The 62,455-nt window shown below is 53.7% G+C and overlaps 3 protein-coding genes across 5 annotated transcripts; all 3 read left to right on the top strand.

The window, feature by feature from the left end:
* Window positions 1-2,028: 2,028 nt before the first annotated feature.
* Window positions 2,029-8,328, top strand: LOC139825803 (dynein axonemal heavy chain 9-like). Its single transcript, XM_071800098.1, has 4 exons — window positions 2,029-2,156; window positions 3,268-3,394; window positions 6,788-6,940; window positions 8,152-8,328. The coding sequence occupies exons 2-4, from the start codon at window positions 3,308-3,310 to the stop codon at window positions 8,326-8,328; spliced, it is 417 nt and encodes a 138-aa protein (XP_071656199.1). The 5' UTR covers window positions 2,029-2,156; window positions 3,268-3,307.
* Window positions 8,329-8,884: 556 nt separating this feature from the next.
* LOC139825836 (dynein axonemal heavy chain 9-like) lies at window positions 8,885-18,263 on the top strand. 3 transcript variants are annotated; one of them, XM_071800163.1, is made up of 7 exons: window positions 8,885-9,148; window positions 10,239-10,399; window positions 11,471-11,588; window positions 12,991-13,095; window positions 15,745-15,902; window positions 16,207-16,345; window positions 17,550-18,263. In XM_071800163.1, exons 1-7 carry the CDS (start codon window positions 9,044-9,046, stop codon window positions 18,063-18,065), a joined length of 1,302 nt encoding a protein of 433 aa, XP_071656264.1. In that variant the 5' UTR covers window positions 8,885-9,043; the 3' UTR covers window positions 18,066-18,263. The 3 variants fall into 3 exon arrangements, with proteins under 3 accessions (XP_071656264.1, XP_071656263.1, XP_071656265.1); XM_071800162.1 differs by having other exon boundaries at window positions 11,432-11,588; window positions 17,550-18,260; XM_071800164.1 differs by lacking the exon at window positions 12,991-13,095 and having other exon boundaries at window positions 11,432-11,588; window positions 17,550-18,260.
* A 55-nt stretch (window positions 18,264-18,318) lies between these two features.
* On the top strand, window positions 18,319-33,301 carry LOC136113821 (dynein axonemal heavy chain 9-like). The gene is made up of 8 exons (XM_065859056.2): window positions 18,319-18,523; window positions 20,795-20,922; window positions 21,397-21,505; window positions 22,187-22,334; window positions 23,603-23,777; window positions 26,735-26,908; window positions 28,292-28,499; window positions 33,117-33,301. Exons 1-8 carry the CDS (start codon window positions 18,394-18,396, stop codon window positions 33,284-33,286), a joined length of 1,242 nt encoding a protein of 413 aa, XP_065715128.1. The 5' UTR covers window positions 18,319-18,393; the 3' UTR covers window positions 33,287-33,301.
* Window positions 33,302-62,455: the final 29,154 nt, after the last annotated feature.

Here is a 62,455-nt window from a genome sequence, read left to right as displayed (position 1 = left end):
GGAGACCTTCTGATCTCTGAACTGCCTGAAAGGAGCTTGGAGCCAGGGGGGTCGGGCTCTGCTCCCCAGGAACAAGCGCCAGGAGCAGAGGAAACGGCCTCAAGTTGCGCCAGGGGAGGCTGAGGTTGGATCTGGGGAACAATTTCTTCCCCAAAGGGCTGTGGGGCATTGGAACAGGCTGCCCAGGGCAGTGCTGGAGTCACCAGCCCTGGAAGATGTATAGATGAGGAACATGGTTTAGTACTAGATTTAGGTTATGGTTGGACTCAGTGATCTCAATGGTCTCCTCCAGCTAAATGATTCTATGATTCTGGGCACACCTCGCTCACTGGGCAATATATACAGGTGCTGATAACCAGTGCCCTGAGGCTGTACCATGTGCCAGCAAGCTCTTAATATCCAGGAGCTGTCTAATGTCATGTATGAAATTGCATCATGATTTACATTTGCATCCTGCTGGGCAGCTGTCTGCATCTCAGTAGCTGTCTGGCAGTGGTATGAACCATAGAACCATAGGATGTCCTGACTTGGAAGGACCCATCAGGATTGTCAAGTCCAACTCCTGTCCCTGCACAGGACACCCCACAATTCACCCCATGTGTCTGAGGACGTTGTCCAGTCTCTCCTTGAACACTGTCAGGCTGGGGCTGTGACCCCTCCCTGGGAGCCTGTTCAGTGTCCAGCACCTCTGGGTGAAGAACCTTTTCCTCATGTCCCACTGCCCTCCCTGGCACATCTTCTGCCATTCCCTGGGTTCTGTCACTGTCACAGAGAAGAGCTCAGCCCTGCCCCTCCTGCTCCTGCTGAGGAACCTGCAGCCCCATGAGCTCTGCCCTCAGTCTGCTCTGCTCCAGCTGAGCAAACCCAGGGACTGCAGCCGCTCCTCATACGGTTTCCCCTCCGAACCCTTCACCAAGTTCATGTCCCTCCTCTGGACACCCTCCAGTAGCTTTATCTCCTTTTCTCCTGTGTCCCCAGCCCTGCACACAGTGAATGCTCCAGGTGAGGCCGCCCCAGCACAGAGCAGAGCGGGACAATCCCCTCCCTGCCCGGCTGGCCGTGCCGTGCTGGATGCACCAGGACACGGGGCCCTCTTGGCTCCAGGGACACAGGTGGCTCAGTCAGCAGCTTCTCTTCCGTAAAAGAAAGACTGAAGCTCAAAGTCTCTGTAGCTGAGCACCCTCAGGATGCATCCAGGGCTGGGGGGATGTGCTGACAGGCTGTGGGATGCTCACCTGGAGCTGGATCTGTGGCGTGAGTGTAGGGAGGGCTCAACCTTCCAGATGGAGCCTTGCTCCTGGGGCTGAACACAGGGTAGCGTGGAAGTGTTACCTGGACTGCTTGGAACACTTGTTCAGTGTCCCGCCTCACTTAGGAGGCCTGACCTGGGAAGAAGGGAGGAGCAGAGATGTTTTGAACATAGCTTGCTTTATTCTTCAGTGTTTAGCTCCAGAAATTCAGAGTCCCTGTTAGATACGGAGCATAATTGTTGATGTGGGCCTCCGGTGCTGACGTGGGGTTTCCATACCCTCATTGAAGGCAAGGAAGGGCTCTCCTCTACAAGAGTCATCGTACCCGTTTTGTGGATGGGTGTTGGGATTCCTGTGCTGTAGCAGGAGGGGAGGAGTGCACTCACATGAGGCTGGTAGCCTTTCCACGGTGTGGGAGCATCTCCTGCTGCTGCAGCCAGGGAAACTTGGCACTTCACCTGGACATGGGAGAGAGAGATTTATGAGGTTTTCCAAGGGGAATTAAATCCCATGAAAATGGTTGGTCCTAGACATTGCCTCCTGCATGGAGCGCTTTATCCACAACCCCTTTGGGATACAGTGACAAGAAGGCAAGTGCCTGTTTGCAGACTAGTTTCAGGCAAGTCAGTGGAAGAGCCATTCTGGAATGGTGGAGGGGTCCCTGTCTGCACTGGACAGAAGGTTTTCCCCTCAACCCAAAGACAGCACCCAGAGGATGGAGACCTTTAGCACAAAATCCATGTTTTACCATGAACACGTTTGTGTTGCTTTTTAGGACTCCAAACGCTTTGAAGGGATTGATGCGGACTTTAAAGAACTGGCCTATGAAACTCAGAAAACCCCAAATGTGGTTGAGGCCACCAATAAACCAGGTCTGTCCCAACAACTGGAGGACATTCAGAGTAGGTAGGTACAACTTCAGTCCCAGGATTTTGTCAGAGACTGGGATCAGCTCTAATAAGTTGGTTTAACCTGTGCTCCAAGGCTTTCCTTCTGGACTGTGCGTTCTTTGCATTCACACATTGAGTCTTTTTATTCATGATCCATCACCCTGAAGCCCCCAAGGTGGATTCTGGCTTTGCGTATGTGCAAACTCTTATCTTGAATATTGATTTGCACACATACAAAGCTAGGCACTCAGTTGGTTTTAATAACATGTGGCCTCACTGCCACCCCAAATTTGGTGTCTTAAATATCTATTTAGCAGTCCAAGCAGGGATATCTGCAGCAGAGCTGATCCCATGTGCTTTAATTAACAAAATTATCTTTGTGTGTGTACCCTTCACAGATGGTATAACTAAACTCCCTGAGAAAGACCTTAATGTCCAGAGATGGATACAGTTCTCACCTAACATATGAGCTACTCTACCTGGAACACACCTAACAAGTTAACGTGAGAGCTGTTGTGTCAGTAATAACTATCCATTTAAAATAGAGATCTAATTTTACTTCCTAAACAGATAAGGCCCGTGTTCCCCACAGAGGACTAACTGCATGTTATTTATGAACTTTGAAAGCTCAGCAGCAGTTTAACATGTAAACACTGAGAGATTCATTTTAGAACGGAGCAAACAAGTTTCTTTTCAGGCTTCACAAGCACAAAAAGCTGAGTAGGTTTGAATCAGACTTTAAAATGTGCTCATTAGAATAAAAGCAGTTTTGGAAACTTTCATCCTAGTGTGAAATCACCTGTGGCAGTTGAGAGCTTGTCTAAAACAGTAAGTCAGACTGCAAAGCCTTTCTAGCCTCTTCTTCCACCTGTGTTTCTGCTTTTTGGTGAGGATTCTCTGACTCTTTGTCTGTTTGACCCTTGGGAGTGGAGAGAGATCTATGAGTTACTATGTGCTTTGTTATCTATTTGGAAAATGCTGTAAAGGACCAGCCTGCAGGCTCAGCTCATGTCTGGCATTTCCCCATGGGAGGGGAGAATCTGCTCGATAACCCAAACTGTAGCACGACACATTAAAGGATATTCACCCGCCTGTCCTGGGCTCTATTTTTCTGCTCTTCTCCCCAGGTTGTCCCTGTGTGAGAAGGCTTTGGCTGAATATTTGGACATGAAAAGGTTGGCCTTTCCCAGATTTTACTTTGTTTCTTCAGCAGATTTATTGGATATTCTTTCCAATGGCACCAACCCACAGCTGGTAAGCCTTGCACTATGTCACCTTCACATTTTCCAGCTGTCAGTAATGTCAGGGTGGAAGATGCTGTCTAGGGACTCAGCTGTAGCTTATCCTTTCTTGAGTGCCTTTTCTCCCACCCTCACTTGGATTAACAATAACTCTTTCACTGCTGGCCTTCATCTGTCGTCTCTGAAAGGCAATGCGCACACCGTATGTTGTCCCATCTGTCCCTGGTGATGCTTGCAGATGGTTCTGAAAGCACTGCACAGAGCAGAGCTATGTTCTTGATACCATAAAAACAGTGGGTTTGTTTCTGCTGGGATACAGTGAGGTTGGGGGAAACCATTTCTTGAGGATCTCAGCCAAAACTTGTTGCTGAGCTTGGTTCCCCAAGCTGGGATGCCAGCAAACAGCATCTGTTGTTGAAAGAGCCACAGACCGATCATTCAAATGTGACAGTGTTGACAACCGAGGGCTTGGAGACGTCTCTGTTTTTAGGCAGAGGAGACATCTGCTAGTCAGCCACTTCTTCCTTCCCCCATGCAAAGGTCTTTGGGATGGCCTGTTTACAGGGGAAGAGCAGAACACAGCCTGGAAGAGGTAAGACAGCTGGTGGTCAGACAGTGGCTGTGGCCAAGGCAGGACTTCCTTGGGTTGCCACCCACCCCTGCACAGCTCTGCTTGGCCTTGTTTGGGACGCATCTTTTATTCAGAGGTTGGTGCATAAAACCAGTCAAAACGTTCACAGCAAAAGGCGAGTGTTGGATGATGAACAAAGTCCTAATTCTGTCTTTTGGTAGCGAGTATTTTCACTTTCTTCAGGCTTTCCACCATTTTCAGTATTGATGTGAGCACAGGAATGGAGCAGGTTTGCATGTGTATTTGGAAATGCTGTTGTTTACCTCTAACCTTTAACGCTGCTTCTATCTGTGTCTGCTGCTGGGTGATTTCAGCCCACAGAGTATCATAAATACATAGTTGATTGATATTTAAAATGAAGAGGAAAAAAAAAACACAGGAAGCAAAGATACTGTGTTGAAATGCTCTATTGAGTAAGAAGAAATTCCTGGTGTTTTCTGTTATTCAAAAGTATTTGCAGTAAAATCAAAGTAAATGTCAAGCAGGATCATACATAGATACACTCTCAGCCTTCCCAATGTAGTTTCAAAGTCTGATGATTCCTAAAGGAGGATTAAATACACAATGACATTATCCTCGTGAACTGGGTGCTGAACTTGTGCAGACTCAGGTGCGTTCGGGCTCTGGCAGCAGGATCGCAGCAAGTGCTGGGGTTGTGTCCGAACCCTCCAGACTGGACAGGGTCTGGGAAGGGGCAGCTGGGGATTTGTGACCAGAAGCTTCTACATGTAAGAAAAAGTTTCTACGGTTTACTTACGGTTTGAAAAGAGATAAGCTTATGGCCTCAAGATACGCTTAATGGCCTCAAGTTGTGCCAGGGGAGGTTCAGATTGGATATTGTAAAAAAATTCTTCCCAGAAAGGGCTGTGGGGCATGGGAACAGGCTGCCCAGGGCAGTGCTGGAGTCACCATCCCTGGAGGGGTTTAAAAGACATTTAGACGAGGTTCTTAGGGACATGGATTAGTGCCAGAGCTAGGGTATGGCTGGACTTGATCCTGAGGGTTTCTTCCACCCAAAATGATTCTGTGATCTGGGGGGATGCTGAGTGCCCTGTGCTTCTCAGAGTCACTTAGCACCTCCCAGGGTTTGGCCCTGCTTGTATGTGTGTGAGAAGCTGCGTGCACTTGCAGCACAGCTCATGAGAGGGAGGGTTGTAGTTCTTTGTGAGTCAGTGAGTCAGAATTAGATGGACAAATCCACCTCCACCCTTCCTTCTCTGAAAGCATCAGAGCATTGGGCATCTCACGCAGAATCCCAGAATGTCAGGGTTGGAAGGGACCTGGAAAGCTCATCCAGTGCAATCCCCCCATGGAGCAGGAACACCCAGCTGAGGTTCCACAGGAAGGGGTCCAGGCGGGTTTGAATGGCTGCAGAGAAGGAGACTCCACAACCTCCCTGGGCAGCCTGGGCCAGGCTCTGACACCCTCACTGAGAAGAAGTTTCTTCTCAAATTTAAGTGAAACCTCCTGTGTTCCAGTTTGTACCCATTGCCCCTTGTCCTGTCACTGGTTGTCACTGAGGAGAGCCTGGCTCCATCCTCCTGACACTGCCCCTTTATATATCTGTAAACATGAATGAGTCCCCCCTCAGTCTCCTCTTCTCCAGCTCCAGAGCCCCAGCTCCCTCAGCCTTTCCTCACACGGGAGATGCTCCACTCCCTTCAGCATCTTGGTGGCTGCGCTGGACTCTCTCCAGCAGTTCCCTGTCCTTCTGGAACTGAGGGGCCACAACTGCACACAATATTCCAGATGTGGTCTCCCCAGGGCAGAGCAGAGGGGCAGGAGAACCTCTCTGACCTACTGACCACCCCCTTCTAACCCACCCCAGGTACCATTGGCTTCCTGGCCACAAGGGCCCACTGCTGGCTCATGGTCACCCTGCTGTCCCCAGGACCCCCAGGTCCCTTTCCCTCATTTCTCATCTCCCCCATGGGAGTTTTTCTACCTCTCTGCTGTAATTGAGAGAGGCAGCTCCTGTCTGGGACTGCTTTGGGAGCTTCCCCTTTCTGTGGGGACGTCAATCCTAGGAGAATCTCACCTTCATTGGCGTGGGGCGCGCAGTGATGCAGTTGTGTGTTACGCAGTGGTCTGGAAGAAGTGCTGGTGACCTGCTCAGCTCCCAGCAGGCAGATGCTGATGTTGAGAGCCCACAGCATCTCCCTGTTGGCTTTGCAGACTCAGATGGAGGTGAACAGGAAAGAACTGAATTATTCTTTTCCTTCTGGAAGAGTGCTTTTGGTGAACATGGTTGTTCTATAGGAGGTCTGGGCTGTTTATCATAGGTCTTAGGCAGAAATAAAGATCTTTCTTCTCCATGAAAGAGAATTTAGGATATTTCACTAGCACAAAATCAGTTTCTAGTAGTGGAAAAACAGGAAAGTTCATAGTGAAGAAAACTCCACGTTGTGCTGAGAATAGGATGAGGTGGAGAAATGGCTACAGACTTCTCATCACTACATGTAGGGAAATTTGGGGTAGGAGTCATGAGGTGTTTCAATGTTTTCTATGCTTTTGCTCTGTATGGAAGATTTCCCAATGGAGAAACATGATTTATTAAGGCATGTCTGTTTTCTAAATTACGTAGAAATAGGTGGAAGTATTACAAGAGACAGCAAGAGGCTTTTGTTGGCAGTATGTTGGCCACATTTGAGAAGATGTGGTGCTACCTAAATATCCAAGATATTTTGTTAACATGATTTTGCTTGTGACATGTATAGTGATCTTCATTCCGCTCGTCCTATCTCGGTTGCTTTATTTACACAACCCGTTTTGCAGGTGCAACGTCATCTTTCCAAACTCTTTGACAGCTTGGCCAGGATGAAATTCCAGCTGGACTCTGAGCAGAAGCCAACCAAGGTTGGCCTGGGAATGTACAGTAGAGAGGAGGAGTACGTCAGCTTCAGCGAGCCCTGGGACTGCAGTGGGCAGGTGAGAGGGAAGTCCTTGTCTATCAAAACTGTCCGGTGGAGTCTGCTCCCCTGCCCCTCGTGTGAGATCCCTTGCCAAGACGTCATAGAGCTTCACTGCTCTCCCCTGGTGCATGAGAAAAGCTGGAAGAGGTGGTGATTTAGTACCTCCTTACACCACAACCTTTCGTGTCACTCTGGATAGGTCCTCACTAAGGGGGGACGTGGATGTCGCAGTCCACTGTGAGAGAAAGAGCTGTGCCATTTTTCTGACTAGGTTTTTAATTTGATTTTTTCTAAGACCTTTTGAAGGTTAGTCTTAAAGCTTGCTACAAATATCCTCGGTGAGGGAGGGGATGCAGACTGAAAAGAGACTAAGCTATTCCATAGTACCTCTGCACGGGTGTGTTTGGCAGGAGAAGGCCTTTTACCTGTTTCTCAAGTCTTCATTATTTCATACCACAAGTGAAAGTATGAAATGTAAGAATCAAGCTACTGCTCAGCTTATCTATCCTGGTAGTTTCACCTTTCTGCATGGTCTATTACAGGAAGCTAAAGTACGTAATACCGGCTACTGAGCTCCCCAGCAATGGAGCTTGCTGCGTTCAGTCTGTCTTCTTGTTGAGGGCTTTGCCTGTGAAATATGAAATTCAGCAGGAATTGTGTTCCCAAGTTTGGCAGCATCTTTCTTCTGCTGCTGGCAGACTGCCCACATCCCACCAGGGATTCTGTCATGGCCTGGAGGTGGAACACACCTGACCAAATTATTCATTGACGGAGTTCATTTTGGTTCCTCCTGTAGCTAGAGTTCAAGAAAAAAATCTGTCTTCTGTTCTTGGTGTCTGGAAGTAGATGCTAATCCTACAGTACCAGAATTAGCCAAATCTACCCAGTCTGAAGGAGGCTGTGAGGTTTGGTTAACTCATAGAATGTCCTGAGCTGGAAGGGACCCACCAGGATCATGGAGTCCAAGTCCTGTCCCTGCAGTGACAACCCCACAGGTCACCCCGTGTGTCTGAGGACGTTGTCCAGTCTCTCCTTGAACACTGTCAGGTTGGGGCTGTGACACCTCCCTGGGAGCCTGTTCAGTGTCCAGCACCTCTGGGTGAAGAACCTTTCCCTCATGTCCAGTCTAAAGAGAACTGAGATGCTTGCCTCATTTCCTATCTTCACTAATTACCAAAGGCACTTAAGAAGAGCAAATGTGTTACTGGGATTTAATCTCTTTTCCAGGTTGAAGTCTGGCTCAGTCATGTACTAGACAGCATGAGGGCTACTGTGAGAGATGAGATGACAGAAGCCGTCATGGCTTATGAGGAAAAACCAAGGGAACAATGGCTCTTTGACTATCCTGCCCAGGTATCTGCCACTGCTTCTTATCACCACTCAGGCTGGCTCGTGGAAAGGTAGCTCTTGGGTTCCCCATCAGTCCTGCCCTTCCCTTCTTTCAGCAGCTGTGGACAGGCATGTTTCTGGCCTCCACCTTGCTATCCAGGAGAGAGGGAGGATGAGTTGTCCTTTATCCTGGCGGTCTCCTGATGGAGTTTTCAGGCTGAGCTCCATGCTCTGGTTGGGGCTCTTGGTTGGGTGACAGAGCCAGGGGGCTTGGGCAGTGCAGTCTGTACAGCCAGAGCAGTGAGAGGTGCAGCAGGAAGGCAAAGTGGTGAGGCCTGATAAGAGTGAAGAGCCCCTCAGATGCACCTCTGACAACCTCGTGGTCTCCAACTCTTCCTCCTCTGCTGTGTCAGGCATGTGAAAGGTGCTGATTTACTTATAACTAGCTGCTAAATGTGTCTATCACTGATATGGTGTTTTAAATGAATGTCATGGAGCAGATCCTTGTTGTACTGTCTGCTGTGACTACTGTATGAAAAAATACTTAATTTCATGTCACGGATGTTTCATCCTTGATCTCCCTGTGGATCCGACACTCTTGAACATAAGGAAGCTTTGGTATTTTCCCTGATACTGAACCAGCCTATTTCCCTAGGTGGCGCTTTGCTGCACCCAGATCTGGTGGACAACCGAGGTTGGGATTGCCTTTGCCAGGGTGGAGGAAGGCTACGAGAATGCGATGAAGGAATAGCACAAGAAGCAAGTGACCCAGCTGAACACCCTCGTTACCATGCTGATCGGGCAGCTCTCCAAGGGCGACAGACAGAAAATCATGACCATTTGCACCATCGACGTGCATGCTCGGGATGTGGTGGCAAAGATGATAGCACAGAAGGTTGGTGTTGGCAGTTCAGCACAGTTCTGTGGGTGCTGGAGAGGGGGCTTCAGGGGGCCCAACCACTGGCCATTCAGATCACTGCCGGTCTCAGTGGGAGACGTATGACTAAATTTATTTCTACAATGTTAGTAGTAAGTGTGCAGAAAGCCCCTGTAAGCCTGCAGAGCTGTGCTGTGTCATGGCCCTGCAACACCAACTTGTAGTTGCTGCAGATTCACACCAGGAGTGAGAGCGCGGCACTGCGTCCTGGTGCCAAGACATGTGCTGGTGGATGATGGTGGTGTGTTGGGAGGCTGCTGGACTCAGTCTCAGTTTTGACTTTAGAAAGTAAGAAAAAGCATTCAAGCTTTGTTCTTTGTAGCGTCCTTTGTCTGGTGTGGGGCCACAGGGACTTATGTGGGACTCCCTTCTCCTGCAACACCTCTCCCACACTACTCCCCTGTCTCTGACACCATGCCAAGTGTTTAGCCTTGCAGGTGGGTGGGAAGATGCCCTGAATGTATTGGGTTGTGGCTCTTCCCTCATCTGTGTCATCTCAGGGGCAGCCAGGCTGCTCACAGGGTTTCTGTCTTCAAGGCTCAGCTGGGCTCAGTGGTGCCTCGGTCCAGCCTGGGGTGAAGTGATGCATCTGGACCTGCCTGCTGGTTGTGCAGAGAGCGCTGGCCATGCCTGTCTTTGTCCACCTGTCCCCAGTCTGTTTCCTTGGTGCTGTCTGCAACCTCTTCCTTGTCTAGATGGCCTCTGCTCCTTCTCTCACTCTGGTTGCGTTATGAGACCTTCTTCATGACTTGCTGCTTCTTAAATCTATTCAGGAGTCTTTTTGTAAGGCTCTTTCTCTTGGCCATTAATTTTTTCCTCTCCCACCAATGTGGTCACTAATTTGGTTCCTCCCCTTTACTGATGGGAGATGGGGAGGTGACATTTCTCACCGCATTGCAAGGAGGCGGCCTTCCTCACCACACCTGCCTTGCAGTGAGGACCAGTCATCCCCCATGAAAATTTTATAGCAGTCGCTATTTTGGCCCCCGAGCTGCATGTGTCTGGCATCCCCGGCCTTCCTGTGATGGTGTTTGTGGGTGTGTTGCAGGTGGACAATGCCCAGGCCTTCATTTGGCTGTCACAGCTCCGGCACAGATGGTCAGATGAGGAACGGCACTGCTTTGCCAACATCTGTGACGCCCAGTTCCTGTACTCCTATGAATACCTTGGCAATACCCCTCGGCTTGTGATCACTCCGCTGACCGACAGGTAAGTCCCTGGGACACAATGTCATAGCTGGGCTTTGCCACACAGGTAGAGAGAGAGATGCCAACCAAAGATGGATTTAGTTCAGACACCTGTATCCCTCTTGTTCTGTCTCCATGTCCCAGCACTCCAGTGGTCGAGCTCTAACTCTTATCTGGTTTTTGGTGGTACCCTCTGGGGAATTTGTACATCAGATCCCTGGGTGGGATTCAGCTCACACATTAAAACACTTGTGGGTGTCTTCCTGTGCACAAGATGTCCACAGTCCATAAAGCTGGTGAGTCTAGAGAGCTTTCATCCCATCTTGAAGCAGACATCTACCTGGTTGCCTCAGTGGGGACACCTAGGGTTACTTGAGATACTCTGTGTTGTCCCACCTGGCTTCCAGCTGCCAATCCAGAAGTGTAAAAGTCTCCTATGGACCCCTTGTCATATCTCTCCACCCTATGTGACATTTCAGCAACCAAGAGCATCTCAGGTGGCTCTAGTCACCTGTGTTAGTCAGCTGCGTCAAGCCCCCAGGTATCATCAGGTTTTGTTGGCTATATTGACTACACCTCTGTGGCTTATACAGGTAGTGTAGATACTCACATGTGGACACCACCCCAGTGTCCATCATCAACATGATGGAGAAACTTTGGGACTTGCTGCAGCTTTGAGTTGGGTTCACTCATAGGCCACCTGAGCAGGTTTCTGTCAGTGACAGGTCTTCCAGAAAAGCTGTCCTTTTCTCATACTGCCTGAGATGTGCCCAATATCCATGAGTTGTATGAGGATCCAGAGAGAACACAAGCTGGACGTGAAGAGGTTTGGGCAGACCTTGGTGGAAGATGAGTATCTCTTGGAGAAAACAGAGCTGAGCAGAGGTGGTAATTAATGCCAAGAAGGCTTTCAGCTCAGACATGACCCCTGCTCACGTACAGCTTTTCAGAGGAGAGGCTCTGCTGAGTGCAATGCTCTAGTGCTATTGCCCTGCAGCCCACAGTTGACCTATTGGACATATTTCCTTTTTTCATTCATCATTCACTGTGAAAGATGTTACATCACCCTGACCCAGTCACTGCACCTGACCAGGAGCGGAGCACCTGCAGGCCCTGCGGGCACTGGCAAGACGGAGACTACGAAAGATTTGGGGCGAGCCCTGGGCATCATGGTGTACGTGTTTAACTGCTCCGAGCAGATGGACTACAAGGTATGGCTCCCACCTCGGCTGCAGTGCGGTCACATGGGGCTGGGGATGCTCAGGGCCCGAGCAAACCTGAAGGATGAGAGTAATCCAATGGTACCTGGGGTGCATTAGGAGAGGTATGACCAGCAGGTCAAGGGAGGTTGTTCCTTCCGCTCTGCTCTGCCCTGGTGATGCCACATCTGGAGTTGTGTCCAGTTCTGGGCTCCCCAGTTTAAGAAGGAATAACTGCACAGAGTCCAGCAGTGGGCTACAAAGATGCTGAGGGGTCTGGAGCTTCTTTCTTGTGAGGAGAGACTGAGAGAGCTGGAGCTGTTGAGCTGGAGAAGAGAAGCTGAGAGGGATCTGATCAATGGGATCAATATCTCAGGGTGGGTGTCAGACGATGGACCAGACTCTGTTCAGTGGTGCCCAACGCCAGGGTGAGGGGCAACGGGCACAGACTGAAACACAGGAGGCTCCATCTGAACATGAGCAGAAACTTGTTTGCTGGGAGGTGCCAGAGCCTGGCCCAGGCTGCCCAGAGCGGGTGTGGAGTCTCCTTCTCTGAGACATTGAAACCCGCCTGGACCCACCTGTGTGATCTGCTCTGTGACCCTGCGTGAGCAGGGCTTGGACTGGGGGATCTGCAGAGGTCCCTTCAGCCCCACCAGGCTGGGATTCTGTGATCACCTCTCTCCAAATCCCTGCTACACTCCTTTAAGCTGAATGCCTTTTCCTTCTCCTCCCGTTCCTTCTCTAAGATTTGCACAAGGTTCTTCAGGAGGCAGAGACCCGAACTATCTTCTCTGCCTCATTATGCATTTCCCTTCCTTTCTGGAGTTAGATTTCATGTGTAATTCTTCAAAAATGTTGGTCTGTTCAGTTGAGACCAAGGCTGTGCTGATAGTTGGACCCTGGTCGTTTCTTCTCGGCGTGCTCGCGGCCTGGCAGCCCCTGGCACGGGGAGGGACCTGTCCTGGTTTTCTCAGGATCCTCTCCCAGAATAAACCCAAAACATAGTGAACCTTCAGCCGCTACAGAGCACTGAATCATTAGGCTGAGTCTTGCTCTCTGCCAGTCTGGCACGGTACAGTGATTTTGGTAGCCTCGGATCATATTTCATTTAGCTTATGGGCTCTCCCAGGAAACGGGACCATCAGTAATTCAGCACAAGTGACCTTTAAATGAAACTGGTGCACAGATATATTGAGAAAGTGCAATTAGCAGATAAAGTGGCAAGCTGCGCAGAGCTATAAATATTATAATTGAGTTGTGCCTGCTGTTTCCATGCACTTTTCTAAATACCCACAATAGACTGTAAATTGCTATAAATAAACAGGCTGGGAAATAAAATCAATTTTTTGCTGGAGTTGATTCCATTTATGATTTCACTCTTGTGATCTTTGTTTTTGTTTTGTTTTTCCAGTCTTGTGGGAATATTTACAAAGGCCTTTCCCAGACGGGAGCCTGGGGCTGTTTTGATGAATTTAACAGGATCTCAGTTGAGGTCCTTTCTGTGGTTGCTGTACAGGTGAGTGGAGAAACACTCATAAATAAATACAAACAGAGCAGAGCCATTCTGCAGTCTTTGGAGCAAGGGTAAAAATGGCAATTGCATATTGCCGGTTTCAGTTCTGTGTATAGGCAGGTGTGGGATTAGATCTCAAGATTAATCACATGAATATCACAGCACTGCCAAGATGTCGCAGTTACGTGCTGCAAAGATATTTGTCACTTTTCTTGCCCCAGTTACAGCATTTGTGCCAAGACAATTCTTTGTAGCATCTTTTCCCAGACCACTACGCACCATGGCTCTGTACCTGTTCCTCCTCAGGAAAGCACTCGTGTCGTTAATCTGCTGTGAGATAATTGCAGCACATCGTTTCAAGACAGAGAAGCTGCCTTGACTTGCGGCTGCTCAGTCTGCAATGTAGGGAATAATTTTCACAGAGGGGAAGAGGGGTGTTTGGGGCAGATCCGCTGGACTTCTGGGGGTTCCTTATCACCCCTGGTCAGGCACAGGTTGTGTGTCATACTCAGGAAATGGGAATACATTCAGGATTAATTTTCTTAACCTGTCTCCAAAACTATATGGCTGTGGATTTAGTTCTGGTGTCTGTAACGACAGCTCTGCCAAGTGGCTTTGGAAGGTATTCCTGGCCAACTGGCACCATTCCTTGGAGGAATGTGTGCAGCCCCGTGGTGCTCCCAAAAGCCAGTGTCAGCTGGTGACACTCGGGAGCTGGAATCTGGGGCAGATCTGCGGCCCTTGCTGACGCGCTTGCCCAGGGTACCCTGACACCGTGGGATTAAACCTGGGACAGAGCTATTGGAGCGGTGCCCAGCTGGGCATGGGTGTTTCCCCTGGCGAATGGTTTCTCATCTCCTCTGTAGTTCAGCTGCTCAGTGCATTGTGTTGGTGAGTCTCGTGTGAAGCGCAGCAGCATCCCTGGAGAAGGGCTGGAAGGGAGACTGGCCTCCCCATCGTGCCAGAAAGTCCTGTGCTCTCGTGCTTATATATATAATCTGTCACTTCGCGTCCTCCTTCCCCTCCTCTTACCAGCCCATGAGGAAACCTGGCATTATTTTATACAGGGGAAGCCTTGGGGGGCTTCAGTGCAGAAAACTGAGGTGCCAAAGTGCCCAAGTTCTTCAGGATCCAACTGTCAGCTGAGTGCGTGTTTTAGGATCCTAATATCTGATTGAGGTGCTGAATTGTTCCTGGACTCCCTTTTGGGCTCAGTGTTATAGAAAGATATAAAGCTCAGAAGTTTCTACACTTCTGTAAATGTTTCGGTCAAAGACATTGTTCTTAACCCCTCCATGAACTCCTCATTCTTCTCATCTGTTTCACTCATAATTGGTACCTTATGTGGCATCCCAGAGAAGCCCCAGGCAGGTACAAGAGTTTATGTATCATTCCCTCTCAATTTCTCTTCCGTCAGGTCCTAGTTTAAAGTTGTCATTGAAAAAAAGTCTTTGAGGATCTTGAAATAAAAAGGGAAGCTGAACAAAAGAAGCCCAGGAATGACTCAACTGCTAATGGTTCCCTCGCTCCTGGCTGGAGCGTGGCAGCTGAAGAAAGCGGCACGGCCGTCATTCCATCATGGTGTCTCCTGGCTGCTGTTAGGAGTGTTACCATGGCGATGTTTAATTGGCTGTCTTACTCATGCAGCTGATGTCGATATGGTTCCTTACAGGGAAAAATTCGATTAATTGCTTTACTTTGAGATGGCAAACAGTAGTGAGGTTAGAGCGGTGAATAGAGAGAGATTTGCCCCTCGCTGAGGTGCTGTTTGCAGAGAGGTGAACTCTTCGGAAGGAGAGGAATGAGCAGAACAAAGCTGCAATCAGGCAAATATAAAAAACAATATAATATTAGTGAGTGAAGGTGTTAGGAGAGGTTTTACAGCTTCTGCCTTCTGGTTTTGGTTTTAAATCAAACGTCTGATGTCCCAAAATCTTTAAAAGTGATATCAAGTGGTCAGTTTACAACTGAGCTGAGGCCAAGCTTATTGGGAGGTGCTACCCCTTCTCTGGGCCTGGTCAGGGAACGGAGCAGGCACAGGAGGGTTTTGGGATGTCCTGAAGAGCAACGCTGTGTGGGGAGAGGTGAGATGGGTAAAGGGAATAATGGGCCCATATTGTGATAGACTTTGGGGAGTGCGTTTGGGTGTTGGCTATGTTGTGGATACCTGTACTGCCCTGTGTCTCGCTCACACATCAGACCTCTGCTGGGCTGGCTGGTTCAGAGATGGTGGAGCCTCTGGTGGTGTTTTTGCTGTGAGATGTGCTGAGCAGTGTCCCACAGGTGATGTCAAAAGCCAAGGTGAATGCAGGCAGTGCTGGGGACATTTCCCGCTCCTGAGTTGCTCTTCCTGACCCACGTTCATCATTGTCTCATGGAGCAAAGGTGTGAAGTCTTGCAACTCCTTTGCATTTTGACTTTCCACTCTCTTCAGCTCTTTTTTCTGCTTTGCCAGAGTTTGACTGAGATGGGAAATTGATATTGCCATGCTGATGTACTCCAAACAGTGTATAAAGCTTTATGCTGCCGGTAAAAAATAAAACAGTGATTAGCCCCATTTGTCACGAGGCCAAGAGTAACGAAGGAAGCACCGTTGTCTGATGTGTTTTTCATAAGTGAACGCTGATACTATAGTACTGTATTGATTTCTAGGTGAAGAGCGTGCAGGATGCAATACGGGAGAAGAAGAAATCCTTCCATTTTCTTGGAGAAGACATCAACTTAGTACCATCAGTAGGCATTTTCATCACCATGAACCCTGGTTACGCAGGGCGAACAGAGCTACCTGAGAATTTAAAAGCTCTCTTCAGGTGAGTCCAGGTCAGGGTTTGTGACCTGGCAGAAACTGTCTTTTGGAACATCCAGGCTCGACCTCATGTCCTTGGGGAATTCACTTGCATAGGGCATTCGCAGGTAGTTTAAGCCTTGCACAACAGGCCTGGGTCTGGGCACGCACAGGCAGGGCAAAGGAGCTCTGTCCCTTGTCGTGGGGAAGGCAGAGGGTGACCTGGCTCATAAAAGAAGGCCTAGAAGATGAAGCTGCAAATGCGCTGCCTGTAAGACCTGTAGTCAAGAAATACTTGTTCTGCAATGCCTCCTCACCTGTCATTTTAGGCCGTGTGTGATGGTTGTGCCAGACTTTGAGCTGATCTGTGAAATTATGTTGGTGGCTGAGGGATTCATCGAGGCCCGGGTGTTAGCCAGGAAGTTCATTACTCTCTACCAACTCTGCAAAGAGCTCCTGTCCAAGCAGGTGAGCCTGGTTCTGTGGCTGAGTGGTATGATGAATCTCCAAAATCAGCAGAAACATGGCACTGTGCTGCTCAGCTCCATGGCTAACGTTTCACAGCTTTTATTTAATGGCTGCATTTGCACTGGCTGCTGGGGGAGGAGAGGGTTGGTGATCATCGGAGCAATAAAATTTTCAGACTGCTTTACTGGAGCATCTGCAGGGACAAAAGCATTTGACCAGCTGCATTAATGGGAGACCTTTCAGTGAGTTTAAATGACACCATGTTTGGGGTAGTATTCAGTGACCTTTTGCTTTCCAGTCTCTTCCTATTGATTCTCCTGCCTGCAAAGGGTTTATGGTGTCCCTCTCTGAGTTCAGCCTTAGGCTGGTTCCAGGTCTTGTTAGAGTTACTGTCAGTGCAAAGCAAATCAGATTTTTCCGTGTCATTATTTGTGTAGATCGAAGCTGGGTCCAGAGGAGACCTTAATCAGGATTCCTGATGATACAAACCTGACCTTGGCTGTGCCAGCATGAGGCTGGGTGGGATATGCTCTGTCGCAGAAACTTGGTGCTGTGCCTTGAGGGGCCTGGTGGAAGCCATGGCCTCCCACACAGAGCAGTCAGCTGTCGAGCTGTGCTCTGGAGGGTGTCAACAGGACAGAAATATGAACAGTTGTTTGTTGGCTTGAGAGTTCTTCTCATGCCGTTTTGTGGTACTTTTTCAGCAATGTCTTTACTGACCCCTTATTCCTGGACCTCCTCTGAGACCAAACAGGCTTGTCATCTTGTGATGGGCAGGGTGGAGAAACTTGGGTCTTTGGGGCCTCATAATGGACTCACAAGCCTTTCACCTTGGTGGCTCCTGCAGATGCAGGGGGCTGGCTGGCCTTGCTATAGGTGCTTTATGATTTAGGTGAAACAAATTGCTTTGGTCTCTGGAGTGCAAATCCTGCTGCTGTCTTACTGCCAACTGTGAGCCCATGTGATGGTCTGAACAGCTGAATTATTTGACTCTTTAATACTGTCCCTGACGGGAATCTCACCTACTGAGATGGAAACCAGGTCACTCAGGCTGGAGAAGGTCTCTGGCCACAATGCAAATAACAGATTTAGATGTATTTTCATTGCTTACTAGTCTGGCAGTTTGGGAATGGTGGTTCTTCACCCTACATGGTACTGTCTAAGCATAAACTCATGCCTCTTTTTTTTTCTTCCTCTGGTGTAGGATCACTACGACTGGGGCTTGCGTGCCATTAAGTCAGTGCTAGTTGTTGCTGGCTCCCTCAAGCGAGATGACCCAGAGCGACCCGAAGACCAGGTTCTGATGCGCTCTCTTCGTGACTTCAACATCCCCAAGATTGTGACGGATGATGTGCCGGTGTTTATGGGGCTGATTGGGGATCTATTCCCTGCACTGGATGTGCCTCGGAAGCGTGACCTGAATTTTGAGTCGTTTGTGAGGCAGGCTGTGCTGGACCTCCGGCTGCAGGCTGAGGACAACTTTGTGCTCAAAGTAAGACCAAGAGATCTTCTGCTACACCCACATCGCCATCAAATCATTTGGGTTTTCTCAAACAGCTTTGCTTCTACAAAGAGAGCTCTGCACAGCATTGTCCTTGCAGGCAGATCTCGCTGGAGGGCAGTCAGCTGTGCTGGGTCTGAGGCAGCTGCACCTGCTCCTGAAGTCAGCACTGGATCAGTCTCTGGGCTTCCAAAGGGGCCGACTTTTGTAGGCTCATGAAAGTGTAGCCCCTGGAGAGCAGGGCCTCATCAGGTGGTGGTTGTCAAGTATAAACAGCGCTGAAAGTTTATCTGCAGGCTGAGGATTTCACCCATTGTGATTAGAGTGGCTGGACCAAACTCAATTGTCAAATCTGCTTGTGTCTCAGGGTCACGTCTTTCTAAAGAGGTGGCCCAGTGGGACCTATTTTATAGACCTGAACTTCAGTTTGGCATCTTTGTCTAAAATTTGGGAGTGTTTTTCTCAGGTGGTGCAGCTGGAGGAGTTGCTGACGGTGCGGCACTCTGTCTGCGTGGTGGGTAACGCGGGCACGGGCAAGTCTCAGGTGATGAGATCCCTGAACAGGACTTACCAGATAATGAAGCGACGTCCTGTCTGGACAGACCTCAACCCCAAGGCAGTCACCAATGATGAGCTCTTTGGCATCATTAACCCAGCAACAAGAGAATGGAAAGACGGTAAATGTCATTTCATGTCTGAAATATGTAGATAAAGACGGGTGTTTTTAATGAATTTCCCGAGCAGCAGCAGGGTGACTGGTTCTTCATGTGCAGGTCTGAGAGCCCAGGTGCTTGTCTGCTGCCTACAGCCACATGACAGTTTGTTGTTGAAAGGATACACAGGATGTTTTAGCTCTTTGATCTTCACATGGGAAATATAGCATAAGCCTACTTGATCCTATTGCCCTAAGAATAATTTTAATGCCCATTAATACCAACACTTACCAGTTCCTAAGTGGGGCAGGCAGTTTTTGGGAGTTGGCTGGACCAGTGATGGAAGAGATGTCCCTCCTGCACTGTGGTGTGCACTGGGACCCCAAAAAATGTCCCATCCCCAGGTTTTCATTGCTGATAGCACGCACAGCAGCCTTAACGTCAGTTTTTCCACTCAGTATGGCTGCCCGATCTCTGTAGCACACCAGCGTTTGCCAAGCTGTTGATCCTGCTTACTCCTGAGGAACATTTCAAACTTGCTGGAAGATTACAGAAAATCTGGAGTGGAAATGTTGGGTTGTGACTGATACATAAAGGCAGCTTCGATTTACGTGTGCGGCGGGTTTGGGAGGTGTGGGGGAGGTGAGGGAAGACATTACCATGAATCATCCACAGCAGCAGATGAGCTGCCACCCACCTCCCCTGGCCCCGCCATGGACCCTTCCCGACCCCCTGCTTTGCTCCAATGCCAGGTTAATTTCTTTCTAATTGTAATTAGGGAGCCTAAATCAAAGTGGCAGAGGGACGTGCAGGGTACAGCCTGAACTGTGCAGACTGGCTGCAGCAGTGGCTGCAGATCGAGGGCAGCGGTGACACCGAACAGCAGGAGGGACATTTTACAGGTGACTGTCCAGTGGTTTCTGGCCTGCGATGGTTTAAATGAGATAGTGGCACTCCTCCCTGAGCTTTCAAGGCAGATATTTTCTGCAGTAACCATTCCTGAAAATGTTGTTTCATGTTGTCAAAGACCAGCAAGGCAATCTTCACCACAGCCTAGCAAGAGGTGACCTGTTCCCTTACAGATCAGCCCCTGCTTTTCCGCTCCCCAGTTTTATCCTGTCACATTATCAGAAGTTGAAAAGGTCCTACATGTTAGGTGGTAAAAGGTCCCATATGGGAATCCCAAAAGTGTTCTTTGCAGAACAAAACTCTTCTTTTAAACCCCAAGAGAGCCGTGTGCTGTGGATGCACAAGGTCAGGACAGAGGCGCTTTCCTCTCCCCGCTGCCGCGGTGTATCCGAGGGAAGCCCTGATGCCCTGAGACAGCAACTGTTTCTGATGCTAATAATGTCGGAGTGGTTCCCAAGGCGTGTGTCCAGCACGTAAGGAACTGGCTGGAGGCAGAGGCGCTGAAGCGTTATTTTTGTTGACCCAGCCTCGGGATCACACACCTGTTCCAGGTGAGCCGTTCTGCATTTGCTGAGCACAAGCTTTGTCTTCAGTCAGATGGTGCCACCAGCTGTTCCTGATCTGGATCACAAAGAAATAGCTTGTCCTGGAGAAAAAAAGAAAAAAAAAAAGAGTTCTTGTCACAATTCACTGGAAGAGAGGCTTTTTTTTAATGTTTGCCTGATGTTTTTTCATGAAGACCAGCATCTCCCGAGGCATTTTCACATGTAGAGGAGAGCAATAGTTTTGTGGAGTTTTCATTTGCTCTGCAGTGCTGCTGCTCTATTCCCAGCCTTCGTGGTCTTCTTAACATTCATTATTCACTCCCCTTGAGACTCTGTATCCTCTCTCTCCTTGATTTTACCAACATTTTGTTCTGTCATTCAATGTCATTCTGTGCTTGTTCTCCCCTCAGTCTCACTAAAGCCATGACCCAGCGTTTAATGCATCTTGATTGCCCTGATATACTTTGAGCCACAAAAAAATATTTATAAGGATTTCCTAGGCATATTCAGGTGGTTTTCTCTGCATTGTATAACTCATGCCGCCTTTTGCCTTTGAGTAGCTACTCTACATTTTTCTTATCCCTTATGATTCTCGGTGGGAATGAAGCTCGTGCGTAGGTCGGCAATCATTTTCAGTAGTGATAACTGATAACCCTTTTTTCACTTTAAAGCAAACTAGAACCGTATTGTGATATAGTAATATTTACGTATAGGCACATAGAGTTTTGCATGTTTGAGAGGAAAGCATTAATTAGAGTAATTTTTACTGTGTTGCTGGAGAAAACCGTTAGAGCAGGTGTCAAGTTCAGTGTTCATCACCATCTTCCTGTCACCCTCCCAGGCCTGTTTTCATCAGTCATGCGAGAGCTGGCCAACATCACGCATGACGGTCCCAAGTGGATGGTACTAGAAGGAGATATTGATCCAATGTGGATTGAGTCTCTTAATACTGTGATGGATGATAATAAGGTAATGAATATAAGTTAAAGAAGGAGATATTCTTTGACTGCATGGCATGGTTCAGCCTAAAAATGCAGATGCTGAAATAACACCTCCTAGAATAATGCGGTTGTGTTTCTTCAGATACACCAAACAATATCACATATAGAAAATGGTGCATGAGGGGAAATAGCTCAAATCATGGTTTCATTGTAATTTCCCTTCCTGGAACTGGGCTCATGGATAATCACAGATGTCCTGATTGTAACTCCAGGCCCTTCAAAAATAGGGTGGGGTCATAATTCCACACCTTTTTCCGCCGCTCGAAGGGAGTGCTGTTCCTTTGAGTCATGGAAGACAGTTCTACTACCTGCTGGAAATCAGCTGCATTCCCTCAAGGAACTGTGCTGGCAGCAACCAAGCTTTTTAGTGCAAAGTGCTGAATGCTTTTCATTCCTGTTCCTGGGGAAGATGTCATTCTGTCTGTCTGTCTGCCCAATGCAGGTGCTGACCCTGGCGAGCAATGAGAGAATCCCTCTGAACCCAACGATGCGGTTGGTGTTTGAGATCAGCCACCTGCGCACAGCCACCCCAGCAACCGTGTCCCGAGCGGGTGCGTCCTGGCCTGAGCTCCGCACTGGGATTTGCCGTGAACCCAGGAGGATCTAGTGCCATTAACCAGTCTTCTGTTGGCCAACTTGACTCCTGTTGCAAGTACCCAACCTGAGATCACAGCGGCCGTGGGTGGACAGGGCAGGTTTCTGACAGACAAACTGAGGATCCTGACCCCAAATGCACATGTGGAGCTGCCATCATCCTGGAGATTTACCCAGAGCACTCTGACTGTTGGTGGGTGATCATGGCTTCAGCGTTGCTGAGTGCTCCTGTTGTGCAAAGCCCTTTGGATGGACTTTATGAGGAGAAGGACAGTATCTGTCTCAAAGAGTTCTTGATCTTCTGAAGAAGTGCATGAAGTATGGGAGAAGGGAATGGAGGTGTCCCCTAGTTTTACACATGGGGAAATGGGGCCCAGAGCAATGAAACTGCTCAGACAAGACAATGTTCTGAATTTAGGGCAAGGTCATGAAAAGCACCGTGGTTTCAAGGGTGAAGTTTCTTCACTGTTCATGTTTCTACTCTGCAGTGGGGCAGGAAAAGGGGGCAGGTAATGGGACGTCCCGTCATATTTGATAGGGTTTTAGTTGTGTGAAAGTACCTGGTAAACTCTGCTGGAAGAAAGGAACAGTTTCTGCTATGTCTTTACTATATGTTCTCTCTTACCCTGGGCCTAAAGGGATCCTGTACATCAACCCGTCGGATCTGGGCTGGAATCCTCCAGTGAGCAGCTGGATCGACAGGCGAGAGATCCAGTCCGAAAGAGCCAACCTGACCATTTTGTTTGATAAGTACCTGCCCATTTGCCTGGACACCCTCAGAACAAGGTACCATCTGATGAGTGATTGTGTCACCCGTGGTGAGGGCATGGGGACACCTGCCACTGTCCAGCCCAGCTGTGCTGCGCTGGGTTGTGCTGCACATGATCCTCCTTGCCCCTGGAAGCCCTGAGCATCATTGGCTTAAGCTCAGAGAACCAGCAGGGCGAGGTGGGCAAAGTGACGCTCCTGCCTGTATCGTGTTGGTCAGATCTGGTTTTCATCTGATTTTGATTTGATTTTTATTGTATTTCCTGTATCAACTCTCTATCTCTTGGAAAATAATTCCGGCAGATCCCAAAGAGAAAGCTTTTCAGCCTCCTGATGTGTCAGGCTAGACCTGAGCCCACTCCACAAGTTATTTTTCATTAAGAACTTGGGTATTTGGAAGGGTCCTAGTGCTTCTTGGCTTGATTTGGCTTTAAAGCAGTGTCCACAGGGAAGTCATGTGGTTCTTGCTTATCATCATGTGAAACCATTCTCTTTCTCATACTGTGGTGAGGACTGGCCAAAGTAGAGTCCCAGAAAACTTAAGGGAGCATCTCCCATCCTCTACTTGCTTCCTATAGTTGCACTTTCCTTTAAAAACAAAAGAAAAATCAGTGAGCATGGGAGATGTCAGCCAAAAGGGGGATGTGTCAGAAGGGTCTGGAATCAGGACTTAAACATTGTGCTAGGGAACTTCTCTCTGTGGGACCAAGTTGGTTTTGACTGTTGGTAGCAAAGTCAATCGGACGTTTCCCATTCTGTTTGCTGAACATTGTCTCAGAGCGTGAAATCCACGGGATTAGCTGCAGGCAACCCTGAGCTGAGTGTTTTGGTAGCTTGCTTAATTCAGAAATCGTAGAACCAACCTTTCAAATAGCTATAGTTACTTTATGGAGGACTTCAGTGCAGCTACAATATTAGTTTGGAATTCTGTAAGTGTAGCTTAAATGAATGTAAAATGGCAAGATGAAAGGGTTTATTTTATTACTCCTCTATTTGACCGCTTTTGAACTCATCGTGCTCGCAGGAAATCATTGCCTTTAGCAAGTCTTCCATTCTGCTTCTTTCAAGAAGATCAAAGTTTTAAAATGCTTGAGACTTCTGATTATTGTTATCACTTGTATATGTGCCGGTGCCAGCGGGTCTGAGTGTGAGAATGGGTGTTCTCTTTATTGTACCTGGGAATAGGACACGTACCGCTGACAAGCAGAATGCCAGTATTCTGAAAGAGCATTTCTAGTCTTCCTGGGTTGTGATGGACGTATTGCTTTCTAATTTCCATCCCTTAGATTTAAGAAGATTATTCCCATTCCTGAACAGAGTATGGTTCAGATGTTGTGCTACCTCCTTGAATGTCTCCTGGCAGAGGAGAACACACCTCCTGACTGTGCCAAGGAGCTTTATGAACTTTACTTTGTCTTTGCTGCCGTCTGGGCCTTTGGTGGATCAATGTTTCGAGATCAGGTAAGACGGAAGATGCCTCTTCAGCATCTTTCACACAGTTTGTTTGTGTGGTTTTGTGTTGTTTTGATTTCTTCATACTTTCTGAAACATAGTGCTATGCCAGTAATGCTGTTTTCCTGGGGCTCTCATATAGGTGATAATAAACTAGAAACACAACAATTCCTTTTACGAAAGGCCTCGTTATCCAGGGTGTAACACCACCGGAGAACAGCTGAGGGGTCAGTGGTAAAGGTGGAGGGATGTTTGCTTATGCAGATGCATTTCACTGGGGAGAAACATAAGGTTAACTTATGGAAGCCTGTGGATGTGCATAATGTGATCAAATTAAGACTGATTTATCAGATGGATGTATCAGTGGAGCAGTCTTTCAGCCTTCTGACTGCACAGGTAGACGTGCTACATAACACAAACCAGCCGGTGTTTTGTCACCAGGGCAGAGCAGAGCCGGAGGAACAACCTCCCTTGACCTGCTGGTCATACTTTTCCTAAGGCACCCCAGGTGCCATTGACTTTCGTGGCCACAGGGGCACACCTACTCTTGGGTGGTTGCATCCCCTAGTCAGAGGACGCCTTATCCTCAGATCTAAAGTGTGTAGTCCTGATGTCTGGGTCTGCCCACACTGCACTGCTGTCAAGGGCTTGGAGATCCACGTCTGATCTCCGCTGGGCTCGTGTCAAACTCTGTGTTGTCTGGACTATGCGGGAGGTCTCTCCACGAATGTAACACCAGACACCCCTGCCCAGCTCGGGTGGAGGCACTGCCGTTCTTGATGGCTGCTCAAGTGCTCCCAGGGGTCTCTTTGTGTGTTTTCATGTACCTTAACGCCAGACCTAGAGTGTCTGCTGGTCTCTTCAGATTTGCTCCATGCCAAGGATCAGATGCTTCAGGAAGTGCTGAACAACACAGCTCAAGCTCAGCTGGGTGCTCACTTGGTGCCATCACACCTTGTGACCATTGAATGAGCTGTGCGAGACCAGCTTCCTTGGTCCTTGTGGAGCCTCCATTTCCCATGTGCCAGCTGGGAAATACTCAGCCTTAGTGTTGCCAGTCTAGGATGACTTAAAGAAACAAAACAAAACACAATAAAGCCTGGGAAGCACTACTTGTCTTTGCTTCAGCAGTACAAGCGCAAGTATGCTGGTGTGCGGTGCTGTGGCAGCTGGCCGCTGTGTTCCCCATGCCGCACAGTCAGTCTCGGGTGCATCAGGCCGGGCTCCTGCCTGCGGTAGTGGCTCTGGGTGGGCTGCAGGAGCAGCTGCAGGCACAGCGACCCTCCGGGAGGCTCCGCCGGGAGCCTGGCTGTGCGTTACTGCCCGCGATGCTCTGTAAATGTCAGAGCTGAGAGTGCGAGGATACAGCAGTCCGAGCAATGGGGAGCCTGATGAAAAATGATCCAATATAAAATCTGTTTATTGCTTTCCACCGAAGGTGCCCTTCGCGCTGACCTTTCGCGGCCGAAATGTCAGGAGAAACAGTCTGGGAGGCTTCCCACTACTCGGTGCTTGTTGGTGGGTAGCGGGGCCCCTGTATGAAAACAGATGATAGATTTGCCATTTCCTGGCTCTGAAATTAGCGGTAATCCATATGGGGTTTTTATTAAGGAAGTGGTTTGAATTCCACACCGTTCTGGCAATAGAGCTGGGGCTGGAGTGGCTCCATTGAACCGCGGGGTCAGGGAGGGCGGGCAGCGCGGCACAGCGCGCTTGCAGGCGGTCTGGCTGTGCGGGGTAAGGGCACCCTTGTGGGAAAGCTTTTAGCAGCCACGCACGTCCCGCTCCACTGCGGGCGACTCTGCTGCCGCTGCTGAGGAGTTATAACAACAGGAGAACGGAGAATTACAGGGATTCTGCCTCTCTGAATAGCATGAGTCTGCAAAATCGTGGATACTGTTAATGTGTTTTTCAAATCCACTGGTCTTTTGAGGGACTGTGGCTCAGGAGGCTTTATGGAGGACACTTGGTTCAGTTCAGCAACAAACCCAGGTTTCCTTATGGAGGCCGAGCAGCCTATGGACAATGTGTTGGTGACCCCACATTGTATGGCTATGGGGAGGAGAGACCCGCAGGCACCCCAGGAACAAACTGTGCTGTTAAAACGGGCTAAATGATGCGTCCGGTATTTCACAAACATCTTTCTCACAGCAGTTTTCCTCTCCTCCTCCCCTCCACCTCTCTCCAGTTCCCATTGTCCACATGGGAAGGTGTTTGGGCAGAATGGCTGGCCCAATGTCATACAGGAGACCTAGGGCAGAGGAGGGGACTAAGCACATTTTGTGAGTCCTGACCCAGCATCTAAAGCAAAACTGTCACCCCAGTTGAAAAAATTCAGATGCTCCAAAATCTCCATGTGTAGAAAGATACAATGGGGAAAAGCAAGGAAACGGGTGCTTTGAGGGGAATGTGGCAGCGCAGAATCACGGCGGGGTCAAAGGGGCAGCCCCTCGCTGCTGCTTTGGTACGCTGGTGTCTGCAGTCCTGCTTGTCTGAAACGTTGTGGCTTGAAAAGAAGCCAGAAGACAACAACTCACTCTGAATAGAGTGGTGTGATTGATGAGGAAAGGCTTTGGTATGCATGCTGTGACTGACCATGAGCACAGATGTAGACGGATGTTGTGTCCTTGTCTGTTGGAAGAAGTAGGCACCAAGAATCAATCAAGTGGTCTGTTTAGTCATAGGCACGTATTTCTCTTTTTCAAATTGATCCATCTATCTAGTCTCAGACATACCAAGAGTGATCAACACAGAGGATGAATTATTTAGATGAATAAATAGGACTGATGAGCAGAAATGAAGAAAATGAAAAATTAGGCTTAATAGCAGGAAAAATGATAAGAACTTTATGCTGTGGAATATATTTTAAGGACTAATCCCGCTCTGGTGGACTGGGATAGATAACATTCTCCATTACTAATTAATTGATCCAGATTAGTGTATTTTCTCCACTTTTTGTCTTATAGCTTGTGGACTACAGAGTGGAGTTCAGCAAGTGGTGGGTGGCAGAATTCAAGGCTATCAAGTTTCCCTCTCAGGGCACAGTCTTTGACTTCTACATTGATCCAGAAACGAAGAAGTTTGAACCTTGGTCTAAACTTATTCCTCAGTTTGAATTTGATCCAGAAATGCCCTTACAGGTATGTGAACCTTGCACGTGTTTTGTCTGGGAAGAGCACATGCATTTTAGTGACTGTATGCAGGCATTTCAATTGAAGTCTCATTCGAGGTCAAGCACTTCATAATAAGAATGGCATTCCGTCCTGGTTTTGTTAAAAACAAGTTTCTCTTTTAGTGAATTTGCCTGTCAGGTAAAACCTTCATATCAGCTGCGTTTTCCTGGAGAACCAGATCCATGTTTTGGTAAACATAGCAATGGAATGTGAGGTTATTGATAAGGACAGATTCGCATCTCGCGAGAGGGGCAATGAGAAACAGGTGACCAAGAAACTGACAAACAGAGTATAACATCCCATTCACGTGAACACTTCATATAAAAGTGGGAGATCACGAGGATCTCGTCCATTTTGCTTATGGCCGAGATTAGGAGAGGACCTTGCTGGTCGTCCCTGCGAACTGAGGCCTCATGACAGACTGAATCCAGCTCCGGTTGGCTGCACAGTCCAGTCCAGGACTTCAGGTGCCAGCTCTGCAGTTGCTGGGGCTTTCAAGATTGGTTTTGTATATTTTGTATTATTTTCTCTATTCTTATTAGTAGCATTAGTAAAACATTTTTAATTTTTCCAATTCTCTTCTATCTCTCCTTCTTTCCCTCCCAATCACCTGTCCTGAGTGGGAATGGGGGAGAGAGGGGGGCTGAAGGTGGGGGAGAGGGGGCTAACAACACATCTGCCATGGTTGTATTGTCACCCCACAATCAAAACCCTTGACACATTCTTTATGAAGTACAACTCAATTACCCATCTTTCTTTACTGTACTTTGACTGTGAAGACTCATCCTCCATCCATCTTCCAGAGCTGAGTGATGCACATGAGGCGCAGGCTCAGAGACACCTATGAGCCAGGGCTGGTGTGCCCAGGGTGCGGGATGGAGGTGCGTTTGGCCTGCAGAGAGAAGCAGGATGTGGGACAACGTAGTGACAAAGTCCCTGAGACACCATCTCGTCATTCTGCGTGGCTGAAAATAGGGTTGTTTATATGATTTGGACGAAAAATGAGAGTTGCTGCAGGTAGTGAATTGCGTTTGCCAGCTATGCCTTTCTTCCCTTTTAGAGGTGCCACAGTGAGCAGATGACTTGTAAAAATTGTTACCATTTTAGCAAAATGTGTGTTTGCGGGGAGATCCAGATGTTGCTCTCAGCATCCCGCTGTCATTGTTTCGTCTGTACAGATAGTTTGACTTGAATGGTTGGTAGCAGTGTATTGTTCCCTTCCTAGCGCCATCTAGAAACTCAGGTCACCGCACTCATTCCTGGCTCTCCCAGTTTGATGTCTCCTCAGAACATGGCAGTGGGGTGGTGCCACAGATGGGTACACTCACCTGCTCGTTTTGCCCCTCTCAGGCTTGCCTGGTGCCCACCACCGAGACGGTCCGTGTGCGGTACTTCATGGACAGGCTCCTGGAGCGCCGGCGCCCCGTGATGCTGGTGGGCAACGCCGGCACGGGGAAGTCTGTGCTGGTGGGGGACAAGCTCTGCTCACTGGATACGGACGCCTATGTGGTGAAGAAGGTCCCGTTTAACTACTACACCACCTCTGCCATGCTGCAAGGTAAGACAATGGCTGAGATGTGGGGCTTCTGCCTGGCAGGTCACCAAATTCCTGGGGTGTCCGTCGGGGTTTGGAGCTGGGTGTGCACTGTGGGCACTGCACTGGCACCCACTGACTCTTAAATCCCACTGTGAAACTCACTGGTCCGCAGACTCCTGGTTTTATGGAAAATGGCATTTCCCAACATGAGGGATTGAATTCTGAACACCACGACTCTGGTTCAGGGCTGTGCAAAGCACACACTTAAATCTGCTGCTGTTCTCTACAGCACACAGCTCGTACTTGACTTGAGGTGTGTCTTTAATACGCTTGAATTTAAGCCCGTGCTGAATAGAATGGGTTGCTTGGCTGGGATCTAAGCTGTCCTCAGAGTGCAATGATGGGAATTGCATCCCAGTTGTCAGTGAGGACAGTGCTAATGGGGATGTGCAGGTGCTGCTGGTTCCTGGGCTGTCCCCCGCATCCTGATGCAGCCCCGTGTGCTCCCACGGAGCGGGTGCCACATCCCACCGCCCCAGGGGACACGGCTGCTGACCCTGGGAGGCTCTGACCTGGGGAAGCCCATGAGAATATCTTTGATGAGGATTTTGGCACATCAGTGAAAGATGAAGTTTGAGACCAGGATAAGGTCAGTTCTGCTGTGTAGTCTTTTCACAGATGAAGAGAAAGAGGGAATTGTTGAAAAGTGACTCATTTTGGAATGGTATTTTCACTTTCAGTTGACCTAAAGAGAGAGGATAATTTTCTACATGTATTTATTAATCAGGAATGAAACAACCTTGCTTGTTTTGAGTTGAACAACAGCTGTGGGTCACTGTAAACCAAAATAACTTCCTTTATGGAGTTTGGTCTGACCCAAGTGTCCTGAAATCCCTTTACTCCCTCTACAGGACCAGCACCAGTGAGACCAAGGTTTTAACCTTCACCATGTGGGTTTTTCCTGGCCAGGTGGCCCTGGGGCGAACACGCTCACGGCCATGAGCATCACAGCCCCTGTCTGTGCTCTGCTGGGCTCCCGACACTGCAGATGTTTTAAGGAAGGTGTCAGAGTTTAAAGTTGCCCTGTGGGACTGATCCACTCGCAGAGGTGACAGCACAGGCTCAGCCCACGCTGTGTCACCTGGGGCTGTGTCGTGGAGTCACGGCAGCTTTCTGGGGCAGGTCTGAAGGGTTTTGGGTCTTGCTAGTGTGTGATGGCTGCAGTCTCCCTCCTCCCTCCCAGGTGCCCCTTTGCTTTTTTCCCTGTGTTGGGGTCTCTGCAAAATGCCCTTGAGCTGCTAAATGGGCTGAGCTGTCTGGCTGGCTGTCTGTCTGTCTGTCTCTCTGTCCAGCTGCCTGGGTGGGGGACAAAGATGCTGAGGGACCTAGAGATTCTTTCTTATGGGGAGAGACTGAGAGCTCTGGGGCTGTTGAGCTGGAGAAGAGAAGCTGAGAGGGATCTGATCAATGGGATCAATATCTCAGGGTGGGTGTCAGAGGACGGACCAGACTCTGTTCAGTGGTGCCCAACGCCAGGGTGAGGGGCAGCGGGCACAGGCTGAAACACAGGAGGCTCCATCTGAACATGAGCAGAAACTTGTTTGCTGGGAGGTGCCAGAGCCTGGCCCAGGCTGCCCAGAGCGGGTGTGGAGTCTCCTTCTGTGAGACATTGAAACCCGCCTGGACCCACCTGTGTGATCTGCTCTGTGACCCTGCGTGAGCAGGGCTTGGACTGGGGGATCTGCAGAGGTCCATTCAGCCCAACCAGCCTGGGATCCTGTGATTCTGTGAATGTGCAGCCGTTTGTCTCCAGCTGGATGGGCGAGTGTGTGCAGGTGTTATTTGTACAGGCAGACCTGGCACCGTGTCCCTGGTCATGAGCTGTGGGCTGAGTCAGTGATTTTCTTCCCCTGCACAGAGGAGCAAGTTGTCTTGTGTGTGGATGAAGATGTGGTGGTGAGATTTGCATTGAGAAGCATGATTTATACTGCTTGGCCTGGATCCCTGCTGCTCATTTTTTAGAGTTAATTTGTCCCTTTTTGTGTAGTTTGTCACTTGGCTGCTTTATTCTTTTCCCCAGCAGGCACATCTTTAAATTTGTAAAACATGGGCACAAAGTAATTTTGGATTTTTTCTTACTTAAAAAAGATCCTAACCTGAGTTCCAGTAGTTCCTTAGACAAGGTGCCTGTTGCTGCAGAGATGTATAAGATGCAGCCCTTAGGGGAAGCAGAGTTGTTGTTCAACCCATCCCTGCATCCTGTGGCTTCCAGAAGCGCCGTGTGCACAGGGGTTAAAAGGAGCCCAACACTCTCTCTGCCTGAACCTGGGGCCAGTTTGGGGATTTTCTGTAGTTTATTGTGACTAAATACCACATTCTGTGGCATTTGCCCTGGGCCTCGCTCTGCTTCGTGCCCTCTTGGGCCTCTGCCCCTCCATCAGATGTAGCCCTGACTTCTGTCATTCAGAGAAATTGCAATAAATCTTGTGGTTTTTTTGTTTGGGTTCTTTTTTTCCCTCTCCCTTGCTCACCAACCAGAAGGTACGAGGTGTCCAGACTGTTTCTTTGAGGTGCTGGTTTGAGTATGTGTCAGGATCTCACACAGACACACCGCCCCTTATTATTATTGTGAGATACGGCTTTGAATTAAAATACCACTTCCACGAACATGTCACTTGATCCCCAGTAATTGCATTTCAGTGTGATGAATCTCTTGCGTACTTGTTTAACCTCAAAAAGGGCTGATTTTATATGTTAATTAGGGACTAATTAAATTTAAATGAAATGCTTATTTGAAACACTTAATTTAACTTGCTACCAGAAATTTCAAATATTGTGGTTTTATTGAACGGGGAGAGAGGCTCCGCTGAGGAAAGATTCATCATTTTTCGTAGCACAATCCATTCCTTTGTGCAGCACCTGTCTGTGACAAGAAATCAGCTGCGTTTTGAGTGGTGAGCAAGGCGAGCTGTCTGCAGTGCACCCAAGCAGGAAAAACCCAGCGTTTTGAAAGGCCTGTGATCTGAAACAAACCAACGGAATATAAATCTTCCTTAACAACTTTTGCACGTGATAATAAATGGCTTAAAAAAACTCCCAGTCCCGTTTACATTTGCCAGTCTTCCCTAATTACAAAGAATTGCTACTTACCGTGTGCTGCTTTATAGCACCTTATAGGTCTGTTGCCAACCCAAAACTGCTAATGAAACAAATTCTTCGAGTAAGCACAGGGCAGAAAACCCACCCGGGGTCTGGGCAGAGGAGCGTTGCTTCCGTTTGCTTTTCCACTTACTGAGACAGTAAAGGTTGCCTGGGCTGCAATCAGAGGAATCAATAACCTATAGAACATGATGTGCAGCGACGTGGGGTGATTTTTATTAAATATCAGCCCAGGATTATAAATATTCCCCACGTTTTATGAGCTAGAGCAACATATGACCCCAGCCTTCTGCTAAAACAAATTAAAGTCTTCCAAGGCTTTGAAATGCGAAACTGTTCTCTCCGTGCTTTCCTTTGCGTGTGCGTGACCCTACTTGAAACTAGGTGGTAATTTGACAGCTCGTGTTGGAATTAAGTCTTGTCACATTATCTGGAGGGTTGGGTAACGCTGGTGAGAAGATCAGGGAACTTATGATTATTTGATGCATTTAAATAAAAGTGTCATGTTGGTTGTTCTGAAGATGTCCAGGAATTTGGCCCTGAGATCGCCTATTTTTGTCTAACAGGGTAAAAGATGCATATATTCACAAAACCAGCAGCTTTGCTCGTGGGCTTCTGTGCCCACAGCATCCATCTCCCTTTCTCCATCGCAGCGCCCAGTGCCTGCTGCCCTGGCCACGCTGCAGTTGCCGCATCGCCGGGGCAGGCAGCAGGGGACGCTCACTGCTCTGGCACAGCCACCTCTGCAAGCAAGATTTCGTTTAAAAAATTATGCAGAAGAGATTCAAAAGGCTTTATCTTGCATGAAAAGCTCTTGTTTGCTCTGAGGTAGACATGTTTTGTAGCAGACGAAGTTTGTTGTATTTTTGTTTGGAAGGAAGAGTTGAGAGCTTTCTGATTTAAGTCAAACCAAAGTGCTGACCAAGGGTCCCTGCAGGGCTCCCAGCTGCACTGTAGAATCATAGAATCAGTTTGGTTGGAAGAGACCTTCAGGATCATCGAGTCCAACCGTAACCCAGCTCTAGCACTCTAGTCCCTGAGAACCTCATCTCCACGTCTGTCCAACCCTCCAGGGCTGGTGACTCCAGCACTGCCCTGGGCAGCCTGTTCCAATGCCCCACAGCCCTTTGGGGAAGAAATTGTTCCCCAGATCCAGCCTCAGCCTCCCCTGGTGCAACTTGAGACCATTTCCTCTGCTCCTGGCGCTTGTTCCTGGGGAGCAGAGCCCGACCCCCCTGGCTCCAAGCTCCTTTCAGGCAGTTCAGAGATCAGAAGGTCTCCCCTCAGCTCCTGTTCTCCAGCTGAACCCCCAGGCCCCTCAGCTGCTCCTCATACAGCTGCAGCTGGGGGACATCTCAGCTCCTTGAGGGGCCGCTGTAGCTACACACAGCACAGCATTGAGCTGGGCTGAGAAATCATTTTTATTTTGCAGCAGTTGCTCTCCCAGTAGATGAGCTTTGCACCTCTGCCTCCCTACAGGTATGCTTGAGAAACCTCTGGAGAAAAAGGCTGGTAGGAATTATGGCCCTCCAGGTACCAAGAAGCTCGTGTACTTCATTGATGATCTCAACATGCCCGAGGTGGACGCTTACGGGACAGTGCAGCCCCATACGCTGATCCGGCAGCACCTGGACTACGGCCACTGGTAGGAGCCTGCTTGGGCTTGGTTGTCGGAGACCTTTTTGTTCAGCTCCAGTGCTGGGGAGTGGGTTTGAGAGAATCTCAAAGCGTGGGTCCCTCTTCCCATTGCATACTGCTGGGCTAGAGCTGGTTGGGAGGCTCTGGGTGAACTGAGAGTTGAGCACCCTCAGGGCTTCCCCTGTCCCCAGCAAACAAATTCACTTAGAATCACAAAACGTCCTGAGCTGGAAGGGACCCGCAAGGATCATCGAGTCCAGCTCCTGTCCCTGCACAGGACAACCCCACAGTTCACACCGTGTGTCCGAGGACGTTGTCCATCGCTTCTTTAATACCGCTTGATTGCTTACTCATAGCTGGGTTGAGAGGAGCTTTGCTCTGCTCTTGCTGTGGCTTGTGACTGTGGTCCCAGTGCAAAGCCTGCGAGGGGAGCGCGATGCTCGGCCTTGCTGCCCCGCGACGCTGAGAGCAGAGGCGGCTGTGGATTTGGCCTCAGCTGGGGTGAACCCCCCTGCTGTGAGCACCTAACATTGTCTTCTGTCAGGCAGCAGCAAACAACCATTATCTAGGCAGAGGTGATTTGAAGGAAAAGCAGTGACTGTTTTGGAAGGAGATTGGTGTGTTTTACACTTTAGCCAGCAGCTCTGTGTGGGACATGAATATTTGCATCTCTCCACAGGGAATACAGGGCAGGGACGCATTGCAATTTCCACTCTCCTCAGCTGTGTGCATGCCTGAGCTCTGCCAAAAGCTTCCGAGGAACAGAGACAGTGGAGCGGAGGCAGAAATCTTGGGCTGTGGGTGTCAGGGAAGTCAGGCAGATAGAGGGTGAGGGAGCTGCGAGGGAGCGTTGGAGGCACAAGGGGCTGCAGCGAGGAGTAGGGGGATGCAGTGAGGCGCAGAGGGATGCAACGAGGTGTGGGGGATGGAGTGAGGCATGGGGGATGCAGCGAGGTGCGGGGGGATGCAGCAACGTACAGGGGATGCAGCGAGGTGCGGTGGGATGCAGCAACGTACAGGGGATGCAGCGAGGTGCGGGGGGATGCGGCAACGTACAGGGGATGCAGCGAGGTGCGGGGGGATGCGGCAACGTACAGGGGATGCAGCGAGGTGCGGGGGGATGCGGCAACGTACAGGGGATGCAGCGAGGTGCGGGGGGATGCGGCAACGTACAGGGGATGCAGCGAGGTGCGGGGGGATGCGGCAACGTACAGGGGATGCAGCGAGGTGCGGGGGGATGCGGCAACGTACAGGGGATGCAGCGAGGTGCGGGGGGATGCGGCAACGTACAGGGGATGCAGCGAGGTGCGGTGGGATGCGGCAACGTACAGGGGATGCAGCGAGGTGCGGTGGGATGCGGCAACGTACAGGGGATGCAGCGAGGTGCGGTGGGATGCAGCAACGTACAGGGGATGCAGCGAGGTGCGGGGGGATGCGGCAACGTACAGGGGATGCAGCGAGGTGCGGGGGGATGCGGCAACGTACAGGGGATGCAGCGAGGTGCGGTGGGATGCGGCAACGTACAGGGGATGCAGCGAGGTGCGGGGGGATGCGGCAACGTACAGGGGATGCAGCGAGGTGCGGGGGGATGCGGCAACGTACAGGGGATGCAGCGAGGTGCGGTGGGATGCGGCAACGTACAGGGGATGCAGCGAGGTGCGGGGGGATGCAGCAACGTACAGGGGATGCAGCGAGGTGCGGGCGGATGCAGCAACGTACAGGGGATGCAGCGAGGTGCGGGGGGATGCAGCAACGTACAGGGGATGCAGCGAGGTGCGGGGGGATGCAGCATGCCATGGGTCCCCTCCCAGACACATCGAGGCCTTCTGCCCATGTGCTCAGCGGTGCCCACTGGGCACTGTATTGCATGCAGGAAGTTATCATCTCACCAATATAATAGGCTCAGGTAGGATCTCTCAGCAAAGCATATTTTATTAACGATTTTGCAAGGTCGGGTGTTGCACCTAAAGGTAGGCACACAAAACAGGGCAAAAAGCCACTGCTTATATCCACCCCTAATCCCAACTGCAAATTCCCTCCCCAGTTCCCCGTTGGTTGGGTACGGCAGGGTTTACAGACTACCTGACACTTCCTAGCTGCCAAGGCTCAGTTTACCTGTCTCACGACTCCATTCTAATAACCCTTCCCATTATTTCTTTATTTTCATTGAAGGTGTGTTTTCTTGACTGTCTGAATTTTAACCACTGGAATGGTTTTCAATTCCTCCACACCCGCTCTGGGCAGCCTGGGCCAGGCTCTGGCACCTCCCAGCAAACAAGTTTCTGCTCATGTTCAGATGGAGCCTCCTGTGTTTCAGTCTGTGCCCGTTGCCCCTCACCCTGGCGTTGGGCACCACTGAACAGAGTCTGGTCCATCCTCTGACACCCACCCTGAGATATTGATCCCATTGATCAGATCCCTCTCAGCTTCTCTTCTCCAGCTCAACAGCCCCAGCTCTCTCAGTTTCTTGTCACAAGAAAGGTGCTCCAGATCCCTTAGCATCTTTGTAGCCACCGCTGGACTCTCTCCAGTAATTCCTTGTCCTTCTTAAACCAGGGAGCCCAGGACTCCCTGTCCTCCCCCGGCAGCAGCAGCCTGCTGACCCTTGTCATGTCCCACCTGGCGCTATGGTTGGGGGAAGTGTGACTGAGATTTGTCAGTCCCCTGGGTTGGAAAAAAGTACATACAATCCTGAAGGTCCACAGACAAAAGACCTTTATTTTTTGTAGCTTGGTCCAATTGGCAAATGACTCAGTGGCAGAAGGATTTATGTTACTTAAGCTCAATCGATAAACAGTTTAGCAGCGAAAAGATTCACATGAAAGAGTTTTGTGGCACAAGTGGGGCTCTAAACCTTATGTTACTGTATTACTCACAAAAAGGAAGGCAAAGAAATAGGAATAGGAAGGAAAGAGACGTTGGGCGCCAATTATCTGTCGAGGGTTAGGATTGCGGGGTGACAATCAAACCCTGGCAGATGTGTTGTCAACCTCCTCTCCCCCCCACTTCCCCCTTTTGCCCCTCCCTCTCCCCCCTTCCCACTCAGCACAGGCGATCGGGAGGGGAAGAAGCACAGAGGGGAGAGAGTTGGAAAAGTTCAAGATGTTTTACTGATGCTACTGATGAGAACAGAGAAAATAATACAAATATACAAAACCCATCTTGTAAGTCTGAGCAACTGCAGAGCCAGCACCCAAAGTCCTGGGTCAGACTCTGCAGCCAACCGGAGCTGGATTCAGTCTCTCACTGGCCTCCGTTCGCAGGGACGACCAGCAAGGTCCTCTCCTGATGTCGGCCATGAGGAGAAAAGGGAAAAGGCAAAGGGGACGAGATCCTCGTGATCTCCCACTTTTATATGAAGTATTCACGTGAATGGAATGTTATTCACCGTTGGTCAGTCTCTCGGACATCAGTTTTCTCATTGCCCCTCTCGCGAGATGTCCATCTGTGCTTATCAATAAGGTTCCATTCCATTGCTGGGTTTAACCAAAACATGTGTCTGGTTCTCCAGGAAAATGCAGCTGACATGAAGGCTTTGGCTGACAGGCAAATTCACTAAAAGAGAAACTTGTTTTTAACAAAACCAGGACACACCCCCACACACTGCACCCCAAATCCTGCACCCCCAAATCCTCCAGCCCCATGTCCCAAACCCCCAAACCCTGCACCCTCAAGTCTTGCACCCTAATTCTGCCTCCCCAAGACCTGCACCCCCAAACCCTGCACCACTAAACCCTGCACCCCCAAACCGTGTACCCCAAATCCTGACGCCCACAAGTTGCACCCTAAAAACCTGCACCCCAAATCCTGTCCTACCCAACACTTCACACCAAACCCCTTCACCCCAAGATCCTGCTGCCCTAAACCCTGCACCCCAAAATCATCCCTCCCAACCCTGCCCCCCAAACCCTGTCCCCCTAAAGCCTGACCCCGAAACCCTGCTCCCCAAAACCCTGCTACCCCCAATCTTGCACCCCCCAACTCTGCACCCCTAGATTCTGCTGCTCCAAACCCTGCACCCCAAATCCTCCAGCCCCACGTACCGATCTCCCAAACCCTGCACCCCACAACCCTGCACCCCACAACCCCTTCACCCCCAAATCCTGCACCCCCAGCCCTACCGCTTAAACTTTCCACCCCCAAATCCTGCCCTACCAAGCCCCCCACCCCAAACCCCTGCACCCCAAGATCCTGCTCTCCTATACCCTGCACCCCCATATCCTCCTTCCCCAAACCCTGCACCCCAAAACACTGCACTCCAAACCACTGCACCCCTAAATCCTGCAACCCCAAATCCTGGCCCCCAAACCCGGCACCCCAAACTCCTGCACCCAAATATCCTACTGCCCTAAACCCTGAACCCCCAAATCCTGCACCCCTGGAACCTGCAACCCCAGACTCTGCAGCCACAAATCAGGCCCCGCAAAATCCTTGCACCCCCAAATCCTGCACCACCTAATCCTCCAACCCCCTAACACAACCCCCTAACCCCTTGTCCCCAGGGTCCATTGTGACACCCTGGGGATCCCCCTTGTCCCCAGGGCCCATTGTGACACCATGGGGGACCCCCTTCTCACTGAGGACCCATTGTGACACCATGGGGACCTCCCCTTGTCCTCAGGGCCCATTGTGACATCCTGGGGACTCCCCTTTGTCCCCAGGGCCCATTGTGGCACCATGGGGACCCCCTTTGTCCCCAGGGCCAATTGTGACATCCCAGGACCCCCCTTTGTCCCCAGGGCCCATTGTGACAGGGTGGAGATCCCCCTTGTCCCCAGGCCTGTTGTGATGTCCCAGGACTCCCCATTGTCCCCAGGGCCCATTGTGACACCTTGGGGACCCCGCTTGTCCTAAGGGCCCATTGTGACATCCTGGGGACCCCCTTGTCCCCAGGGCCCATAGTGAAGTCCCAGGACCCCCTTTGTCCCCAGGGCCCATTGTGACATCCTGGGGACCACCCTTGTCACTGGGGACCCATTGTAACACTATGGGGACCCCCCCTTGTCCCCAGAGCCCATTGTGACATCCTGGGGACTCCCCCTTGTCCCCAGAGCCCATTGTGACATCCTGGGGACCCCCTTTTTCCCCAGGACCCATTGTGGCACCATTGGGACCCCCTTTGTCACTGTGGCCCATTGTGACGTCCTGGGGACCCCCTTTGTCCCCAGGGCCCATTGTGACGTCCCCGGATCCCCCATTGTCCCCAGAGCCCATTGTGACATCCTGGGGACCCCCATTGTCCACAGGGCCCATTGTGACATTCAGGGGACAGCCTTTGTCCCTAGGGCCCATTGTGACACCGTCGGGACCCCCGTTGTCCCCAGGGCCCATTGTGACATCCCAGGACCCCCCATTGTCTCCAGGGCCCATTGTGACATACTGGGGACTCCCCTTTGTCCCCAGAGCCCATTGTGACACCGTGGGGACCCCCTTTGTCCACAGGGCCCATTGTGGTATCTAAGGACCCACCAATTGTGCCCAGGGTTCATTGTAACATATCAGGACGTCCCATTGTCCCCAGGGCCCATTGTGACGTCCCAGGACCCCCCGTCATCCCCAGGGCCCATTGTGTCATCCTGGGGACCTCCTTTGTCCCCAGAGCCCATTGTGACATCCTGGGGAACCCTTTGTCCCCAGGGCCCATTGTGACGTCCCAGGACCCCCCTTTGTCCCCAGGGTCCATTGTGAAATCCTGGGGACCCCTCTTTGTCCCCACGGCCCAATGTGACATCCTGAGGACCCCCTTGTCCCCAGGGCCCATTGTGACACCGTGGGGACCCCCTTTGTCCCCAGGGCCCATTGTGACAACCTGGGGACCCCCTTTGTCCTCAGGGCCCATTGTGACACCGTGGGGACCCCCTTTGTCCCCAGGGCCCATTGTGACATCCCAGGACCCCCTTTGTCCCCAGCCCCATTGTGACATCCAAGGGACCCCCCTTTGTCCCTAGGGACCATTGTGACATTCCAGGACGCCCCATTGTCCCTAGAGCCCATTGTGATATCCAGGGCACCATCCTTGATCCCCAGGGCCCATTGTGACATCCCAGGACCCCACTTTATACTGAAGGCCCATTGTGACATCCTGGGGACCCCCTTTGTCCCCAGGGCCCATTGTGACGTCCCCGGACCCCCCATTGTCCCCAGGGTCCATTGTGACATCCTGGGGACCCCCATTGTCCCCAGGGCCCATTGTGACATTCAGGGGACAGCCTTTGTCCCAAGGGCCCATTGTGACACCGTCGGGACCCCTGTTGTCCCCAGAGCCCATTGTGACATCCTGGAAACCCCCTTTGTCCCCAGGGCCCATTCTGACCTCCCAGGACCCCACTTTGTCCCCAGGGCCCATTGTGACATCCTCGGGACGCCCCTGGTCCCCAGAGCCCGTTGTGACATCCTGGGGACTCCCCTCTGTCCCCTGGGCCCATTGTGACACCGTGGGGACCCCCTTTGTCCCCAGGGCCCATTGTGACATTTAGGGACCTCCCAGTTGTGCCCAGGGCTCATTGTGACATCCCAAGACCCCCCATTGTCCCCAGGGCCCATTGTGACGTCCCAGGACCCCCCGTCATCCCCAGGGCCCATTGTGAAATCCTGGGCACCCCCTTTGTCCCCAGGGCCCATTGTGACATTCCAGGACACCCCTTGTCCCCATGGCCCATTGTGAAATCCTGGGGACCTCCTTTGTCCCCAGGGCCCATTGTGACGTCCCAGGACCCCCCTTTGTCCCCAGGGCCCATTGTGACAGGGTGGGGACTCCCTTTGTCCCCAGGGGCCATTGTGATGTCCCAGGATCCCCCTTTGTCCCCAGGGCCCATTGTGACATCTCAGGACACCCCAATTGTTTCCAGGGCCCATTGTGACATCCTGGGGACCGCCCAGTTGTCCCCAGGGCCCATTGTGGCATCCTGGGTACTCCTTTTATCCCCGGGGCCCATTGTGACATCCTGGGGACCCCTTTGTCCCCAGAGCCCACAGCAGCAGCGATCGGGGGGACGTGGGGGGCGGACAAGCGGCGGCTCCTCCGGCCGCGGCCAGGACGTGGCTTCGCCGGCACCGGGGCCCGAGACCGCGCGCTGTGGGGCTGCGGGGCGGCTGTGGGGCCGGGGGTCTCCGGGGGTCCCGCAGCGGCCGCTGTGGGGCGGGATGGGGCGGCTGTGGAATTACCTGTGGGGCACTCATGGGCCTGCTGTAGGGGTCTTAAGAGGCATGTCTGGAGCACTTATGGGGCGACTATTGGGCAGGTGCTGGGCTGCTACAGCGGGACCTGTGGGGCAGCCATACGGCTGCTATGGGGTTGCTTATGGGTCACAGATGGGAGGGGGCAGCTGGGTGTGGCCCCGCCTACATGGGGTGGGGTCAGTGCCGAGGGACGGGTACTGAGAGGGCACGCCCACGGGGAGCCCCTCGGGGGGGCGGAGCCTCTGTGTCACGCCCCATGGGAGGTGGTCTGGGGGCGGGCATTCTCTGGGGCACGCCCCCATGGGAGGAGCCTCTTGGGGTAGGGAGAGGGTGCGGTCAACATGGCACGGCCCCAAGGGGGCGTGGCTTAGCTCGGGAAGAGGTGGAGCCGAGAAGGGGCTGCCCGACCCGGCTCTCCAGGCGGCTCTGAGACGGAGCGGAGCGGGCCGGGCGGGGCCGGGCCGGGCACTCCCCGGGGCCTCGCAGAAACAGCGGCGCAGCGAGTCCGCTCCGGGCTCCAACGGTGCGCGCACGTGGCCGCCGAGAGCGCCCCGTGCACCTCGCAGCGCCCATTTCTGCGCATGCGCATTGGGAAGCCCTCGAGACAACCCTTCCCCCGCGGCCCGCCCCTTCTCTTCCCTCTCCGCAATCTGATTGGCCAGCTAAGCACGTCAATTTCCATTCTCTCCGCCTATCATCACCCGTCCCCGTTTGTCCCGCGCTGCGCTCTGATCCAGTGTCTATTTACACTTAAATACATTTAAACTTCCATTTTAACACTCAGGTATCTTTTCAAATTTACAGATTTTGACATATTTACAATTATATATATTTAGACTGGGATATCGATTTACATTTATTAATAAATTAAAGGTATGTATACGGGTGTGAGTGGATATATATAGATGATATTTATTACCTATTTAGACTATGTAACACGTAGTAATTATACATAGCTCTGCCTGCTCACACTTTTTTCTATTTTAAGTTCCTATCTAGATATTTTTTTCTTTTTCAAGTCCTTCACTTTTTAATCTACAAATAGATAAGATGTTTGTATTCTTAAAACCATCAACAGAAATTTTTTACATTCTAAAATCCTTTATATAACAGAGTAGAAAAGGGGTTTTATTTTAAAATCATTTTATATCTACATGAATACCATTCTGCAATATATAAATACAAACGACAGACTTCTCTCTGTTTGAAATTCTCACGCTCATATTTACAGGGTTTAATAAGTTTTATCCTCCCCCAGGAATTTTCAGGCATTTTTGGACTGTGACCCCCTCTTTTCAGGGGGACTCCCTTTTGAGCCCCACATTGTGGGGGATTTGAGGGATTTTCTTGCAGTCAGTGAACATTGTATGGAACTGAACTGAACTGAACAGGGCTCTGAGGCCTCTGTGTCCTGCAAGAGAGCAGGAGAGCAGGAGTGGAGCAGCCCCCGTGTCTACGTGACTGTACAGCCTTCTTCAGTGTTGGAACCGAGTTGCTTCGCCTTCTGTTTGTCCACGTGCACACACACCATTCCTCACTGGAAAACAGGCAGAAACCTTTCCACACGCACCCAGGTCTGTGCACCCAGGCCTTGTCTGTTCCTGTCGGGTTTGCTGGGCTCTGTCAGGCTCCTCTGGCTCTGTCGTGCTGTGACAGCCTCTGTCAGGCCCTGCCAGACTCCACTGTTCGCTGTCAGGCGCTGTCGGGATTTGTCGGCCCCTGTTGAGTTCTATCAGGCTCTGTCAAGCCCTGTTGGGCTCTGTCGCGCTTTGTCAGGCTCTGCCTGGCTTTATCATGTTCCATAAGTGCTCCAAAAACTGGATGCTCTTGCGATGCTTGTATTCACACAATTATCGCATATTCATTACAATTTGGGGGAATTTTTAGCATCAAACGCATCTATAGTAAGAAAAAATGTCATAAACCTAGGGTTAGACTGAGGTTAATAATTTCATGGTCTTTGCTGCCATCTAGCGTCCCTTAAGAGAATGCACAGAACACACATTCGGAGGGTGCCTGCAGGTATGTGCCTGTTCTTGGAGGAACCTGTGCGCGAAAGCCTTAGTGCCCATAAACGTTGGTCTGTCCACATGTGAGTGCCTTGATGTCAGCTCCATTTATGCTAAAGCTGGAGCATCATCGTTCAGACGTGTGCGTGTGTGCAGTGTGCCAAACATCCACGCACGTGTTTACCCTCAAGCATGTCAGTACATTTCACGTACGTCTTTCTGTCAATAGATGGGACTGGGCACGCTTGTGGAAGTGTGCGTGTGTGTGGCCACGTGTTTGCTTACACATCAGTGTGTAGCTGCGTGTGCGTGCACGCGGTGCTGGGTGCACATACCTGGGTGCCCCACAGGTCCCGCTGTAGCAGCCCAGCACCTGCCCCATAGTCGCCCCATAAGTGCTCCAGACATGCCTCTTAAGACCCCTACAGCAGCCCCATGAGTGCCCCACAGGTAATTCCACAGCCGCCCCATCCCGCCCCACAGCGGCCGCTGCGGGACCCCCGGAGCCCCCCGGCCCCACACCCGCCCCGCAGCCCCACAGCGCGCGGTCTCGGGCCCCGGTGCCGGCGAAGCCACGTCCTGGCCGCGGCCGGAGGAGCCGCCGCTTGTCCGCCCCCCACGTCCCCCCGATCGCTGCTGCTGTCGCTGCCTGAGGAGCCGCAGCAGCCGCCGCTTGTCCGCCCAGCCCCGACTGCCCCCCCCCAATCGCCGCCGCTGCCGCCCCCGCCACCCCCCTTCTCCCGCCATCCCGGTGTCACAACGGGGACTTTGAGCGCGGCTGTGGAGGCAGCAGCTGTTCTGATAGCGAAGCCAAACCGGACCGGGAAACAGGACCGGGAACCAGGAACCGTGGCAGGGAAGTTTTCCCTTGGAGCAAACAAACCCCAGGTGTTCTTCAATGTTTATTGAGAAAGCAGAGTCAGGATGCACCAGTAGTCCGATCAGTGACCTTCTAAGACAAAGTGGGCCCCTGGGATGTCACAATGGGCCCCAGTGACAAAGAGGGTCCCCATGGTGCCACAATGGGCCCTGGGGACAAAGGGAGTCACCAGGATGTCACAATGGGTCCTGGGGACAAGGGGGGTCCCACCCTGTAACAATGGGCCCTGGGGACAATGGGGGTCCCAAGGATGTCACAATGAGCTCTGGGGACAATGGGGGGTCCTGGGACGTCACAATGGGTCCTGGGGATAAAGGGGGTCCCCATGATGTCACAATGGGCACTTGAGACAAAGGTGGGGTCCCCATTGTGTCACAATGCGTCCCCAGTGACAAGAGGGTTCCCCATGGTGTCATAATGGGCCCTGGGGACAATTGGGGGTCCTGGGATGTCACAATGGGCCCTGAGGACAACAGGGGGTGCCCACAGTGTCAAAATGGGCCCTGGTGACATACGGGGCAGCCCAGGATGTCACAATGGGCCCTGGGGACAAAGAGGGGTCCCCAGGATGTTCACAATGGGCCCTGGAGACAGTGGGGGGTCCAGAAATGACACAATGGGCCCTGGGGACAAAGGGGGCTCCCCAGGATGTCACAATGGGCTCTGGGGACAAAGGGGGTCCCCACGGTGTCACAATGCACCCTGGGGACAATGGGGGGTCCTGGGACGTCACAATGGGCCCTGGGGACACAGGGGTCCCAAGGATGTGATAATGGGCTCTGGGGACAAGTGGGGTCCCCAGGATGTCACAATGGGCACTGGGGAGAAAGGGGTGGTCCCCATGGTGTCACAATGGGCCCTAGTGACAAAGAGGGTCCCCACGGTTCCACGATGGGCCCTGGGGACAAGGGGGTCCACCAGATGTCACAATGGGCCCTGGGGAAAACAGGGGGTCCCCACGGTGTCACAATGGGCCCTGGGGACAAAGGGAGGTCCTAGGACGTCACAGTGGGCCCTGGGGACAAAGTGGGGTCCCCTGAATGTCACATTGGGACCTGCAGACAAAGGGGGGTCCTGGGATGCCACAATGGGCCCCAGTGACAAAGGGGGTCCCCAGGATGTCACAACAGGCCTTGGGGACAAAGAGGGCTCTCCTGAATGTCAAAATGGGCGCTGGGGACAAGGGGGGACCCCAGGATGCAACAACGGGCCCTGGGGACAAAGAGGGGTCCCCTGAATGTCACAAAGGGCCCTGGGGACAAGGGGGTGTCCTGGGATGTCACAATGGGCCCCAGTGACAAAGGGCGTCCCTATGGTGCCAAAATGGGCCCTGGGGACAAAGGGGGTCCCCAGGAAGTCACAATGGGCCCTGGGAACAAAGGGGGGTCCTGGGATGTCACAATGGGACCTGGGACAACGGGGGGTCCCCAGGATGCCACAATGAGCCCTGGGGACAAGCAGGGTACCCACGGTGTCACAATGGGCCCTGGGGACAAAGGGGGGTCCCGAGGATGTCACAATGGGCCCTGGGGACAATTGGGGGATCCTGGGATGTCACAATGGGCCCTGGGGACAAAGATGAGTCCCCTAAATGTCACAATGGGCCCTGGAGACAGAGGGGCTCCCCATGGTGCCACAATGGGCCCTGAGGAAAAAGCGGGGTCGCCAGGATGTCACAATGGGCTCTTGGAAAAATGGAGGGTCCTGGGACGTCACAATGGGCCCTGGGGACAAAGGAGGTCCCCAGGATGTCACAATGACCCCTTGGGACAACGGGGCCATTGTGGACATCACAATGGGTCCTGGGAACAAAGTGGGGTCCCCAGGATGTCACAATAGGCCCTGGGGACAAAGAGGGGTCCCCTGAATGTCACAATGGGCCCTGGGGACAAAGGGGGGTCCCCAGGATGTCACAATAAGCCCTGGAAACAATTGGGGGGTCCTGAGATGTCACAATGGGCCCTGGGGACAAAGGGGGTCCCCAGGATTTCACAATGGGCCTTGGGGACAAAGGGAGTCCCCACACTGTCACAATAGGCCCTGGGGACACAGGGGGTGCCCAGGATGTCACAATGGGTCCTGGGGACAAAGGGGGTCCTGTGATGTCACAATGGGCCCTGGGGACAAAGGGGGTCCCCATGGTGCCACAATGGACCCTGGGGACAAACGAGGTCCCCAGGATGTCACAATGGGCCCTAGGGACAAAGGGAGTCCCCACCCTGTCACAATAGGCCCTGGGGACAAAGGGGGTGCCCAGGATGTCACAATGGGTCCTGGGGACAAAGGGCATCCCCATGGTGCCACAATGGACCCTAGTGACAAACGGGGTCCCCAGGATGTCACAATGGGCCCTGGGGACAAGGGGGTCCCCAGGATCTCACAATGGACCCTGGGGACAAAGGGGGGGCCTGGGACGTCACAATTGGCCCTGGGGACAATGGGGGGTCCTGGGATGTCACAATGAGCCCTGGGCACAATTCGGGGGTCCTTAGATGTCACAACGGGCTCTGGGGACAAAGGGCGTCTCCAGGATGTCACAATGGGCCCTGGGCACAAAGGGGGTTCCCAGGATGTCACAATGGGCTCTGGGGACAACGGGGATTCCAACGGTGTCACAATGGGCCCTTGGGACAAAGCCTGTCCCCTGAATGTCACAATGGGCCCTGGGGACAAAGGGGGTCCCCAGGATGTCACAATGGGCTCTGGGGACAATGGGAGGTTCGGGGACGTCACAATGGGCCCTGGGGACAAAGGGGGGTCCTGGGACGTCACAATGGGCTCTGGGGACAATGGGGGATCCGGGGACGTCACAATGGGCCCTGGGGACAAAGGGGGTCCCCAGGACGTCACAATGGGCCCCAGTGACAAAGGGGGTCCCAATGGTGCCACAATGGGTCCTGGGGAAAAAGGGCGTCCCCAGGATGTCACAATGGGCTCTGGGGACAAGGGGGGGTCCTGGGACATCACAGTGGGCCCTGGGGAACAAGGGGGTCCCCAGGATGTCACAATGGGCTCTGGGGACAAGGGGGGGTCCCCATAGTGTTACAATGGGGCCCAGTGACAATGGTGGTCCCCACGGTGCCACGGTGGGCCCTGGAGACAAGGGGGGTCCCCAGGATGTCACAATGGGTTCTGGGGACAAGGGGGGTCCCCACGCTGTCACAATGGGCCTTGGGTACAAAGTGGGGTCCTGGGATGTCACATTGGGCCACAGTGACAAAAGGGGTCCCCATGGTGTCACAACGGGCCCTGGGGACAAAGGAGGTCCCCACGGTGCCACAACGGGCCAGAGGGACAAGGCGGTCCCCATGATGTCACAATGGGCCCTGGGGACAATGGGAGGTCCTGGGATGTCACAATGAGCCCTGGGGACAAACGGGGGTCCCTATGGTGTCACAATGGGTCGCCAGTGACAAGTGGGGTCCTGAGATGTCACAATGGGTCCTTGGGACAATGGGTGTCCTGGGATGTCACAATGAGCCCTGGGGACAAACGGGGGTCCCCATGGTGTCACAATGGGTCACCAGTGACAAGGGGCGTCCCCAGGATGTCACAATGGGCCCTGGGGACAAAGAGGGGTCCCCATGGTGTATACAATGGGTCCCCAGTGACAAGGGGGGTCCCCAGGATGTCACAATGGGCCCTGGGGACAAAGGGGGTCCTGGGACTTCACAATGGGCCCTGCGGACAAGGGCGGGTCCCCAGGATGTCACAATGGGCCCTGGGGACAATTGGGGGGTCCTGGGATGTGACAATGGGCCCTGGAGTCAAAGGGGTGTCCCCATGGTGTCACAATGGGCCCTGGGGACATAGGGGGGTCCTGGGATGTCACAATGGGCACTGGGAATAAAGAGGGGGTCCCCAGGGTGCAACTATGGGCCCTGGGGACAAGAGGGTCCCCAGGATGTCACAATGGGCCCTGCGGACAAGGGCAGGTCCCCATGGTGTCACAATGGGTCCGCAGTGACAAGGAGGGTCCCCATGGTGTCACAATTGGCCCTGGGGACAACGGGGGTCCCGATGGTGTCACAATGGGCCCTTGGGAAAAAGGCTGTCCCCTGAATGTCACAATGGGCCCTCGGGACAATGGGGGTCCCAAGGATGTCACAATGGGCTCTGGGGACAATGGGGGGTCCGGGGATGTCACAATGGGCCCTGGGGACAAAGAGGGGTCCTGGGACGTCACAATGGGCCCTGGTGACAAAGGGGGTCCTGGGATGTCACAATGGGCCCTGGGGACAAAGGGGGCTCACCAGAATGTCACAATGGGCTCTGGGGACAAAGGGGTCCCCAGGATGTCACAATGGGCACTGGGGAGAAAGGGGTGGTCCCCATGGTGTCACAATGGGTCACCAGTGACAAGGGGAGTCCCCAGGATGTCACAATGGGCCCCGGGGATAAAAGGGGTACCCAGGATGCCACAATGGGCCCTGGGGAAGATTGGGGGGTCCTGAGATGTCGCAATGTGCCCTGGGGACAAAACAATGTTCCCTGAATGTCACAATGGGCCCTGGGGAAAAAGGGGGGTCCCCAGGACGCCACAATGGGCCCTGGGGACAACTGGGCGGTCCCCAGGACGTCACAATGGGCCCTGGAAACAATTGGGGTGTCCTGAGAAGTCACAATGGGCCCTGGGGACAAAGGGGGATTCTGGGACGTCACAATGGCCCCTGGGGACAAAGAGAGTCCCCACCCTGTCACAACGGGCCCTGGGGACAAAGAGGGTCCCCAGGATGTCACAATGGACCCTGGGGACAAAGGGGGGTCCTGGGACGTCACAATGGGCCCTGGGGACAAAGGAGGTCCCCAGGATTTCACAATGGGCCATGGGGACAAGGGGGGTCCTGGAATGTCACAATGGGCCCTGGGGACAAAGGGGGTCCCCAGGATTTCACAATAGGCACTGGGGACAAGGGGGTCCCCAGGATGTCACAATGGGCCCTGGGGATGACGGGGGGTCCTGGGACGTCACAATGGGCCCTGGGGACAATGGGGGGTCTTGGGATGTCACAAGGAGCCCTGGGCACAACTGGGAGGTCCCTAAATGTCACAATGGGCCCTGGGGACAAAGGGGGTCCCCACGGTGTCACAATGGGCCCAGGGGACAGAGGGGGCTCCCCAGGATGTCACAACGGGCTCTGGGGACCAGGGGCGTCCCGAGGATGTCACAATGGGCCCTGGGGACAAAGTGGGGTCCTGGGAGGTCACAATGGGCCCTGGGGACAAAGGGGGTTTCCAGGATGTCACAATGGGCTCTGGGGACAACAGGGGTCCCGACGGTGTCACAATGGGCCCTTGGGACAAAGGCTGTCCCCTGAATGTCACAATGGGCCCTGGGGACAATGGGGGGTCCGGGGACGTCACAATGGGCCCTGGGGCAAAGGGGTCCCCAGGATGTCACAATGGGCCTTCAGTATAAAGTGGGGTCCTGGGATGTCACAATGGGCCCTGGGGACAAAGGGGGGTCCTGGGACATCACAATGGGCCCTGCGGATCAAGGATGGTGCCCTGGATGTTACAATGGGCTCTGGGGACAATGGGGGGTCCTGGAATGTCACAATGGGCCCTAGGGACAAAGGGGGGTCCCTTGGATGTCACAATGGGGCTGGGGACAAAGGGGGTCCTGGGATGTCACAATGGGTCCTGGGGACAAAGGGGGTCCCCAGGTTGTCACAATGGGCCCTGGGGACAAAGGGGGTCCCCACGGTGTCACAATGGGCCCTGGGGACAAAGGGGGTCCTCAGGATGTCACAGTGGGCCCTGGGGACTAGCGGGATACCCACGGTTTCAAAATGGGCCCTGGGGACAAGGGGGTCCCCAGGATCTCACAGTGGGCCGTGGGGACAAAGAGGGGTCCCCAGGATTTCACAATGGACCCTGGGGACAAAGGGTTCCCCAGGATGTCACAATGGGCTCTGGGGACAAAGGAGGTCCCCAGGATGACACAATGGGCCCTGGGGACAAGGGGGGTCCTGGGACGTCACAATGGGCCCTGGGGACAATGGGGCGTCCTGATATGTTACAATGAACCCTGGGCACAATTGGGGGGTCCTTAGATGCCACAATGGGCCCTGGGGACAAAGGGGGTCCCCACGGTGTCACAATGGGCTCTGGGGACAAAGGGGAGTCCCCAGTATGTCACAATGGGCCCTGGGGACAATGCGGGGTCCTGGGATGTCACAATGGGCCCCCTGGGGACAACGGGGGTCCCGACGGTGTCACAATGGGCCCTAGGGACAAAGGCTGTCCCCTGAATGTCACAATGGGCCCTGTGGACAATGGGGGTCCCCAGGATGTCACAATGGGCTCTGGGGACAATGGGGGATCCGGGGACGTCACAATGGGCCCTGGGGACAAAGGGGGTCCCCAGGACGTCACAATGGGCCCCAGTGACAAAGGGGGTCCCAATGGTGCCACAATGGGTCCTGGGGAAAAAGGGGGTCACCAGGATGTCACAATGGGCCCTGGGGACAAAGGGGGTCCTGGGACTTCACTATGGGTCCTGGGGACAAGGGGGTCCCCAGGATGTCACAATGGGCCCTGGGGACAAAGGGGGGTCCTGGGACTTCACTATGGGCCCTGGGGACAAGGGGGTCCCCAGGATGTCACAATGGGCCCTTAGGACAACGGGTGGTCCCCATGGTGTCACAATGGGTCCCCAGTGACAAGGGGGGTCCCCAAGGTGTCACAATGGGCCCTGGGGACAATGGGGGGTCCTGGGACATCACAACAGGCCTGGGGACAAGGGGGATCTCCACCCTGTCACAATGGGCCCTGGGGACAAAGGGGAGTCCCCAGGATTTCACAATGGGCCCTGAGGACAAGGGGAGGACCCCATGGTGTCACAATGGGTCCTCAGTGAGAAGGGGGTCCCCCATGGTGTCACAATGGGCCCTGGGGACAAGCGGGATCCCCAGGGTGTCACAATGGACCCTGGGGACAAGGGGTTAGGGGGTTGTGTTAGGGGGTTGGAGGATTAGGTGGTGCAGGATTTGGGGGTGCAAGGCTGGGGGAGCAGGATTTTGCGGGGCCTGATTTGGGGCTACAGGGTGTGGGGTTGCAGGTTCCAGGGGTGCAGGATTTGGGGGTTCAGGGTTTAGGGCAGTAGGATCTTTGGGTGCAGGAGTTTGGGGTGCCGGGTTTGGGGGCCAGGATTTGGGGGTTCAGGGTTTAGGGGTGCAGTGGTTTGGAGTGCAGTGTTTTGGGGTGCAGGATTTGGGGAAGGAGGATATGGAGGTGCAGGGTTTAGGGTGCAGGATCTTGGGGTGCAGGGGTTTGGGGTGGAGGGCTTGGTAGGGCAGGGTTTGCGGGTGGAAAGTTTAGGGGGTAGGGCTGGGGGTGCAGGATTTGGGGGTGAAGGGGTTGTTGGGTGCAGGGTTCTGGGGTGCAGGGTTTGGGAGATCGGGACGTGGGGCTGGAGGATTTGGGGTGCAGGGTTTGGAGCAGCAGGATCTGGGGGTGCAGAGTTGGGGGGTGCAAGATTGGGGGTAGCAGGGTTTTGGGGAGCAGGGTTTCGGGGTCAGGCTTTACGGGGACAGGGTTTGGGGGGCAGGGTTGGGAGGGATGATTTTGGGTTGCAGGGTTTAGGGCAGCAGGATCTTGGGGTGAAGTGGTTTGGGGTGAAGGGTTGGGTAGGACAGGATTTGGGGGTGCAGGACTTCGGGCTTCGGGTTTGGGGGTGCAGGGTTCGCATGTTCAGGAACTGGGGGTGCAGGGTTTGGGGGTTTGGGACGTGGGGCTGGAGGATTTGGGGGTGCAGGATTTGGGGTGCAGTGTGTGGGGGTGCAAGATCTGGGGGTGTACGAGCGTTGGGTGTGGGATTTGAAGGACAATGATTTGGGGGTGCAGGGATTGGGGGTGTAGGGTATTGGGGTTGCTGCGTTTGGAGATTCGGGATGTGGAGGTCAAGGATTTGGGGGTACAATGTTTGGTTGCAGGATTTGGGGGTGCAGGGTTTGAAGTGCAGGTCTAAAGGGGGCAGGATTTGGAGGTGCAAGATTTGGTGGTCTGGGGTATTGGGGTGCAGGGTTTTGGGGTGAGGGATTTGGGGGTCAGGATGTGGGGTGGAGGATTTGAGCGTGCGTGCTGTTGGGGCACAGAGTTTCGGGGACAGATCTGGGGGTGCAGGGTTTGTGGGGCAGGATTCAGGGCTGTAGGCGTTGGGGGTGGAGTGTTTTGGGGAGGATTTGGGGTGCAGGGTTGAAGGGTTTAGATCTGGAGGTGCAGAGTTCTGGGGTGCAGGGTGTCGGGTGCAGGATCTGGGGCTCCAGGATTTATGGGTGCAGGCTTTTGGGGTTTAGGGTAGGAGGATCGTGGGGTGCGGGGCTGAAGGGTTTGGTAGGGCCGGATTTGGGGTGCAGGGCTTTAGGGTGAGGCTTTGGGGGTGCAGGTTCCATGTCTTTAGGAACTGGGGGGGCAGGATTTTGTGGTGCGGACTTTTGAGTGCAAGTTTGAGGGGCCTTGATTTTGGGGTGCATGGTTTGGGGGGCAGGATTCCGGGTGTAAGGTTTTGGGGTGCAGGACTTGGGGGCGCAGGTTTCACACGTTAAGGAACTGGGGCTGCAGAGGTTGGGGGTGCAGCGTTGTGGGCTGCAGGGTTGAAGGGTGCAGGATTTAGGGGTACAGGTTTTGGGGGTGCAGGAGCTGGGGGTGCAGGCTGTAGGGATCAGAATATGGGGGTGCAGGGTTCTGGGGTGCAGGATCTGGGTGAGCAGGCTGTTGGGGTACAGAACCTTGTAGTTCAGCGTTTAGAGGCAGGATTTGGGGGTGCAGGGCTTTGGGGTGAGGGGTCTGGGGTGAGGGGTTCAGGTGTTCAGCACCTAGGGGTGCAGGACTTGGGGGTTGGAGGATTTGGGGGTGCAGGGATTTGGGGGTGCAGGGATATGGGGTGCAACTTGTGGGGTGCAGGGTTTTGGGTATAGGGTTTTGGGGTGCAGAGTTTTGGGGGGGAGGATTGGGGGAGCAGGGTTTTGGGGTGCAAGGTTCAGTGGTGCAGCGTTCTGGGGGTGCAGGGTTTGGGATTGCAGGGTGTTGGGGGAAGGATCTGGGGGTACAAGATTTGGGGTAGCAGGGTTTTGGGGTGCAACTTGTGGGGGCAGGATTTGGGGTCCAGGAGGTTGGGGGTGCAGGGTTTGGGGTGTAGGATTTAGTGGAGCAGGGACTGGGGGTGAAGGTCTTGTGGAGGCAGAATTGGGGGTGCAGGTCTTGGGGAGGCAGAATTGGGGGTGCAGATTTTGGCTGTTCAGGACCTGGGGGTGCCAGATTTGAGGATGTAGGTTTTGGGGGGTAGATTTTGGGGTGCTGGCTTCGGCACATGGGTCTGGAGGTTTTGGGGTGCAGGGTTAAGGGGTTTAGGATTTTGGGGTGCACAGTTTAGGGTGCACGTTCTGGGCATGTATGATTTGAGAGTGCAGGGCTTTGGGGTACAGGATTTGGGGTGCAGGGTTTTGGGGTCAGGATCTGGGGGTGCAGGGTGTTGGGGAGAAGGATTTGGGGGTGCAGCATTTTGAAGTGCAGGGTTTGGAGGAGGGAGGTTTTGGGGGTGAAAGATTTGGTGGTTCAGGTTTTGGGGGTGCAGTGTTAAAAGGGTGGAGGATTAGGGGTGCAGGATTTGGGGGTGCACTGTTTGGGGGTGCAGGGTTTAGAAGTCAGGTCTAAGAGTGCAGCGTTTGGGGTGCAGGGGCTTGGGGGGAAATTTAAGGTTGCAGAGTGTGGGGTGCATAGGACTGGGGCTGCAGGATTTGGGGGTTCAGTGTTTAGGGCAGCACAACCTCGGGGTGCAGGGGTTTGCAGTGAAAGGTTTGGTAGGCAGGATTTGGGGTGCAGGATTCTGGGGTGCTGGGTTTGGGGTACAGGATTTGGTGTTGCAGGGATGGGGTTGAAGGGCTTGGGTTTCCGGGCCTTTGAGGTGCAGGATTTGGAGGTGCAAGGTTTGGGAGGGAATTCTTTGGGGTGCAGGGTTTGGGGTTCCAGGAGGTGGGGGAAGGACCTTGGGGTGTAGGGTTTGGGGGGGCAGGGTTTTGGGGGAAGGATTTAGGGGTGCAGGGTTTTGAAGTGCAGCGTTTCAGGGGGGCATGGTTTTGGGGGTGCACATGTGGGGGTCCAGGTTTGGGGGATGCAGAGTTTGTGAATGGAGGATTTTGGGGTGCTGGGTTTGGGGCTGCCTAATTTGGGGGTGCAGTGTTTGGGTGTTCAGGACCTGGGGTTGCTGCGTTTGGGAATGCAGGCTTTGGGGGTGCAGGGCTCAGGATTTGGGAGGGCAGGATCAGGGGGTGTAAGATTTCAGGGTTTAGGGGTGCAAAGTATGGTAGGGCTGAATTATAGGGGTGCAAAGTATGGTAGGGCTGAATTTAGGGGTGCAGGATTTGGTATTACAGGTTTTGGGGAATCATGGCTTGGGAGGAAGGATTTAGGGGTGCAGGGTTTCAAGATGCAGGATTTGGGGTGCAGTATTTGGGGTTGCAGGTTTGGGGGTGCAAGTTGTGGGGCGGCAGGATATCGGGTACAGGGTTCTGGGCTGCAGGGTTTGGGGGTGCAGGATTTCAACGTGCAGGGTTCTGGGGTGCAGGATCTGGGTGTCCAGGGTTTGGCAGTGCATTGGCTTTGGGGGTTGAAGGATTTGGGGGTGCAGGGTTTAGGGATGCCGGATTTGGGGGTGCAGGATTTGGAAGTGCAGAGTTAGGGGGCAGGATTTTCAGTGCAGGGCTTCAGGGCACAGAACTTGGTGGTGCAGGATCTGGGGGTGCAGGTTTTCGGTGGGGAATTTGGGGGTGCAGGGTGTTGAGGAAGGATCTGAGGGTACAATATTTGGGCTTTAAGGGTTTAGGGGGGCAGGATCTGGCAGTGCAGAGTGTGGGGACAGGACCTGGGGGTGCAGCGATTGGGGTTACAGGTTCTGGGGGTGCAGGGTCGAGGGAATTGTTTGAGGTGCAGGGTTATGAGAGTGCAGGATTTCTGGGTGCAGAGTTTGGGGTGCGGGGTATGGGGCAGCAGGATCTGGGGGTGTAGGTTTTGGGGGTTCATTCATTTGGGGGGAGGATCTGGGGGTGCAGGGTTTAAGGGTTCAGGATTTGGAGGTGTAGGGTTTTGGGGTAAAGGGTTCTGGGTTGAGGTTTTGGGGTGAAAGATTTGGGGATGCAGTGTTAAGAGGTGGAGGCTTAGAGGTGCAAGATTTGGGGGTGCAGAGTTTTCGTGTGTCTGATTTGGGGGTGCAGGGTCTGGGGGTGCAAGATCCTGGAATTCAGGATCTGAGGGTTCAGGATTTGGGGCTGCAGGGTATGGGAGGGAAGGATCTGGGGCTTCAGGATTTGGGGGTGCACTGTTTGGGGGTGCAGGGTTTAGAAGTCAGGTCTCAGAGTGCAGCGTTTGCGGTGCAGGGGCTTGGGGGGAAATTTAAGGTTGCAGAGTGTGGGGTGCACAGGACTGGGGCTCAGGATTTGGGGGTGCGGGGTTTCAGGGTTCAGGATTTGGAGGTGTGGAGTTTTGGGGTGCAGGGGTTGGGAGTGCAGGGTGGTGGGGGTGAGAGATTTGGGGTGCAGGATTTGGGGGTGCAGAGTTTTGGGAGGCAAGGATCCGGGTCTGCAGGATTTGGGGGTTCAGTGTTTAGGGCAGCACAATCTTGGGGTGCAGGGGTTTGCAGTGAAAGGTTTGGCAGGCAGGATTTGGGGTGCAGGATTCTGGGGTGCTGGGTTTGGGGTACAGGATTTGGTGTTGCAGGGATGGGGTTGAAGGGCTTGGGTTTCCAGGCCTTTGAGGTGCAGGATTTGGAGATGCAGGGTTTGGGAGGGAATTCTTTGGGGTGCAGGGTTTGGGGGCAGGTTTAGGGGTGGAGGGTATAGGACGGAAGGATTTGGGAATGCAGGGTTTGGGGTGCAGGTTTCGGGGTTCAGGAAGGTAGGGAGGGCAGGATTAGGGGGTGCAAGGTTTCAGTTGTAGGGTTTAGGGGTGCAGAGTTTGGTAGGGCCGAATTTGGGGGTGCAGGGTTTGGGGTGCAGGGTTTGGGAAGACAGGATCGGGGTGGAGGATTTGGGGGTGCAGGATTGAGGGGCAGGGTTTTGGTGCAGGGCTTGGGGTCAGGATCTGGGGTGCAGGGTTTGGGAAGAGTATTTTGGGGTGCAGGATTTTGGGTGCCGTGTCTGCGGGGCAGGTCACAATGGGCCCTGGGGACAAAGGGGGGGTCCCCACGGTGTCACAATGGGCACTGGGGACAAGGAGGATCCCCATGGTGCCATGATGGGCCCTGGGGTCAAGGAGGGATCCCCAGGATGTCACAATGGGCCCTGGGGACAAAGAGGGGTCCCCTGAATGTCACAATGGGCCCTGGGGACAAAGGGGGGTCCTGGGATGTCACAATGGGCCCTGGGGACAATGGGGGGTCCTGGGATGTCACAATGGGCCCTGGGGACAAGGGTGGGTCCCCAGGATGTCACAATGGGCCTTGGGAACAAGGGGTTCCCCCAGATAACACAATGGGCCCTGGGGACAATGTAAGGTCCTGGGCTGTCACAATGGACCCTGAGGACAAGGGGGGTCCCCAGGATGTCACAATGAAGTCCTGGGACAAAGGGGGTCCCCAGGATGTCACAATGGGGCCTGGGGACCAGGGGGGGTCCTGGGATGTCACAATGGGCCCCAGTGACAAAGGGGGTCCCTATGGTGCCACAATGGGCCCTGGGGACAAAGGGGGTCCCCAGGATGTCACAATGGGCCCTGGGGACAAAGAGCGTCCCCAGCATGTCACAATGGGCTCTGGGGACAAAGGGGGTCCCCTGAATGTCACAATGGGCCCTGGGGACAATGGGGGGTCCTGGGATGTCACAATGAGCCCTGCAGACAAGGGTGGTACCCACGGTGTCACTATGGGTCCTGGGCACAAGGGGGGGTCCCCATAGTGTCACAATGGACCCTGGGGACAAGTGGGGTCCCCACGATGTCACAATGGGCCCTGGGGACAATGGGGGGTACCCAGGATGTGAGAATGAGTCCTGAGGACAAGGAGTGGTCCCCATGGTGTCACAATAGGCCCTGGGGACAAAGTGGGGTCCTAGAATGTCACAATGGGCCCTGGGGACAAGGGGGTATCCCCATGGTGCCACAATGGGCCCTGGGAGCAAGGGGGTGCCCAGGATGTCACAATGGACCCTGAGGACAAGCAGGGGTCTCCATGGTGTCACAATGGGCCCCCAGTGACAAGGGGGAGTCCCCATGGTGCCACAATACGCCGTGGGGAGAAACGGGTCCCCAGGATGTCACAATGGGCCCTAGGGACAAAGGGGGGTCCGCCGGATGTCACAATGGGCCCTGGGGACCAGGGGGGGTCCTGGGATGTCACAATGGGCCCCAGTGACAAAGTGGGTCCCTATGGTGCCACAATGGGCCCTGGGGACAAAGGGGGTCCCCTGGATGTCACAATGGGCTCTGGAGACACGGAGGATCCCCAGGATGTCACAATGGGCCCTGGGGACAAACGGGGTCCCCACGGTATCAGAATGGGCCCTGGCGACAAAGGGGGGTCCCCTGAATGTCACAATGGGCCCTGGGGACAATGGGGGGTCCTGGGATGTCACAATGAGCCCTGCGGACAAGGGTGGTACCCACAGTGCCACAATGGGCCCTGGGGACACAGAGGGGCCCTGGGACGTCACAATCAGCCGTGGGGACAAAGTGGGGTCCTGGGATGTCACAATGGGCCCCAGTGACAAAGGGTGTCCCCATGGTGCCACAATGGGCCGTGGGGACAAAAGGGGTGCCCAGGATGTCACAATGGGCCCTGGGGACCAGGGTGGGTCCTGCGATGTCACAATGGGCCCTGGGGACAAAGGGGGTCCCCTGTATGTCACAATGGGCTCTGGGGACAAAGGGGGGTCCTGCGATGTCACAATGAGCCCTGCGGTCAAGGGTGGTACCCACGGTGTCACAATGGGCCCTGGGAACAAGGGCGGGTCCCCATAGGGTCACAATGGGTCCTGGGGAAAATAGGGTCCCCAGGATGTCACAATGGGCCCTGGGGACAATGGGCGGTCCTGGGATGTCACAATGGGCCCCAGTGACAAAGGGTTTCCCTGAATGTTACAATGGGTCCGGAGGACAATGGGGGGTCCTGGGACATCACAATAGGTCCTGGGGACAAGGAGGGATCCCCAGGATGTCACAATGGGCCCTGGGGACAAGGGGGGGTCCCCAGGATGTCACAATGTGCCCTGGGTACAAAGAGGCGTCCCCTGAATGTCGCAATGGGCCCTGGGGACAATGGGGGGTCCTAAGATGTCACAATGGGCCCTGGGGACAAGGAGGGATCCCCAGGATGTCACAATGGGCCCTGGGGACAATGGGGGGTCCTGGGACGTCACAATGGGCCCCAGTGACAACGGGGGTCCCCAGGATGTCACAATGGGCCCTGGGGACAATGGGGTTGCCCAGGATGTCACAATGGGCCCTGGGGACAATGGGAGTCCCCAAGGTGTCAGAACGAGCCCTGGGGACAAAGTGAAATCCTGGAATGTCACAATGGCCCCCAGTGACAAAGGGGTTCCCCACGGTGTCACAATGGGCCCTGGGGACAAAAGGGGTCCCCAGGATTTCACAGTAGCACTGGGGACAAAGGGGGGTCATGGAATGTCACAATGGGCCCTGGGGACAAGGGAGATCCCCATGGTGTCACAATAAGCCCTGGGGACAAAGTGGGGTCCTGGGATTTCACAATGGGCTCTGGGGACAAGGAGGGTCCCCAGGATGTCACAATGGGCCCTGGGGACAAAGGGGGGTCCTGTGATGTCACAATGGGCCCCAGTGACAAAGAGGGTCCTCATGGTGCCACAATGGGCCCTGGGGACAAAGGGGGTCCCCTGGATGTCACAATGGGCTCTGGGGAAAAGGAGGGTCCCCAGGATGTCACAATGGGCCCTGTGGACAAAGAGCGTCCCCTGAATGTCACAATGGGCCCTGGGGACAAAGGGGGTCCCCACGGTATCAGAATGGGCCCTGGGGACAAAGGGGGTCCCCTGAATGTCACAATGGGCCCTGGGGACAGTGGGGGGTCCTGGGATGTCTCAATGGGCCCTGGGGACAAGGGGGGGTCCCCAGGATGTCACAATGGGCCCTGGGGACAAAGAGGGGTCCCCTGAATGTCACAATGGGCCCTGGGGACAAGGGGGTGCAGTGAATGTCACAATGGGCCCTGGGGACAATGGGGGGTGTCCAGGATGTGAGAATGAGTCCTGAGGACAAGGGGGGGTCCCCATGGTGTCACAATGGGTCCCCAGTGACAAGGAGGGGTCCCCATGGTGTCACAATAGGCCCTGGGGACAAAGTGGGGTCCAAGAATGTCACAATGGGCCCTGGGGACAAAAGGGGTTGCCATGGTGCCACAATGGGCCCTGGGGTCAAAGGGGGTCCCCATGGTGCTACAATGGCCCTGGGGACAAAGGGGGGTCCTGGGATGTCACAATGGGTCCTGGGGACAAAGGGGGTGTCCCCATGGTGCCACAACGGGCCCTGGGAGCAAGGGGGTGGCCAGGATGTCACAATGGGTCCTGCGGAAAACGGGGGCTGCCCAGGATGTCACAATGGACCCTGAGGACAAGCGGGGGTCTCCATGGTGTCACAATGGGCCCCAGTGACAAAGGGGCTCCCCTGAATGTCACAATAGGTCCTGGGGACAATGGGGGGTCCTGGGACGTCACAATGGGCCCTGGGGACAACGAGGGATCCCCAGGATGTCACAATGGGCCCTGGGGACAAAGAGGGGTCCCCTGAATGTCACAATGGGCCCTGGGGACAATGGGGGGTCCCCTGAATGTCAAAAGGGGCCCTGGGGACAAGGAGGGATTCCCAGGATGTCACAATGGGCCCTGGAGACAAGGGGGTGTCCCTAGGATGTCACAATGGGCCGTGCGGACAAGGGTGGTACCCACGGTGTCACAATGGTCACTGGGCACAAGGGGGGGTCCCTATAGTGTCACAATGGGTCCTGGGGACAAGTGGGGTCCCCAGGATGTCACAAGGGCCCTGGGGACAATGGGGGGTCCTGGGACGTCACAATGGGTCCTGGGGACAAAGGGTGTCTCCAGGATGTCACAATGGGCTCTGGGGACAATGCAGGGTCCTGGGACGTCACAATGGGTCCTTAGGACAAAGAGGGGTCCCCAGGATGTCACAATGGGCCCTGGGGACAATGTGGGGTCCTGGGATGTCACAATGGGCCCCAGTGACAAAGGGGGTCCCCTGAATGTCACAATGGGCCCTGGGGACAATGGGGGGGTCCTGGGACGTCACAATGGGCCCTGGGGACAAGGAGGGATCCCCAGGATGTCACAATGGGCCCTGGGGACAATGGGGGGTCCTGGGACATCACAATGGGCCCTGGGGACAAGGGGGGGTCCCCAGGATGTCACAATGGGCCCTGGGGACAAAGAGGTGTCCCCTGAATGTCACAATGGGCCCTGGGGACAAGGGGGTGCAGAGGATGTCACAATAGGCCCTGGGGACAATGGGGGGTCCTGGGACGTCACAATGGGCCCTGGGGACAAGGAGGGATCCCCAGGATGTCACAATGGGCCATGGGGACAATGGGGGGTCCCAGGACATCACAATGGGCCCGGGGAACAAGGGGGTTCCCCAAGATGTCAAAATGGGCCCTGGGGACAAAGAGGGGCCCTACAACGTCACAATCAGCCCTGGGTACAAGGGGGGATCCCCTGAAAGTCACAATGAGCCTTGGGAGCAGAGGGGGCTCCCCAGGACGTCAAAATGGGCCCTGGGAACAATGGGGGTCCCTTGAAGGTCACAATGGGCCCTGGGGACAATGGTGGGTCCCCTGAATGTCAAAATGGGCCCTGGAGACAAAGGGGGGTCCGCAGGATGTCACAATGGGCCCTGGGGACAATGGGGGGTCCCCTGAATGTCAAAAGGGGCCCTGGGGACAAGGAGGGATTCCCAGGATGTCACAATGGGCCCTGGAGACAAGGGGGTGTCCCTAGGATGTCACAATGGGCCGTGCGGACAAGGGTGGTACCCACGGTGTCACAATGGTCACTGGGCACAAGGGGGGGTCCCTATAGTGTCACAATGGGTCCTGGGGACAAGTGGGGTCCCCAGGATGTCACAAGGGCCCTGGGGACAATGGGGGGTCCTGGGACGTCACAATGGGTCCTGGGGACAAAGGGTGTCTCCAGGATGTCACAATGGGCTCTGGGGACAATGCAGGGTCCTGGGACGTCACAATGGGTCCTTAGGACAAAGAGGGGTCCCCAGGATGTCACAATGGGCCCTGGGGACAATGTGGGGTCCTGGGATGTCACAATGGGCCCCAGTGACAAAGGGGGTCCCCTGAATGTCACAATGGGCCCTGGGGACAATGGGGGGGTCCTGGGACGTCACAATGGGCCCTGGGGACAAGGAGGGATCCCCAGGATGTCACAATGGGCCCTGGGGACAATGGGGGGTCCTGGGACATCACAATGGGCCCTGGGGACAAGGGGGGGTCCCCAGGATGTCACAATGGGCCCTGGGGACAAAGAGGTGTCCCCTGAATGTCACAATGGGCCCTGGGGACAAGGGGGTGCAGAGGATGTCACAATAGGCCCTGGGGACAATGGGGGGTCCTGGGACGTCACAATGGGCCCTGGGGACAAGGAGGGATCCCCAGGATGTCACAATGGGCCATGGGGACAATGGGGGGTCCCAGGACATCACAATGGGCCCGGGGAACAAGGGGGTTCCCCAAGATGTCAAAATGGGCCCTGGGGACAAAGAGGGGCCCTACAACGTCACAATCAGCCCTGGGTACAAGGGGGGATCCCCTGAAAGTCACAATGAGCCTTGGGAGCAGAGGGGGCTCCCCAGGACGTCAAAATGGGCCCTGGGAACAATGGGGGTCCCTTGAAGGTCACAATGGGCCCTGGGGACAATGGTGGGTCCCCTGAATGTCAAAATGGGCCCTGGAGACAAAGGGGGGTCCGCAGGATGTCACAATGGGCACTGGGGACAAAGGGGAGGTCCCCATGGTGTCACAATGGGCCCAAGTGACAAGGAGGGTCCCCACGGTGCCACGATGGGTCCTGGGGACAAGGGGGTCCCCCAGATGTCACAATGGGCCGTGGGGACAATGGGGTTGCCCAGGATGTCACAATGGACCCTGGGGACAAAGGGGGATCCCCAGGATGTCACAATGGGCCCTGGGGACCAGGGGGGTCCTGCGATGTCACAATGGGCCCTGGGGAGAAAGGGGGTCCCCTGGATGTCACAATGGGCTCTGGGGACAAGGAGGGTCCCCAGGATGTCACAATGACCCCTGCGGACAAGGGGGGTGTCGATGGTGTCACAATGGGCCCTGGGAACAAGGGGGGGTCCCCATAGTGTCACAATGGGTCCTGGGGACAAGTGGGGTCCCCAGGATGTCACAATGGGTCCTGGGGACAATGTGGAGTCCTGGGATGTCACAATGGGCCCCAGTGACAAAGGGGTTCCCCATGGTGCCACAATGGCCCCTGGGGACAAAGGGGGTCCCCAGGATTTGACAATAGCACTGGGGACAAATGGGGGTCATGGGATGTCACAGTGGGCCCTGGGGACAAGGGAGGTCCCCATGGTGTCACAATAAGCCCTGGGGACAAAGTGGGGTGCTGGGATGTCACAATGGGCCCCAGTGACAAAAGGGGGTCCCCATGGTGCCACAATGGGCCGTGGGGACCAGGGGGGGTACTGCGATGTCACAATGGGCCCTGGGGATAAAGGGGGTCCCCTGGATGTCACAATGGGCTCTGGGGACAAGGAGTGTCCTCAGGATGTCACAATGGGCCCTGGGGACAAACGGGGGTGTCGACGGTGTCAAAATGGGTCCTGGGGACAAAGGGCGTCCCCAGGATGTCACAATATGCCCTGGGGACAAAGGGGGTCCCCACGGTATCAGAATGGGCCCTGGGGACAAAGGGGGGTCCCCTGAATATCACAATGGGCCCTGGGGACAATGGGGGTCCTGGGATGTCACAATGAGCCCTGCGGACAAGGGTGGTACCCACAGTGTCATAATGGGCCTTGGGCACAAGGGGTGGTCCCCATAGTGTCACAATGGGTCCTGGGGACAAGTGGGGTCCCCAGGATGTCACAATAGGTCC

This window comes from Patagioenas fasciata, chromosome 29, assembly GCF_037038585.1.
Source record: "Patagioenas fasciata isolate bPatFas1 chromosome 29, bPatFas1.hap1, whole genome shotgun sequence".
NCBI lineage: Eukaryota > Metazoa > Chordata > Aves > Columbiformes > Columbidae > Patagioenas > Patagioenas fasciata.
The sequence above is the reverse complement of the archived record's forward strand: the minus strand, read 5'-3'. Positions and strand labels throughout refer to the sequence as shown.

Bases quoted from the DNA above. Each gene is read 5' to 3' on its own strand.
- LOC139825803 (XM_071800098.1), top strand. From the start codon at position 3,308: ATGAAAAGGTTGGCCTTTCCCAGATTTTACTTTGTTTCTTCAGCAGAT. The intron at 3,395-6,787 runs GTAAGCCTTGCA...CCCGTTTTGCAG, and splicing joins ATGGCACCAACCCACAGCTG to GTGCAACGTCATCTTTCCAA. The intron at 6,941-8,151 runs GTGAGAGGGAAG...TCTCTTTTCCAG, and splicing joins CCTGGGACTGCAGTGGGCAG to GTTGAAGTCTGGCTCAGTCA.
- LOC139825836 (XM_071800162.1), top strand. From the start codon at position 9,044: ATGCTGATCGGGCAGCTCTCCAAGGGCGACAGACAGAAAATCATGACC. The intron at 10,400-11,431 runs GTAAGTCCCTGG...TCACTGTGAAAG, and splicing joins ATCACTCCGCTGACCGACAG to ATGTTACATCACCCTGACCC. The intron at 15,903-16,206 runs GTGAGTCCAGGT...CTGTCATTTTAG, and splicing joins AATTTAAAAGCTCTCTTCAG to GCCGTGTGTGATGGTTGTGC.
- LOC136113821 (XM_065859056.2), top strand. From the start codon at position 18,394: ATGAGATCCCTGAACAGGACTTACCAGATAATGAAGCGACGTCCTGTC. The intron at 21,506-22,186 runs GTGCGTCCTGGC...CTGGGCCTAAAG, and splicing joins AGCAACCGTGTCCCGAGCGG to GGATCCTGTACATCAACCCG. The intron at 23,778-26,734 runs GTAAGACGGAAG...TTTGTCTTATAG, and splicing joins GATCAATGTTTCGAGATCAG to CTTGTGGACTACAGAGTGGA.